The sequence below is a fragment of the Triticum aestivum genome, chromosome 1D (genome assembly GCF_018294505.1).
Source record: "Triticum aestivum cultivar Chinese Spring chromosome 1D, IWGSC CS RefSeq v2.1, whole genome shotgun sequence".
NCBI lineage: Eukaryota > Viridiplantae > Streptophyta > Magnoliopsida > Poales > Poaceae > Triticum > Triticum aestivum.
This window is the reverse complement of record NC_057796.1, coordinates 31,709,298-31,781,386: the sequence shown is the minus strand read 5'-3', so window position 1 is coordinate 31,781,386 and position 72,089 is coordinate 31,709,298. Positions and strand designations below refer to the sequence as shown.

The 72,089-nt window shown below is 45.3% G+C and overlaps 2 protein-coding genes across 2 annotated transcripts; both read left to right on the top strand.

Moving 5' to 3' along the window:
- The first annotated feature begins 20,429 nt into the window (after positions 1–20,429).
- On the top strand, positions 20,430–21,261 carry LOC123164152 (uncharacterized). The gene is made up of 2 exons (XM_044581575.1): positions 20,430–20,806; positions 20,875–21,261. Exons 1-2 carry the CDS (start codon positions 20,478–20,480, stop codon positions 20,999–21,001), a joined length of 456 nt encoding a protein of 151 aa, XP_044437510.1. The 5' UTR covers positions 20,430–20,477; the 3' UTR covers positions 21,002–21,261.
- A 7,159-nt stretch (positions 21,262–28,420) lies between these two features.
- LOC123164142 (uncharacterized) lies at positions 28,421–30,450 on the top strand. Its single transcript, XM_044581567.1, has 3 exons — positions 28,421–28,581; positions 29,285–29,682; positions 29,788–30,450. Exons 1-3 carry the CDS (start codon positions 28,480–28,482, stop codon positions 30,293–30,295), a joined length of 1,008 nt encoding a protein of 335 aa, XP_044437502.1. The 5' UTR covers positions 28,421–28,479; the 3' UTR covers positions 30,296–30,450.
- The last annotated feature ends 41,639 nt before the right edge of the window (positions 30,451–72,089 follow it).

The window sequence follows — 72,089 nt, the reverse complement described above, 5'->3', positions numbered from 1 at the left end:
AACATGGCCAGTGGCATGAGGATTCGTTGACCCATGGAAGTAGTTTGACGCTAGTTTTATAATATGTATGTAGTAGCCAGGAAGTTGGTAGTATCAGCTTTTGGGTCCAGTAAGTGCAACTTACTAGTAATTGGTACTTGGTAGTAACTGGTATTTTGGTGGTATAACTTTTGGGTTCGACTGGATATGGAGATCGTCCAGTAAGTGGAACTTGGCAGTAACTTGGTAGTATGAACTTATGTGGCGTAATGTACTTGCTATGCAAGTCTGTTCTTATAACGCACCCTGGTACCCTTCCTAATAGAATTACCTTTATGGACTGCACTGATATTTCCTTTTTTTTCCACACTGATGCTACTATTTTTAAAATCAAATCTAACTGGGTTTCATATGGATTAGATGCTACTTTCATTTTAAGAACGAGGTTTTTGTGTTGGCTAGTACGAGTTATTTTAAAAATAAGGTTTGCATGTGTTGCATAAAAAAATGCAATTCAAAAACAAAAACTTACGGGTCGAATCTTTCATATTTAAAAAATGATGTTTCTGTCATTTTCGAAATGGCATGCTATTTTCAAAAACAGAGCAAACCAGCATGATATTTTAAAAAAATTAAAAACAGCGTAATTAAAAAAATGCAGTTTTCAAAATCTTTAAAAACAGCGTAATTAAAAAATGTTGTTTTCAAAATCAGCATGCTACTTTCAAAACAACATATTTAAAAAAGCATGGAATTTTTTAAATCAGCATGCTATTTTAAAAACAGCATTATATTTTAGAAATCAGGATGTTATTTTGAAATCAGCATGCTATTTTGAAAAACAACATGATATTTTTAAAATCAGCATGCTATTTCTGAAATTAGCATGCTATTTTTGAAATCAGCATGCTATTTTAAAACTAGCAAATTGAAAAGAGCATTATATTTTTAAAAGTAGCATGCTATTTTTCAAATCAGCATCATTATTTTCAAATTAGCAATATATTTTTAAAATTAGCATGCTATTTTTAAAATCAGCATGCTATTTTTGAAATCAACATGCTATTTTAAAAGTAGCATATTGAAAAAGAGCATTATATTTTCAAAAGTAGCATGCTATTTTTGAAATCAGCATGTTATTTTAAAAGTAGCATACTGAAAAGAGCATTATATTTTCAAAAGTAGCATGCCATTTTTGAAATCAGCATGCTTATTTTAAAAACAGCATATTGAAAACAGCATAGTATTTTTAAAATCAACATGCTATTTTTAAAATCAGCATTATATTTTTAAAATCAGCATGCTATTTTTAAAATAGCATATTCAAAGCAGCATGCTATTTTTAAATCTGCATATTCATTCTATCTTCAAATGAACATGCTTTTTTTAAATGAGCATGCTATTTTTAAAATATCAGTATGCTTATTTACTATTTCAAAATAAACATTTTTCAAGGTTATTTGAAAACGAGGTTTCTATTTTGATTTCAAGTAGGTTTCTGAGGAAATCCAACGTTCTATTTTCATATATATATATATATATGTGTGTATATATATATATAGATATATATATATATATATATATATATATATATATATATATATATATATATATCGTTTTTTGGTTTCTATTTTATATTTCAAGTATGAAATTTGACTACACTTTTAACAAATTTTGGCAATATATTGCGTAAAAAATGAAAAAAATACAGAAACTTCACTAAAAATGCATTGTTTAATCGATGTTGATAAATCATAACTAGCCGACCATGTCGACCCGTCCATAATAAAATGAGGGTGTACTAATCAAACGAGGAATTCAGAAAAATAGTAGCAGTCCATCAAATAGGTCTAATACATAAGAAACAAGGTGGATCACGGCATGGAAAACTGTTTAATTCAGTTTGTTCTCATTTTCTCGACCCATAAATCCTTTTGTTTTATCTGCATGACCCTGTGCATCTAAACATCCTGTCTCTACTTCACTTTAGCTTTCCTGCGTGAAACAACGTTTGTTAATAGGATAGCAAAGTAGATTTGAGCATCTATAGTACATTTGAACACAAAAAACACTAACTTTACTGATTTCTCTTCATAGCTACAGAAGCTTACTTGACAGCTCTTATTCGCTCAGCCTTTGGTACATTCCTAGCAGGCCTTTTTGTCTTCATCACCCCTTTGGCATGTTCTTTACCGCCCTTCCTAGAGTCTTTCCTGAAAAAGTTAAGAAATGTCAACACAGTACTAAGAAAGACCTGACTTGTAGAGCGGACATGTATGTAGAGATACTAACTTCACTGGTTTTCCTCGTGCACCCTTGTCATCGTTCTTTTTCTTCCTCCCAGCTTTGACATTTGGAGCGCCCTTACGTTTCCTACAAAAAATGAAATAGATGAATCTGCAGCCAGCATTCGAAAACATGTTTAAATAGGCACAATTGTGGTAATGTCCACTTGTTTGGTTTTGCATAATCCTCTTCTCCAACCTCCAATGGTCTCTTCCTAGCCCTCCTCAGCCCACCTTCTTCTGCATCTGAATCTTCCTCTTCTTCTGCATCTGAATCTTCCTCTACTTCTGCATCTGAAGCTTCCTCTTCTTCTGCAGCTGAATCTCCCTCTTCTTCTGCATCTGAATCTTCCTCTTCTTCTGTACATGAATCTTCCTCTTCTTCTGTATCTGCGTCTATCTCTTCTTCTATATCTATCTCTGTCTCTTCTTCTGTATCTGACTCTGTCTCTTCTTTTTGCTTCCTCCTCCTTGTGACCTTTGATTTCCCTGATTTTTTTCTTGCGTAAATTGAAGAAAAACATGTGAACACTCTCCGGGAGAACATATTAACATTGTAAGCATGTATGGAAATGAACAATGAGATTAACATGTGCACTAACTTTGTTGCTTTTTTTTAAGCTTCCTCTTCTTCTGTATCTGACTCTGTGTCTTCTTCTGTCTCTGAGTCTTTCTCTTTTCACTTCTTCCTCCTTGTGACCTTTGATTTCCTCGATTTTTTCCTGCGTAAATTGAAGAAAAACATGTGAACACTCTCCCGGAGAACATATTAACACTGTAAGCATGTATGGAAATGAACAATGAGATTAACATGTGCACAAACTTTGTTGCTTTTTTTAAGCTTCCTCTTCGTCTGTATATGACTCTGTGTCTTCTTCTGTCTCTGAGTCTTTCTCTTTTCTCTTCTTCCCCCTTGTGACCTTTGATTTCCCCGATTTTTTCCTGCGTAAATTGAAGAAAAACATGTGAAAAATCTCCCGGAGAACATATTTACACTTTAAGCATGTATGGAAATGAACAATGAGATTAACATGTGCACTAACTTCGTTTCTTTTTTTTCCTCTCATCCGCTCACGCCTGGATTTAATCCTCTTGTTCGATTCTTCAGTAGTTGGTCTCCCTTTTGAAACTATTTTGATTGGATTTTCCACGTCATCAGTGCAGCATTCGCGAGCAGCAGCGAAGTATGCTGGCAAAGGAACAAACGATTTCTGGCCTTCATCCAGATCAGTTTTTTTCTCCATCAACCAATATACTCTGGAGGAGCTCCATCACCAGTTCTGACTGTGAATCGCTAGCTGCGGCTGTGAATAAAGCGTCACTAGCCATGTTGCGTAGTTGATGATACTTATTCATGTGATCAGACCATTCATGAGTATTCGCAGTCCTCGAGGAAGGGAACGCTGGCTTGGCATGCATTGTCCATCTTTTCTTCACTATTTTTTTGGAAATGTGCGTACACCAAGATGATCCAGAATGCAGAATATATGTGCGCATGGGTAATCCTGACTTTCCAACTTTTTACATTTACAAGATGCAGCGTCCAGTCTTGCTCCTATAAACAGACAAGTCACGTGATATATAAAATCCACAGTCTTAGCATCCATGGCTTGTGCATCCAACTTTTTTGCATCCAACTCCTCACTGTCCTTACCTTCCAAGTCATTGGGATCCTTAGCATCCAGTTTTTTTGCATGCAAGTCCACACCATCCTTGCCTTCCAAGTCATTGGGATCCTCAGCATCCAAGTTTTTTGCATGCAAGTCCTCGGCATCCTTACCTTCCAAGTCTGTAGGAACCTTAGCATCCGAGTCCTTACCATCCTTATCTTGCAATTCTCTAGCATCCCTGACATATGGGGACTTCGCACAAAACTCCAGACACGACCAAACCATCACACGCAACCGGACTGTGACCTGCCAATTTGTTCCTTCGACAATCTGACGCTTTCCCGTGGAAACATCACAGTTGTATAAATATAAGAGGCAGCAATCTCCAGAGGGTGTGCATTCAGCTTAGTGAAGGGTATCGTATGTGTCGCTACTGCGTCTAATGGTGCTTCATTCTTACGCATTATGGATACAAAGTGCTCAACATGCTGCAACAAATCAACAAGCTGCATCTTCCTATTAAGGTGCACATGAAGCCTTGAGTTGAGAGACTCACTCCTCTGATTACTCATCATGCCTAGGAAATATCTACCCTTTGTGTACGCAGCAGCCCATATGTGTCGCAGCTCGTACATCCTGCTAACCCATGACGACCTCTTCCCCGTTGGTTTTATTTTGAACCAAACCTTATAAGCCTCTCATCTTTTCTCAAATTCATCAACATCCCAACGACGGTAAATGAATTCCCCAAATTCCTCAAGCTTTTTCTTGCGGAGGTGGATCACCATATTCTCCTCGATATGCCACGTGCACAAACGAGGATCTGTTCCGGTCCAGACAGTAGCTATTGCTTTAGCCATTGAACCATCCCCATCGGTGATTGCTGAAATGGGTGCCGTCTGGGACATTGCCTCCAAAAATACATGAAGAAGCCACTGGTATGATGCAACTGTCGCGTCTGACACTAGACCGACCCCAAACAAAACTGTGCTGCGGTGATGGTTCAGACCAACAAATGGAACAAACGGAAGCATGTACTTGTTAGACCAATATGTACTATCGAACACCATGACACCACCGAAGGCAACATAGTCAATCCGGGATTGTGAATCAGCCCAGAATATGTTCCTCAAATGGCCTTCGCTGTCTTTTGTGTATTTGAAAAAGAATTCTGGGTCTGCTTTTTTCTGTGCAATCATATAGGTGAGCAAATATCTAGCGTCACTGCCTTCTATCTTGCGCTTCTTCTGGATTGAAACATGGTTGTATAGGTCTCGATCTATAAATCCAAGCTTGTCGGGACCTCCGGCATTCTTCTCCATTACATTCATAATCTGATGTGTTCGAAGTCCACCGACAGCATACTCGATGACATCGGCCTTTTGTGCGTCAGTCATTCTACGATGAGCCGATAAGTAGGGAGTCAGGTCAGCAGGGACAAACAGATGGTTATGCTTGTCCACAAAATTCTTGACGAACCAGAGGCCACTGCTATCTTGTAGCTCAACCTGAAAAAGAGCGGGACACCCACACCGAGAAAGACCCCTCAGTGCTCTTTTTCTTTCAGCTATGTTAAAGTACTTAAGGGCCCGCCATCCTTGTTTGTAGCACTTGTATGTCCTTCTGTATGCATTTTGTTTCGGACCCGGACCCCTGTACTTCAGATCATGCTTTGTAACACCAAACCCTTTTTTTCTCGCATAGCCTACGTAGACCATGTAGGCTTCTTCCTCAGTCTTGAAAGTCTTCTTCACAATCTCTAAGTATTCCATACACTCATGTAGGTCTGAACCAGCCATGCCTTTATTATCAATTCCTTTACCTTGCATGTGTGCATCATCCATGTCTATGCCATCCTTGCCTGCATCCTCATTATCCTTATCATCCATGCACATGCCATCCATTCCTTTGGGGTCCATGGCTACGAAATCATTGTCCTTATCATCCATGCCTTTGCCTTCGTTGCCTCTATGACCCATGTCCTTGTCATCCTTGCCTGTATCACCCAAGTTTTTGCCATCGTTGCCTTTATCATCCATGTCGTTATGCTGCCAGCGAAAAAAGATAGTCAATGTTACGGATGGGTAGCATACGTTACCGATATTATGCACCACTCTGCTTAAATAATTGATCTAATTTTTCATAACGGATTCATGTACCTAACTCAGTCCTTCAAAAGCTGTAAGTAAATATGCCCTGACTAAATCTAGAAATTTTTAATTGATTGTAGTAGTTGTAACTGATGATCTCCTAACTAAATAAAAAGTCCACGAGTAAAATGCCCTGATAGATCCACCCTGGTAGATCAATTATCTCCAAACTCCATTCAAAATTATCTCCTAATTAAATCCAAAAGTATCTCCTAACAAAATCAAATTATCTCCTAACTAAATCCAAAATAAGTCCAAACTCCATACAAAAATACTTATCTGCTAGCTAAATCCAAAATATCTCTAAACTCAATTCAAAAGTATCTCCTAACTAAATCCAAAATAACTTTCTTTGAATCCAAATTTGCTGACAACTTTCTCATGCCACAAAACCCTAAATAAGTCCTTCAATATGCCCTAGCTACATCCGACTTACACTTACTTTCAATCGTAATCTCGTCACAACTTTCTAAAAACATAAACCCTAAACCTCACATGACATATCCTAAACCCTAACCAAATCCGATCGAAATCTCGTCACAACTTTCTAAAACGATAAACCCTAAACCTCACATGACATATCCTAAACCCGGATCAAATTCGACCCCTATTGGTACAATATGAAGAAGGGACCAGAAAAGATTTGAGATGGCTAGGCAATTACAGCGAAGATCCGGCGTGAAAAAGTTGATGCACGTCGATGAGGATGATGTGGCCTCTCGGGTCGGGGAAGGTGGCGTCCGCTCGGGGAAGGAGTGGACTAGCGGCTCGTCGGAAGATCTGGCGCCGCGACCCGAGTGGGGTGATTTGGGATGGAGGGGGAGGGGGGGAGTAGGAGCAGGAGGGGTAGACACGGCGAGTGCGATCGGCGGCGATCGAGGGTGCCGGGGGCGATCGGCGGCGATCAAGGGGGCCCGAGGTTAGGGCTCGAAAGGAGGAGAGAGGACGAACCGCTCGAACCGAAATTCAAAAGAATACGCACGATGATTGGACCTCTATAATGAATTGCTTTATTAATGCAATTAATTTAATCGAAAAATTTAGGACGAGAATACCCCTGGACCTAATTGGGCCGATTAAAGGTACAAAAACTTTTAGGTCGAAAATACCCTTGGGCTCAAAAATGCCCAATTATTCTCATCCGTTAGATCGCCCATATAATACACGTGCTCTAGTGTATTATAATGCATCATAAAATTTCCCAAAATTTATGATCTGTAGGTTGCCGTAGCATAGCTGGTTGGTGCTATGATGAAGAGTTCTGCTGTGCGCAGGTGCGATCTGAAGGTTGCTGTAGATGTTCTGTGTTGATCATTCGAATCAGTTGGAGTAGCGGATGCGAATGATGATCCTATATACTGAACCACAAGTCCACGACTACATAACCAAATCGGACTTTTAGGGGAACTTTTTTTAAGCCCCTTAAAAATGGTGCTTAAAGTTTTGATTTTTATTATAGGAAATAGCTGCCTTATATTACTTATGCCGTGGGCCCGTGGCATCATCAGCCACAATAGCATCCCAAAAACAAGACCGAAAAACATTAAACCAAGTTTTACAAAGATTAAAAAGGCAGCCCTCCCTGGCTTGGCTTCAGTAACACCAGATAGTAACTCTTTGATCTCTTGGACAAGGGGGGCATACTTGGAACGACCCAACATGTCGGATTTGAGAACCCGCACCACAGATTGACTATCTGATTCAAGAACAATTTTAGTGGAGCCAACCTCCAGTGCAAGCTGCATTCCCTTCCGACACGCAAGAAACTCTGCATGTTCTGGAGCTGAGACGGTTGAGAAAGCATGGGAAGCTCCAGCTCGGAAAATACCACAGTGATCGCGAATGACTGCTCCGCCACCTCCTCCAAACCCTTGCTTCTTTAGAGCGCCATCAACGTTGACCTTGAGCCAGTGCTCATCCGGCGCTGTCCAGCAGGCTTCCTGAGACAATGCAGGGGCTGTCCCCTCCAGCGCATTTACCTCCACCCACTCATCTATCAACCTGAAGACCAGATCGGCAACCACATGAACCTGTTCAAAAATCTTAGAATCTCTAGCATTGTTACGTACCAGCCACATATGATACAGACTCATCACCATTACAGCCCTAGCCGCCTCCTTACTCTTCCCCAACCAATCGAGCAGCCACCCTGCCAATTGTCGTTGCGACTCAACCCCTTATTTTGTTAACACAGTTCTAGTAATGCTTGGCATAAGGACACCTCCAGAAACGGTGCAATCCGGTCTCCTCACGACCACACGCCAAACAAAAAATCCCCAGCTTGATCCTTCTCCGATGAAGTTCTGTACAAACAGCGAGGCCGTTCTTCAATAATCTTCAAGTATGAATCTTAGCCTTGCCAGGAACATTAGTACTCCATAGCTCGTTCCATCCAGCACGCATTAGGTCAAAGAAGAACACTCGGGAGAGCCGGTTTTTGAGTCCTTCAGCTTCATCTTCAAATGATATACTAACCGAACCGTGAAAAGACCATTCTTTGTAAAATTCCAAGCCAACACATCTTCTCTGCGAAAAGATGTAGTCTCTCGTGTGACCAAGGAGAAAGGCCTCTTGGCAAAGTTAATTGGCTTTCTTTCTTGGCGTGTGTGTGCGTCTGCGTTCAATCTTTCACATGGTGTTTGTCTGTGTTCTTGTGTGAGACAAGAGACAGAGTTGTGCGAGTCAGCTCGTGGAAGAAGAAGAGAGGCGCTGCAAGGAGGCGGCGCCAACAAAGACCTCCCCCCGGAATCTGAATAATGTCAGCAATGTCACTCTCATGAAAAGCCCTCTGTAGCGTGTGCATGAATACACATGCATGTGCTCTAAGTACCTGTTAAATTTCGTTAATATATGTCACACAAAAAAGGCAAAAATTGGGCCCAAAATCAACAAAAGACAAGCCCATTTTTTGCACACATTTTCTCTTTTTTTGCATCTTTTTTTTTCTTTTTGCGGGTATATTGATGGAAAGTTGGCTTGCTATAATACAATGCAATACCTGCATGTACGTACACAATTTTTTGGGCCGTAAAAATACTTTTTTTAGTGGGCGCAATGTGCCAATGCTCCAAAGTCAATATTCAGTGGAAACCCCTTATGTTATCAATTGTTGTGATCTTTGAATTTATGTTTGCAATTTCAGCAATGAAATTGGTTGGAAACCCCTTAATTTAAAAGGAAAAGTATATTTTTCATCCTTCAACTCTTTGAAAAGTATAGAAATCGTCTTTTAACTTTAAAACCAGCAAAACCTAGTCTTTTAACTTTTAAAACCGGATAAGTTTAGTCCCTCGGTGGCTTTGTGTGGACGTGGAGTGGTTTTTGATTCAGACACATGCACGGAAGGTGCTCGGCATAATGCCCATCAAGCAGCCGTCCACATGGGAGGTGAAACACGCAAGCAGTAGCGGCAGCGCATGCCGACGGCGCCCGGCAGTGTGCGCACTGAGCGAATATGGCGGCGGCGTGGCTCGGTGCGCGTCAGCTCAGTGTCTCCACGATGAGGCTGCCCAACAACAATCTGTGCAGGATGCCTTTCTAGCGTTTCCTGCCTACGTGGTAGCTGCTCGAGTGCTGGAGGCAGGATGCTCTTGTGCTGGAGGCGGACCTACTCCCTCCATTACACAATGTAGTGCCTATAAATTTTGGTGGAAATCAAACTTTGTCAACTTTGACCAAGTGTATAGAGAAAACAGTCTACATTACAATACCAAATATGTACATTCTGAAAATGTAACTCATGATGTATCCAATGATGTGTATTTGGTATTCTAAATGTACCTACTTTTCTTTATAAATATGGTCAAAATTTATAATGTTTGTTGCAAAAATCTATAGGCACTATATTATGAAATAGAGGGAGTACATTAAAGCTTGTGGGGCAGCTGCCCCACTCATTTTTTCCATTCGCTTGTAGTACGTGTTGCTGCCTATACTTGTGTGCCCCCACTAGGACGAGTACTCTGCCCCACTCAGCCCAATTTCTTGCGTATTTTCAAAAACCCATTTACTCTAAACTGTGAAGAAAATAAAGAAATAGCCCAGAAATAAGGACGTGACTACCTGGCGTCCGAGCGTCAGTTCGCGGGAGCGACGCTCTCCCCAAAAGAAAGGGCCAGCCACGCGGCTCCGTCAGGACAGCCTAGAAATGAACCACGATTATCCCATCTGCATTTATTAGAGGATCAAAAACTTTAAAAACGTGTAACTTTTGATTAAAATGTCAAAATTCAAATCCATTTTCACCGTTGGGTTTCTCATGACGAGTTCTTTAAAACTAGATCCCATATGAGTAGGTTTCGACGAACTTTTTTTTTCGAGCAACTTCGTGTGCTACGGAGGCAATTAGTGCTATAGAAAAGCAACTTCTTTTCCCCCTAGTATGACTACCTATCAACGGAGGATCCTCTCTAAGTTGGTTACCATGACTACCAATTGACTAGTTTCACCTCTAAATCGCCTACCATAAGGACAACTCCAACGTGGATCATCAAAATCACCCCAAAAAATGTCTTAATAGACCTGTCTGGACACTGACGGTCACCTAATTTGTTTGAACAAGTCCGTACGTCATAAATCCTCCAAAACCGAACGACAAGGGGGTGTTCTCAGGGATCCTTAGCGCCAATTGCTCCCTCCAACATGAAGCTAGATCCCATCTCCTCAGACGACAAGAGGAGCAGAATTCGCCCCTCCTAGTTGAGGCCCCCGCGATGGACAAAGAGTCCGCACTACAAATGGAGATGCTAACCCAATGGTCAACCACCAACCACTATCTGACAATGCCCTCTCTGCTACTCCCGAGCAAATACGAAGTCCAAAACTAGATGCCACCTAAAGGAGGAGACGTCGTCCGTCCCCACTGCGCCAACCATTTCTGTTGTAACAAGGAGGTGGCAACAAAGAACTTCGAGTATTGATAAACGCAACCACATATAAAAAAATACTAAGTTCACCCAACAAACCCCGTTGGGGTAGAAAAAGAAAAACAACCATATGACTTATATGCACCGGAGTTGTACTTAAAAAGCCAGCAACTTTTGGGGTGTTTTTGTGCAACTCCAATGCATTCACCAGACAACTCGTGTGTAGTCTCATCCTGACTGGGTATCTAGATAAAGCTGCCACATATAGAAAATACTAAGTTCACGAGGCAACTCGTGTGTAGTCTAAGCCTGAGAAACTCCACAGTTTTTCTTGCGCACCTAGGCAATAGCAGAGGAAAAAACACACACACGCGCGCACACACACATAGTCAGGCGCCTCATATCTCTAGCTAGGAAACCTGACCGGTTCCACCCGCTCCCTTCTACGATCGCACTAAGAGATTCCACCCGAGGAGAGGAAAATCTTAACTACACCTCTATGACACAAACTTAATTACAGGTATCTAAAACGTTTAGATATTTACCAAATAATAATGGTCTTGATAAATGTTTCTGTTCATGAGGATTGGGCAACTGGATATATGGTTTTAGGCAAACTATTTGCTGATCGTGGGCAACTCGATACTTGGTTTTAGGCAATTGTATGATTAATTGTGGGCAACTATATTATCTTTCATGTATTGTGCATAAAAAAGGATGCAAACTATGTAGAGCACCTCAGAGTATTCAGTCTAGCACAAGTTAACTAGGAAATAAAAAAAGAGAAAAAAACATAGCAAACTATGTTATCTTTCATGCTTTTAGACAACTGTATGGTTGATTGTGGACAACTAGATATATGATTTTAGATAACTGTACAGTTGATTGTCGACAACTAGATACATGGTTTTAGGCAACATAAGGGTTGATTGTAGGCAACTATGACACCTAAAAAAGGGATAAAGAACGTAGACATGTTCCTTTTTGGAGGGGGTCACAAATAAACTTAATCACTTGAAAACACTTTGTGGTTTTAGTTATGTCTCCATGACCAGCTCCACACCGCTTCCCCTATATGATCATTCACCTAGTATTTACAATCATACCAAGGGATCCAACCCCGAGGATATGAAATTCGTGATGTGTCTCTATGACACAATCTTAATTGAAAGGTATCTAAAACCTTTACATATAAGCTAAATTAAGGTCTTGGTAATATTTCCGTTCATGAGGGTTGGGCAACTGGATACATGGTTCTAGGCAACTGTATAGCTGATTGTGGGCAACTATGACACCTGAAAAGGGATAAAGAACATTCACATGTTTGCTTTTTTAGGGGTTCACATATAAACTTAATCTCATAAAAATTCCATGGTTTTAGTTATGTCCCCATGACTAGCTCCACCCCACCACCCTCTATGATCATTCGCCAAGTGTTTACGATCATAACAAGGGATCCCACCCGAAGAGAAGAAATTCTTGACACACCACTATGACACAAACTTAATTGAAAGGTATCTAAAACCTTTAGATGTTGGCCAAATCGTGGTCTTGATAATGTTTTTGTTCATATGGATTGGGCAATGGGATACATGCTTTTAGGCAATTGTATGATTAATTGTGGGCAACTATGTTATCTTTCATGTATTCTGCATAAAAAAGAATGCAAACTATGTAGAGCACCTCAGAGTATTCAGTCTAGCACAAGTTAACTAGGAAATAAAAAAAGGGAAAAAACATAGCAGCTCTAAGTGTTTCTGATCAAAACAAAAGAAAGCAACTATAACCTAATTTATGTGCAACTCATGTGTATTTCCCAAACAACTTAGCTGCTGGAAAAAAGCACACAGACAAAAAAAGACATGATCTTGTTACCCCCTCCCCTGCCAACTCCGTCGCTCCATCGTGATCTTGTTAAGCCCATGTACGCCCTTTCTCCTATGGATAAAAGTGTGATATGTTTGTGTTAACCTAGGATAAAAACATGTGTGGAAAAACTAAGAAAAAAAAGAAAATGAAGCATACCACAATAAAACTGTTCCCTATAAATTGGAGCAACTCATGCTAAAAATTGGAGCAACTAGTTGCGAACAACGATTTTAGGCAACTTTACCAGTGATTTTAGGCGAATCGTGTTAAAATTTGAAGCAAGTATTATCAGGCATGTAAAAAATGACTGCTACCCATATCAAAGAAATTTCCTTATAGTAAATATATCATGCATCCCCTATGCAAAAGTATAAACATGCAGCAACTTTTCTTGTGATTTCAGGCAAGTCATACTAAAATTTGAAGCAACTAGTGTTGGGCATTAAAAAAGGGACTGTTGCCCCTATAAGCTCCTTGATGCTGGCCCACCAGTTTGGTTAGTACATTCTAGCAACAGATCAGCGTGAAGATCAGCATGAAGCCCACCACAAATCAAACACATTAGAGTGATCAGCGTGAAGCCCACCACAAATTCCTGGGGGAATAAGCCATGGAAAACAAGACTCTAATGTTTTCCTACATTACAACTTCCTGACTGAGCTTTAGCCACATCTGTCGGTCAGAGGAATACATCGCAGAAACAGAAATCTGACAGCTTTTAAAACTGAAACATGATTCCCTACCCGATTGATTCTAAATCTTTCAAGGATCAAACAAGATTTGGAGCCAGAAAGTGGAGCTATATACGGCAGCATCTTCTTACATACAGACAATTAAGCTAATCTTTTTCTACCGAACCAACGGTATAAGCTCGGCATTGTGCTATTAGCTCTTCGCTGCAACCTCTCCTCGCTCGTCAGACTTTTTTGAGCAACTCTTACAGCCGTTGTGAGATACTACTAGTCCCGTGAATTACAACTTGTGCAGCTTACCTCCTCAGAAGCATGCCAGCCGTGCTCATCTGCTCGAAGAGTAGACACAGCCGGTCCAGACCTCCGGGTGCACCCTTGTGGACACACACTGGGGATTCGTTCGCCCCGACCAGCAGCGCGGCAACGCTGATGTCGCTCCTTTCATTGCGCTCCATCATCCAGGACCCCGACGAAGGGAGGTAAAATGGATTGGCGACCTGTGTCGCAGGGAACCGAGGGAGCAGGCCCACCGGGCACGGCGTGGATCCCCAGGAGGAGGCAGGAGGAGGGGTGGTCGGGCGCGTGCCGGCCGTGGCGCTCATCGCCGGGAATAGGTAAGAGGAAGAGGCGGCCTGGGGTTTGCTTGGCGGGCGCGTGCCGGCCGCGGTGCTCGTCGCCGGGAATAGGTAAGAGGAAGAGACGGCCAGGGGTCTGCTTGGCGCGAGACGCGTCGAAGGGAGGAGGACCAGGTGGCAGCCCTGTAGGCGAGAGGAGGAGCGCGACGGAGGGGCGCATGGCCTGGGGGAGGAGCGCGGCGGCGGTCGCATCTCACGGAGGAGGCGTCGGGCGGCAGGTGTGGACGAAGTGTGGGTGGTGGGATGAGTGGATAAGGAATGAGAGTCGGATGACTTTGTCGGTAGCGTGTGCGCTCGAAACGACCAAAAGCGCAGCTGCGTTTGCTAGAATTTAGGCAGAAATAAATAGGGTGTTGCAGCGTCTAGCCTGCAAGCCTGCAGATTGCATTGTTGGCTTGGCCAGCGGCTCGCTCAGATTTCCTCGTGCACACACGCACCCACACGAGACGGCCGAAGCCCTGACCTTGCCGCTCGCAGCCGCCGGCTCGCTCCAACTCCGGCGGCAACTGCTGACTTGCCTATATCCGTCCCTTGCGGCCTTGCACGACGTCACCTTCGCACAACCCGGTCACCAAACCCCGATACTGTAATTTCCCTCTAATTGACATCAAGGTGAGCCGTATAACACATCTAGGTTTTTCTCCTTGCGATTTTTTTTTGTTAGTTTGTAATTTCAATCTTATAAAAATTAAGATTGAAATTCAACTGTTTGCAATTTCAATCTAGGCCTTGCATGTGTGCTATCAGATTTGTGTATAATTCATCCGTTTGCCCATGCCTTTCTCCTTTTGAAATCTAGATGAGCCATATAAAACATCAAAATATGTGTATAATCCATCAATTTTGATAATTAGGTCAATTCAACTGTTCAATCATTTTTTGTGTCACATAGAAATTTTAATATGCAATTTTCTACTTAAGGGCAATATTGGCTAGTCCAATTCGAATCAACTATTATAAAAAATTCTAACAATCATTCGTTTGTGCACGCACACACATCAAATGTGTTATTTATATTGATGCAAACACACACATACATCAAATGTGATATTCATATTGATGCTAGTCATTGTCTCAAATTTTTAGTTTTTTTCACTTCACAATGAACTTGATACCTTGTGAAGAATGAGGTGATCATGCCCAAAATTTTAGTTATACCAATACTTGCCTTGCTAGTTCGTGAATATGCCCATACATTTTGCCCCCTCTAAATTCTTTCCCTGGATCCGCCCCTGCTCTTGTCGCTGCCACCGCTGGTGCTTGTGCACAAGCGCTCCGAGTATGATTGCTCGTGCAGGCGCTCAAAAAACAAGCTTTGCACTTACATTTCTTCACATGGCTGTAACTGGATGGAAGGAGGGGCACCAACCGAGACGTTTTACAGGGGACGGGGATCGCGAGCTCCTCCAAGGCGCCGGTGCACATGGATGGTGGGCGCGTGATCTTGTCGTAGCTCAAACTCGCTGCACGTCCGCGTCCCAAGTTTCATGGCGCCTCATCATGGTCCGGTCCTGGGCATCGAAGGCAGCGGAGCCACTTGCTTCTGCTCCTCGGCGCTCGTCGGCACTGGCCCGCGTCCCAAGTTTCAGTGATGCATACGTGCTTATAAGACATGTGGTTGAGATACGGTCTGTTAGCTACTTGATCTCTACGATATACACAGTCTGTACAATTTTCTATACAAGATAATTCTAACTCAACCGACCGAAATCAAGGTACAACACACACACGCACTATTTCCGTGCGACACATATTTCAGTACGGCAGCTGGTCTCGGCATATTGCCGCCCACGGGACAGATATGATGGGGGGCACACTTGTCAATCCCCAGTCAAAAACCACTCCACGTCTCCACGATACCACCGTAAGCGGTACGAAAGACTAAACTTATCATATTTTCAAAGTTGAGAGATCTAGAGCATCTCTAGCCGCGCCCCCCAACAGGTCCTCCCAGGCGTTTTTTTCGTGCTGGCGCCGAAAAATCGGCCCAGCCGCGTCCCCAGAAGCCTTTTTTCGCCGGTTTGGGCCGAAACTGGCGCCGGCGGACCCAGGCCGAACCCGGCGCGTTGGGGGCGCCCGGGGGCACCGGGCGAGTGGTTTTGGCGCGAAAGAGGATGGGCCGCTGAGTCAGCGAGACGCCGCTTCGTCGCCCTCATCGCCTCGATTTTCGCGGGAATCAATGCGAAGGCTGCCGCGTCGGTCAGCCTCCATTGATGCCTCACGGGCGGCGCAGTGAACGCGCCGCGACACGCGTCCCACCCTCCCCCCACGCGTCGCCCGGCATGCAGCCCGTCGCCGCCCCAGGTGCGGCTATAAAAGGTGACCTCCCCGCCGGTGGACGCACAGCTCCCATTTTCCCCCCTCTCTGGCGCAGAAAGCAACCCTCTCCCCCTCCTCTCGCCGACGAAAAAGATAGCAGCTAGGTTCCCAGGCGATGGCGCTGCGGCGAACGGCTTCGGGTGCCGCCACCTCCAAGAGCAGGAGGCTCGCCTGCTCTACGAGGCCGAGTACCCGGCGCACCCGAACATGCGGGTGCGGGGATGTGGAGGTTGAGCGCCGGCGTCGTCCCGGTGCCACCGGTGCCAGAAGGGGCGGCGCGGCGGGCCGAGATAGCCCGTATCCGGTCGTCCCTGGAGGAGGAACAGCGGAACGAGCCGTGCTACGCCGCCGACAGCCACACCCTCTGGACCATGTACTTTGAGCGCCGCCGCGAGGAGCAGATCGCCTCCTGCAACGGCGTCATTCCCCGCGGCCGACACAACGCCGTCGGGCGCCGGGAGTGGTGGGGCGTGCCAGGCCACACCCTCGAGGTCGTCCTCGACCACATCGAGACCGGCAACGTGCCGCGCCTCGAGTACCCGCCGCGGCCCTCCTTCTCTCGCCGCCGTGGCAGCTCCTATACACCGCGGCGGATGGAGCCAGGGTCGTCCTCGTCGTCCGCCTCCGGCTCGTCGGCCGCGCTCCGCCCCGTCAAGCACAAGCCAGAGGAGACACCGCTCGGGCGCCGCACTCGCAACGGCGCCCTCGCCATCAACGAGGGTGCACGGCCCTCCCCGCGCGGCTCCCTCCGCCTGGTCCGGCCGAAGCCGGAGCATGTCGAGATGGCGGCCCCGGACGACGAGTCCGCCCTCAAGTGGGCGAAGGAGGACTACGTCCGGGAGCAGGTGCGCCGCTAGCGTCGGGCGTACGCGCGGCTCCAGGCCCAGCGCCGCGGTCGCGAGGAGGGCGACATCATCATCCTCGACAGCGACGAGGAGAACGACGTCGGGCCGTCCAGCGCCCCACCGCGCCTCGGCGACCCCGGCCAGGGCTGTAGCTGGGACGGCGCCGGCTCAAGCCAGGCGCGCAACGACGACGACGACGGCGATGGCGGTGACTACACCCGCTTCTACAGGCTTCTCGGCATGTAGACGACGACGACGGGCGGCGGCGGTGGCGGCTAGACGTTGTTTGGTGTCGGCGTTGTTTGGCGTAGTTTAGGCGTAGTTTGCATGTTTTTATGGTTTTCGTACAAAATTTAGTGAAGTTTCGCCGAGTTTGTGCCAAAATCGTCGAGTTTGCATACATATGTAAGAAACAATGCCGAACCCGGGGCGACGCGTGGGCCGACGACTGGGTCCAAAGTCGGCCCCCGGGGCTGATCTAGCGCCGGCTCGCCTCCAGGCGGCACTTTTTCGACGTCCTCGGGGGCCGAACGGCTGGGGATGCTCTTAGATTTACTGGTTTTGGATTTGAGGAATCATTTATATATTTTCAAAATAGTTGAAGGACGGAAAATATACTTTTCCCTAATTTAAAAAACATCTTGAGTTTTTTGCAGTCTTATTATTCATGCACATGATCTGTCAATTTTTTTTACTGCACTAGAACTACCTTTAACCGTGAACTGGTAATCATTGTTTAAAGGATGAGTTGGTGCGTTGGTGGCACACTCCACTTGTTTTGCACTCTTGCAGTATCGTGTCTATATATATGTTTGTACACTCAACTGCTATTGTTTTCTTATTACAACATTTATATTTTCTTGCACTAAAATGTTAATAAAAGAAAGAAGAAATAGCTACTCTGATTTCTTACTGCCAACTGAGAAGAAAGGGATATTTCACAACCGATAGTGCTATGAGGAAACCTTGGATATTTTAGGGAGTTTTGGAGGTTGAAAATCCCAATGACTGAAGAGATTTTATTGTGAATTGTTATAGCATAAATCCCCATATACCTCACACTCAGAAGTAAACAACTTGTATGCATTGGCTCACGTTTATGGTGATTATAAATGTTGTTGATGGCTGGGTACTCACATGCTATCTTTTTTTTTTGCGGAAAAACTCACGTAGTATCTTTATCAAGCCTTTAGAGGTTGGAATAAAATAAAAAATAAAAAAAGGAGTCTGTGCACCGAGATCTGCCATAAAAGGTAGCCATAGCAAGTGCGAGAAGCTATACGGCATGTGTACTTCGAACCAAGTTGTGAAGAAAATTTCTTTGGGAGTCATTAGGAAAGACGTCATTCCATGATATTTTGTTGAGTGATGACCAGCCAGCAGAAGCAGTACGCCGGCACGCCGTTAATGGCTCGCGGGATCTATGGCCATCCCTCACGGTGCCGCCAGTCCCTCTGCCTTTCCATACGAACCGAGGTTGGGGGTTCCCATAAAGGGCGTTTTTATTATCCCAACAAAGCATTATGAGTAACACCCGGCCTCTGCATAACTATTTATGATAACTGATTGAATTGAGCAGTTATAAATATATGACATGATGTGAGTTACTATTTGCCACAATATTACATTGAATATTTATGTATAAAGCATTTTAGAATCATAAATTATATATCTAGCTTCCTGAATTATATAATGCAATTTGGAATAATGAATTACGTATCACTAATGGGAGAAGGCATATAGGTGGGCTCACATTAGTGCCGATCGTAGTCTAGCGTCTGCCACTGATAATCTAAGAAACTAGAAGTGGGGGTGCAAAACCCCACTCGCCACTGCTATTGTATTACCAGTGGCGGACACCAGTTTGTGCCTGCCACTGGTAACACATGTCCAGATTTATCTTGGGACAACTATTACCAGGGCGGCTCGGGCGAACCCTAGCCGCCGCCTAGAACCCTTCTCCCTCCCGCTCTTCGCATCGCGGCTCGCCTCCTACCCTCGCATGGAGGCCTCTGGCTGTGGTGCGACAATACCCCTGGGCGCCCGACGTGGCGGCGGAGTTGGGATGCTGGGGCGGGGGCCTAGGGATACCAGCAAAGGATGTGCAGAAGTCCAGATCCATCAGCTCTCCAACTGCTGTTTGATTTGAGATCCAACGGTTCTGGAGTTCGTATCACGGGAGCAGCTAAGCGTGTGGAGCACCTGATACTTTCCCTCCTTGATGACACTCTACTACATGGTCCCGAGACTTAGTGTTGGGTACAAGGTTTTCCACGACGGAACAATGTCAGATCACCACGATCATGCATGCAATATGGTCGTCGAAGAATCGCTGGACACATGACGAGGACGAATATAACCCAATGCAGGCAGTCAAGAGGGCGACGGAGGACCTGGCTCTCTTGGATCTTCTTGGAGATAAACCTAGCACTCATGAAGGTCATGCTTGGCGACCACCGGAACCTGTCTGGGTTAAAATTAACACTGATGGACCGGTGGATGCTTTGATGCAGGTAGGAGGAGGAGGCGGTGTAGCACGGTCGCACCTCTCCGTTTTGGGCGCATGGAGCAAGCCCCTACCTGGTACCACTGATACTTCCATTGCCAAAGTGCTTGTGTTATGCGAGGGAGTCATATTTGCCCAACTGAGGGGTTTCTCGCTCGTGGTGATGGAGGTCGATTGTTTAGAGTGGTGAACCTCTAACTGCCGCGTCATAATACAAGATCTGTTGTGACGCCTATCTTCGAGGAAATTAGGAAGAGAGCTGTAAATTTTGCTTCCTTTTCGATGCAACATGTTAGTAGGGATGCCGACAGCACGGTCGATCTTTGTGCTAAACATGCTACTTAGAGGTATCCGAGTGTTGGATGAATATTTGTCCAACCTTCATTGTAAGCAGCCTTAGGGCTGAGTGTAACGGAATTTCATTCATGCAATAAAACTCTCATGTTTCGCGTAAAAAAATGACGATCTGCTATCTCACCCGCAAAAAGAAATTGCAACCCAATTAGACACGTCCATCCGGCGGGCCTTGACGCCCGGGTTGGCCAGCCCTGGGCAGACCTTGTGAGCCCGACACGTCTCGGCCACGTGCTCCTCCAGTGCGCTCTAGAAGTTCTTCACGTGTCGATCGGCAAAGGCGCCGCAGTTCTTCTCGCACTACTATAGTATCCGTTCCGTATTGCCGATCTCGTCGCCATAGCATCCTCCACCGAACCGACGACGACATGGCGGACGCCAGGGACACAGCCGCCACCAGCACCGACGACCACCACCACCAAACGGGCCGCGCCGCGGCGGCACCGCCAGCGGCGAAAGGCGGCACCACCATATCCATCACCATCGTCCTCCTCGCACTGCTCGTGGCCTCCGTCGCGGCGTTCCTGCTGTCGTCGCCGACGGGCGTGGGGGGCGGCAGCCGCCCCGGCGCCGAGCCGGTGGAGCAGGCCGTAGGCCATGGTGGCGTCCCCGGGTTCAACAGCCGGCTGGACGCGTTCCGCACGTGGGCCAAACTAACGTGGATGAAGCTGCAGCGGCCGCACTCCGATGATCATCGGTACGTATTATTATGTTCCTGATGTGGAGTACTACTTTGTGAGCATGATGTGATTCTGTTGTGTCAAGGTATGATGCTGGTGGAAATGGAATCGCCGGCTCGGCAGCGGAGGCGACCAAGAAGAGCCTGGAGATGGGCAAAGAGACGGCGGAGCAGGCGGCGGCGACCGCCGCGGGGGAGGCCAAGGACACGTGAAGGGAGTGGCCGCGCCCTCCTCCGATGCCGAGCTCTGAACAGAAGTTTTACTGCATGCCGCCGTGTTCTGTTAGTTTTGCCCGTGTGAATGTGTACTCTACCGTAGTTGTTTGTAGTATACTGGGCATTCTGGGTCCTGTCTTTCTTTTTCTTTTCTTTTTTAATGATTCTGGGTGCCTGAGCACCCTGCGCTGAAGTTCCACATGTATATTGTACTACGACAGAAAGTGAACAGAGATATGTGTTATGCGGCATAATCACAATGCTATAAAACTTGATCATAAGAAGAGAAATGCATGATATAAATCGCATCACCACAAGAACTACACAGATATTTGGTACTCCGGGCGGAACTAACGCCCGACAAACCAAAAGAATAAAAGTGCTATATATGACGAACAGTTATGAACTTTTCTTTAGAAAAAGAGGAAGACCTCGCGCCTCTGCATCTGGACAATGCATATATCTATTTTATTAATTATTAATACAAGACTTTATAAAGGATACATCCATTTTATTAATTATTAATACAAGACACTAAGTCACCGTCTAAATGACATCTGTCGCTATTTCTATTCAGTTGATGAAGGGGCGCTAACAGTGTGGGCCTAATACCAAACAGACCCTGCAGCCAAACCTAACATTTAAGGCCTAAGGTCCCAACCAGGACGTCTGTCGGGTATGCGCACCCATCAATCCGGCATGCTCCTCAACCAGGACGCCTGCCGGGTATGAGGCCGCCGCAACCACCTGTCACCAATCCATCTTCAGAGCTGTATTGCTGCATCTAACTTGCTCTATCTAGCTGCCGCTGACACCACCACGACGCCAGATAGCGTTACCCTCCTGCGTGAGTCCATCTCCGCACATCGGGCGTCGAGTCTCCACTGCGCCACGCCACCGAGATCCGCCGTCATCAATGGGCAAGATCAATCACCGCTCCTCCTTTTGTCCCCTCCAATCAGCACTTGCTCCAAAACGATGCCTCCCAGGAGGGAGAACGACACCGAAGGCGCCGTCATCGGATGTCCGATCCGGTAGACCTAGATCTAGGGTTTCCCCCGAAACTTCCCGATCAGGTTGACGTGACCTGCAACGACGATGCCCCAAGAAGGGAACGACGTTCGAGACGCCGCCATCCTCCGCCAAGACCGCAGTCAGACGCGATTTTTACCGAAAGCCACGCCGTCCCGATCTCGCGGCTGGCTAGAACCGAGCGGAACCTCGCCATTAAGACGTATGATGCCGTCGGAAAGCCGGTTGAGGACCTCCAGCCGCCCCACCTTGGCCCCATCACGCGCCGCCGGCCGGCCATAGCCGAAGCACGGCGGATTTGGCCGGGACACCAGATCCACGGCCATCGCCGCCGCCCATCACATAGCGGAGAATCCCATCGGAGGACCTCGCCAGCCCTGGGTTCGCCGGCTGCCGCCGCACATCTAGGATGCCGCCGTGGCTGCCGCGCGAAGACCCCGCACGAGGCGCCCCAGCCGCCTGATGGGAGATCCTTCGCTTCCCTCCCGCCCTAGCCCTTTAGGCGTCGGGCGCCGCCACCAGCGCGGCCAGTGCCGGCGGCAGCGGCGGCAGCGATCTGCCTCGCGTGAAGGCTGGCGGCGCGAGGAATTAGGTCCCTCTGACATCGCCCTGGGTGGCGGGGCAAGGGGGTCGCGAGAGAAAAATACAGATAGATGGCTCAAGTCTGCAGTGCATCTGAAACAGTTGGCTGTATTTTTAAGCCCCGAAGAAGAAACACTAGCACTAGTAGAGTGGCTTGTCTATTTTTTCATGTCTCCAAAGGCGGCATAATCTTGCTCATATAGCCATGCAGATGCCAAGAGTAAAGGAATCGTTCGGTTCAGTCATTTTGTTTTTCAATCTGCATGACAGCACATTCACTTCTTCTTATATAAAGTTCGAGAGAAAAAAAATAGCACTTGCACGCTTGCAGAACATTCCTTTTAAAATTATAAAAGAAAAAAACTCGTAACAAATGATGGGTATACAAAGACCAGATAATAGGCGACATCTGCATTGCACATTGCTGCTACGGAGAAACACCGGTCTCTCTCAGTAGCTCAGGCTTTCCGTTTTTTAGCCACTTGTTGATCCTTTTCTGACATGGCCACTTGCTGATTCTGATGTTTGTCGATTGGATGGTCTGATACGAACTGATCTCCTACGGGCACTCCTTCAGATAGCGTGGATGTCCGCAGAGACGATGGCGCCAAGTCTGAGCATGTTATATGCAGAGCTGGTAGAATAGGAACCAGCGCATTTCATCGCGACTAGAAATCATCAGAGAACATGCATCACCTCGTCAGGTTGATGTACTGTTAGTTTTGCCGTGTAAATATGCACTCTGCCGTAGCTTTGCCGTGTACTGTTGGTTTTGCCGTGTAAATATGCACTCTACCGTAGTTGATTGTATTGTGCTGCGTCCTGAGCACCCTGCACTGATCGCCCGCGCTGAAGTTCCACATATACTTCCTCCGTTCCTAAAAATATCTCTTTTTAGAGATTTCACTAAGAAATACGTACGGATGTATATAGACATATTTTAGATTGATTGTACATTCACTCATTTTGCTCGGTATGTAGTTCCAATTAAAATCTCAAAAAAGACTTATATTTAGGTATGGAGGGAGTATATTGTACAACAGGAAGTGTCAGAGATGTGTTATGCGCCATAATCAATACGTCTAGATACATCCATTGCCCCGACAAGTATATAAAACTTGGTCACAAGAAGAGATAAATTGCATCACCAGAATTTCACTGATATATTTGGTACTCCGAACAAACCAACGAACAGTTATGAACTGAGAATACAGATGTCTGCTGAAGTCTGAACTGCACCTAAAACAGTTACCCTTCTGTTCTTAGCCGTCGTGAACCATTCTTTCAAGTGTTGCAGCATCAGCCAAACGAAGATCTTGCAGTTCATCATCACCCTGAATCTTCAGATAGCGTTCACGCCCGTAAAGCCAATGGCAGATCATGTTACACACAGAACTGATAGAATAGGAACCAGCACACCTCATCCCCACAGGGAAACATCGGAGAGCATGCACCACCTCGATCGTCGGGTTGGATCTAGACCACATGAACATCATCCCACAAATGACATGCTCAACATCCTGCTGCGACATCCCGAACCCATCCGAGAGCATGCATCTCCTCTTCACAGTTATAGGGGCCATGATGACTCGCTTGCCTGGCTTCTCCAAAACCAGGGACAAATTCAACAACACGGCGGCAACTAGAGCCAAACCAAGCCACTTCATATGCTAGGACAAGGCATGTCACGATAATGTGGCCAGTACGGGGCAAGAGACCAGGCCACAACGACTTCCATCTTACAAGAGAGAACCTGAAGCATAGCATAGCTTCTAGATGATTTCCTAGCTATGAAAACCTCAGAAACTTCCTCAATAGTTTGATCCTGCAAACAACTGGCCATGACAGAGACTCTCAGCTCCCCATCGTCTTCAACAGATACGACGCGGCGCCAGAGCTGTATCGTGCCATCAGCTGCAACAGGCAGTTTGTCCTCTCCGAAATCAAGCAACTCGATTTCCATGTCGTCTATACTGGCAGTGGTGACAGTAAACACACCTCGAAATCCTTCTGGCCATTCCCCATCCACCATTCTCACACTGATGGTGGCCTCCACGGAGTGAACCATGTCTCCCAGTGTCAACTCCATTGTGCTAAGCCTGCTAGTCCTGACACGATTGAACACGTAGGACTTCATTGAGCCAGAAATATAATACGGCTCGACGTGATAGCTTAACTCTTTATCCTCGGATTCAGTAGCGCCCTTCACCCTTGCAATGTAACCTCAAACCACACAGGATCCACCACCATGGAGCTTAAGACAAGAATTTTGGGACGGAGGGAGTATTTAGTAAAATATTTTGTAAACCTGAGTATAATATAAACATGTGTGTTATATAAATGTGCGTATTACATATTTGGCTTTCAAATATATAATTTTGGAGAATTTTTTTTATACACACATTTTTATTGTTCAAGGTTTGTCTAAACTAAATTTTCATAATTTGTAATTTAAACTATTAATATGAATATTCAATCGTGGCTAATATTTTAATTATATATTATTTTTGAATGTAAGTCATGAGTAAAACTTGTACACAAGTGAATTTCATAAATATTTAGTAAATGTTTGTACTTATCATTTTGTATAATTTAAATATAAGATGCAAGTGTGTATATTTTTTGAATTTATTAAACATATTTATTTAATAAACATTTTCTATGTGTGTTAACTGAATATTTTTTATATAATTCACATGTTTATATTTAAATGTTCTTATTTACTAATCATTATTTTTATGTATGGTATTTTCAACACATAAGTATTTGAATAAAATTTTATTACTTATTTTTTATGAATATTTTAAATGTTTTTATTAATTATGTTTTACTAAATATTATATATAATACACAATTTTATAATTAAATATTTTTATTTACTGATCGTCATTTGAATGTATAATATTTTTAACACACAAATATAAATTTATTCCTTATGTTTTACAAATATCTTAAAAGAATTATGCGTGCAAAGTGGGCCGCATTATCTGCAGTTCATTCAAACTCTGCGTGAGGCCTCGTTTTACATATATGATATATGTTTGTTATCCGTATTAGGCATCAAGTCCTCAAGGCCGTATTGGTTAGACTGTCTACTGTGGTGTTAATTTTCGCATACATGTGCAGTACTATGGTCGGGGTTTTGTGTAAATAAAAAAATGCAAGGGTGTTCTGTGCTGCGTCGCAGTGATAGACTTTTCCCATGAATAATTTTCTTACGAGGGTGTTTTGTGTAAATATGTCTGCATACGCGCAATGTGTTCGTATTAGGCATCAAGTCCTCAAGGCCGTATTGGTTAGACTGTCTACTGTGGTGTTAATTTTCGCATACATGTGCAGTACTATGGTCGGAGTTTTATGTAAATAAAAAAATGCGAGGGGGTTCTGTTTTGCGTCGCAGTGATTGACTTTTCCCATGAATAATTTTTTATGAGGGTGTTTTGTGTAAATATGTCTGCATACGCGCAATGTGTGCGTATCTACATGCTTGAGTCAAGTGAAGTGACCACAACACTGTATTTTTAAAGTTCTATCATCAAACTGAATATGCGACACAAGTTTTATGACTCCCGAGATATTACCTCACTAAGAAAATAGAACAAGGAAGCTGTACAATTAATTTTCTCTTTTGAGCAAAAGTAGGGTACAATTGATGATGGAAGGGGTTATAACGGAGCGAGCGATGCAGCGATGGGCCGGCGGCCCGCGAGAGCAAAGTGTGATCGCGATGCGATGCATGCATGCACGCAAAATAGTTAGCCTGGGAGCGATCACGCGCGACCACAAATGTTTGAGGACCAGTCGTGCCACGACCGTGAACCGGACGGTCGGAGCCTGGCACGCTGCATGCTGGTGCCCGTTGCTTCACAAGTCGGTCTGCTTGCAGAGTTGCAGTACCATCTCGCAGTACCAGCACTGTTTATTGATCTACCCCACTACTCTACTTTTGTAGCCTATAGGTAGCGAGCTGACGCACGGCGCGAGCCGCAAGGAGAGCCGGAAATGGAGGGGCACACAGAGGCTGCGCCCAAGAAAGGCCGACTACCTGCTTTCCCTGTTCGGAACTGCCGTTGGTGGACCGGGCGTCAACAGGTCAGGTGGAACCGGGTCTCCCTTCCCGCGGCCTCCAGAATTTCAAGGCGATCGTCTCGCGCGCGCGCGCGTGCCTCCCATGCCTGCCGCCAAACACGTTGCAACTGATCGACGGCACCAAGCTTTACCTAGGTCGGATATGGATTGGTTAATGTTGTGTGCAATGCAATATGGATGAAAGTTGTTGGTCCCCTATGGGGCTCCTTGCTTCAGCAAAAAAAAAAATTGTTGCGTTTTTAGCCATTTTGTAGACTACATGCCAACAAGCCGTTGTTGGGTCTCGCGCGCGTGGCGGGCGTGGTGAGCAATCTTCGAATCATTCAGAAAACAAAAAAAGGCGATTGGTCAAGGAGATCATGTCGTGGCGTGGGGGTTGGTGCAGGGGGCAATGTTCTTGTCCCTAACCGGTAGCGAAAATGGGCCACAACGGAGGTTTGAAAATCGGCATGCCGGATCAGGCGGTGGGGCAACAACCCTGGATCGGCGAGTTACCACACGGCTTGTCGACCATGGCGGCGTGTTATTGCAGCGGACAGTGGTGATCAGGACGTCGAAGTGGCTCATCTCCGTCGTCGCCGCCACAAATGTGGCATGACAACGCCCAAAAGCGACATCATCTTCTTTTCCCGCAGATTCTCCTTTGGCCGGTTGGTTCTGTGTGAGAGCGACAACAAATAGATGGATGGCGACATTGGCGATTGACATCCATGTTGTTATATCCGAGTGAAAACCCATGACTCAACCTTCTATCTAGATCATGCAGTGTCTACGTCCGCATGTTGTTCCCTTGTTTAAGGTGCTCCCTCGAAGTTCTTCTTTTGGAGGGTGATAGGCTCTAGTTTGGCTTTTGGTTAGACTCCTGACAACGTTGTGTTGACCCCTCTTAAAAGCATTCTCTTTGACTGTTGTGTCTTTATTCGGTCACATGCTGCTCGACCGGTGGATTATGGTCTACAGTTATAAGATAGGTGGCAGGTTTGTGGAGGTGTTAGCACTACGCAAGCCGACTGTGGCTACCTTAGGTTTTCTTAAGTGCCAATGCTTGACATCATTTAATTATTGATAATAAATAAATGTGTGGATTGGTCACTAAAGATCATGGGCTTTATCCTCCCTTTTCGGGTGGGGGAGGGGGATGTTTGTTGATGTGCAACGTATGGCTGGTGAAACAATTTGCAAGACGCCTCTTTTTTTGCGGGGTATGTACTGCCATTTTATCATTTTTTAGACAGTAGCATTTTATTTTTTTTAGGGGTAGCTTTTCTTTTAGGGGTAGCATTCTTTTGTTGAAATAAAAAAATTAATTTTTTTTGAGACACTATAAAAAAATTAGCTGGTGAAGTAACTTGCTGATGGGCTAAACGGGCCGTCACTCTGTAAGTAGTGGGAGAAGACACTCACATAGCGGCGGTACACGGGAAGAAAATGCATGCTCGTAAAAGGAAAAACCAGGTGAACAGTGTCAGCCGCTCGTTTAATTTTTCAGGGAAAAGAGCTTGTTCAGTGAAAGAAGCCCAGATCTCATTTTTTTATTAATTAATAAGGATAATAACTGCCAGTGGATACTTCGAGATGCTTGTAATTGGTGAGAGGAGCTTGTCAGAATGTGGGGCCGTGGCGGTGGTTTGGTGTGTGCGTGTGTGTGGGCGTGCCCCCTAGTTTCAAAAGAAAGGCAAAACCCTGCACCCTGAGGCACGGAGAGAGAGAGAGAGAGCGTGGGGAAAGAAGGAGCCCTCCCCAAATCCTCCCTCCTCCGCGTCAGCGGCGGCATGGACGAGGCAGAGGAGGAGGAGCAGCTGCCGCCGCCGCCGCCGCCGCCCCTGCCGCCCCGCACCGGCCCGAGGTGCGGCCCCTGGCAGCGCAGGCTCAACGTAAGCTCGTCGTCCTCCTCTCCCTCCCCCCACCCCCCCGTTTCTGCGCCCGACGACGACGAAAGAAGCTTCCTATTTTTCTCCTCCGCGTTGCATCGAGCTCCAAGGGTCGATCGCCGGTTTTGGGCGGAGGCCGTGCCAGTTCTTGCCTTCTTGGGGCGCGGCGCCTCCCACGGGCCGGGGGCGAGGAAGGAGCAAGCCGCGCGCGCACGGGGCGCGCGGCCGCGGCGGTGCAGCCCGCGTACGGGCGGGGCCGAGCCGTCGAGGGAGTCCCGTCCCGTCCAGGTCCCGCGACTCCCGACGACGCGGCGGATGGGTTTTTAGCATGTACTCCGTATCAGCGTAGTTTTCCTTTGGGCGTGGTATGTGTGAGCGTGGCTGCGCTTGCGCCTCTGCTCTGGGCTCCGATAAACTACATCGATTCAGTGCGTGCTTTGGTAATATATCCAGCAAACCTGGAATCTAGTCTCTTAGACTGCGACTGGGAGCCGCTACATGAGTATTCCCTTTGAGTTTTGCTGTTTTGTTCTTTGATCAGTCTTTTCAGAGCCGTTTCATGCTGTTCTGAATATATTGCTGTGCTGACTAGCTAGTGTGCGTGTATGTGTATTCACTTTGTGAGACCTGTGAAAAGACTGATGCTAGCGATGCAATCTCATCACGTTGGCATTGACACATTACTCTCTTCGTTGACTAAATGCAGGAGATCCCAGTCATTTCATTCGATGTGAACTGTTCCGTTGCTGATTATGTCGTTTTTATGACATTGAGGTTCACAAGAGCCGGTCTTCTCGCTCCATTCAGCTATTGTGGTGCACCCGTCACCCCACACAAGAATCCCAGGGCTAGAGAGAAGAAGGGTGGCAAGGAGATCGATGACAGTGGAGTGTTTTATCATATCATTGAGCTGTTTAACTCCCTTGAGGAAGATGATCGCTCGTTACGTGTGCAACTCTTGGTGTCAGACTATGATGGCTATATGGTTGCAATCAGACGCAGGGTGCTCAACACTTGGGGGGCATGGGGCAGATTCAATCATCTCTATGTGCCTAGTTGGTTAAACTCGGAGGACATGGGCGTAGATGCTTCTCATAATAAGAAGTGAGTTACCATATTTGTCACAAAAACCCATTGCACGTGTATAAAACTATAAATATGATGCAGCTTGCATTCATCAACTAATGTGCATCTCTTGTTGTGTATCAGGACTACGGTTGGAGGGTCACCACTCATGCAGAGCATGTTCTATGCCCTAGTTCGTCCAAATCGCAGCAAGGATGAGATAAGAAAAGCTGCTCTTCGTGCTATAGTAATCTTCATTGAGGCCTTCAGACTCTCGTGCATCTTAAGACTCGTCATGGGCGCCATGAGGACTGGCAAAGAGACTCCTCTGGAACCATATCACTGGGAACGGATAAACAGCTGGGGACACTTATGCAAATTTACACTGCAGAGGGCAAAGTACGGTCAGGTGGAGAGTCCTAATGTTCTGGAAAGGATGATGAACACTTGCAATTACACAAGTTTTGACGAGATCATCGGAGAAAATGGTGACTTAACATGGTTAATGAGGGATGAGGGTACTTTACTTGATGATGAGCTAAAGCGGTGGCTGCTGCGCAGGGGCGCAGGTACAGACATCGCCAATCCTGATTTCGATGCAGCTGCAGCTGCTGTTGCTCCTGATGATGGTCAACATGAGGATGATGATTAGGTGAGAAGCTGATGGGCGGTGCCGGCTACAAACTGATGGGATGTGAAACCTTTTCTGTCTGTGCATAAGTATTTGTGATGTCAGTTCCTATTTGGAACGCCAAAAACTTCTTGCTCTTATCTCTGTGATGTACTTGGCAGATTGGAAACTTGTCTCTCTGGAACACTCACCAAAATACATCCATTTCTGTATTAGCGGAAGAGCTTGGATTAATGTGCTAAAGTCTAGCTAGCTTAGATATAAATCAAAATCTAACTACTGTAATGTTGCTCTGATGAATCATCTGGTTTCCTTCTCAAGTATTGTATTTGTTTGCTGGTTTCCTTCTTAATTAAGTTATGAATTGTGATTATGGGGATTCTGGAATTGGTCTCCAGTTTACTGTACCATGCTGTGTAAAACAGTATTCTTATAGTATTACAACTAGGAAAAGGAAGGGAAGAGGAAGCTTTCCCACTGCACTTTGAAAATTCGTATTTAGCATGCTCCCACTAGGTAAAGGTTCAAGCAAGTTCTGAGAACAGCAAGTTTTCCATGAGAGGGAACTCTCCTGCTGTATATTATTTCTACAAATTATCATCATATGCAAAAATAAAAAGAAATAAAACTTAATTCAGTAGATGACATACCAAATTGGCACTCCAGGTAAAGTTTTGCTGCCACCAGGTGCCCACGCACGAACTCCAACAGGGCTACAAGCTTACATCAATATGTAACAGGTCTATACTGCCATCATTGAATATTACTAAATACCAGCATTCTTTAAAAGCATCATGGCGCATATTGAGTGATTTTGCCAACATGAACATTAGTATTACTCACAAATCCCATCATCCTCCTCCCCTCGCGGTTCCCTGGCTCGGGCGGTGGTCTCCGACGACGGTGCACCTCGGCGGGCAGTGCCCCGGTGTAGATCGAGCACAAGTGTGGCGGCGGGGGTTGGCCGGCGGAGCCCTGCAGGCCCAGATCTGGGCCCTTTTGGGCCAGATCTGGGTTAGGGCGGGTTGGTCGTCTGGTCTCCGGCGGGTCGCCTTCGGCTGGATTGGCGAGATGCAGACGTTGGGATCAGCGGTTCCTGTGCTGCGTCGGATGCAGCGCAGCGGCGGGAGCTTAGTGGGCCCGATCTAGGCCCGACTGGGTAGGGGGTTCGGCATGCTCCTGCTCCTGCGTTCGGTCTGCTACTGCGTGTGCCAGTGGAGGTTGTCCCCTCCCACGTGGTTCCGATACTACCGATCCCTATCGGTGGTGGCCTCGTTTGGTTCGATCGGCCTCACAACATCTACGATGGAGAGACGATGGTGGTGTCCCCATGACTGTGGTGGCGCATGTTGCTGGGCGGTTGGCATGGTGGAGCCGCCGGTTGGTCTTGGGTTGTGGGTGTGAGGGGCAGGGCGTAATCCCTCTCGGGTCTGGCCGGCACCGATGCGGTGACGCCTGCAGGCCCCGCCAACCTTCTTGAAGGGCATCAGGAGTACCTCTCCTCCGCTTCCCTCCGTGTACTGGGAGAAATCCTAAGGATTCGTCCAGGCAGCAGCGTCGTCGTCGTCGTCGCAGGCCTTCTTGAAGGTGTTGCTTGGTACGCGGTGACTATATGGCATTGGAGCATGGTGGATGTATCCGGTGGGCGCAGGGGGATACTACAGGTTTCGATAAATCCGGTGTTGTTGGCATTTCTTTCTCTTGTTTTTCTTCTGTTTTTTCTTTTGGGCGTGAATTGTGATGTTTGCCCCAGCGTTGGACTTCTTATATCAGGTGGTTGCTATATTAATATAGCGGGGCAAAAGCCTATTTCATCAAAGCATGTAAACTGCAACTGTAGTAATAACACAAATAGTATCTTCTTTCATTTTTTCTTTGCTTACAATTTTTTTAAAGGAGAATGTATTAATATCAAGCATACCAATTATAGTCAGCCTATGCACGAACAAGATGTATAAAAACATTCAGAATGCACACAACCAAAAAACTAAAAAAGAAGAGAAAAAAATCCTGCCACGGTGATCAATCAGCCGCAGTAGTAGCACTCTAACCATCACCAAAGAAAACACCTGGATTACAAAGAAGGTTCTCCAAAAGCAATATCTCCAAGAAGGAAACAATGCACAAGCGTTGTCATTGCCTGATCAAAGATCGTAGATTTTCACCCTGGAGAAAGACTGCGTTCCCAAAAACAATGTCTTCTACAAGGTCACTGCGAGGCACAATCAATAAAGGCCAGACCTTGGGTTTTCACCCTAAAAATCACGACTCGTTACTCAAAGGAGCACCACCAACAAAAAAGTCCTCCAATGCTGCCACCCCCACTTGCGAAGGCTACTACTACAAGTCACGTACCACCAGGCTCGCAAGAAATCGTGTCCGGTCTAGACATGAACATATCCCGCAAGCCAAGTCCGAACAACTGCCTGTGAAGCAAAGTCTTCATCGTATCCAAGACCCCACCTTCGGTACTTGCAGGTCCTCCAATCCCGCCATGGCATTCTCCACTTGTGTTGATCCCATGGAAATCTTGGTGCACACATGTCCTAAGGTGTCAACAAAACAGAGCTTTGCGATACCCGGTAGAGCTGATTACGCTGATGTTGCGGGTGCACACAACCGGCCCCAATCCAATCAAGGTGTCCAAAGAGCGCCATATACGCTAGTATTTGTTTTCCTTCGAAGGAGAAGTCTGAAACTCGTCGATGGATAGAACAAAGAGGGCTGGTCGCCACTAGAATGGTGAGCGAAGACCACCAGGGCCACCGCATAGCCGATTATTTAGCGAGAGATCCCAAGATCAACCATATCTCGATGCCCACCTCCGGCGACAGGAGGAGGCCGCCACCGCCATGTCCGGGGCAGCTGCCCCGGCGCCCAAGTGATGCGGGCAGAGTCGCTGACCATCGTCAACATAGTGCAGATCGAGCCCTCGTGGCAAAAAACCTGCCCAGATCAAGCCTAACCGCCCCGCCACCGTTGTGGGCTGCCTTCTTCCGGCTACCTGCCACCGACGCACCTCCGGCATCATCGCCGCACATCACCGTTGTTGTAGGAGGGAGGGCGTCACCTGCACACCCCTGGCTGCAACCGACGGGAGCCCCGCCGCCGCTGCGCTACGTGGGCTTTGCCCAGCGACATCTCCGATGGCGGCGGAGGGAGGGGAGCGGATGTAGGGAGGAGGGCTCAAGGGAGCCAGCGGTCTCCCTGGTGCAGCGCGCCCCCGCCCCACGGAGGGGGGCCAATACATGGTCCAAATTCTACTATGCAGATTGTTGTGCTTTTGATAACCATCGGGGCAATTTCTCTTCCTTATTGCAATCAATGTTAGCATTAACTAAAGAAAGGTCTACCAATATATAATGGGACAAAAATCATCATGTGGAGAACCAAGAACTAGAAAATGAGTAGGTTATTTGATATTTCCACACAGGACTTCAACATCTCTAACAATCCCAAGCGGTGAAATAGTATCTCTATTCGCAAGTTTAATAGCAATATCAATGTCCTCTATCTCAACAGGTGCAATATCATTCATAATCTCTTGATATAATGTAAATGGAATAGCACTCACACTAGCACCCAAATCACATACACCATCGTAACAACGATCTCCTATTTTAACCGAAACAACAGGCATGCCAACAATAGGTCTATTATTATCTTTATATTGGGCTTAGCAAATTCTAGTTGCTTCATCATAAAAGTAAATAACATGTCCATCAACATTATCAATCAAGAGATCTTTAACCATAGCAATATTAGGTTCAACTTTAATTTGTTCAGAGGGTCTAGGTGCTCTAATATTACATTTGTTAACCACAGTTGAAACTTTAGCATGTTCCTTAATCCTAACAAGGAAAGGAGGTTTCCAAGCAGTAGGCACAACTAGATCAACATTGTAAATGATAGTTTTATCTTTAACTATAATGGGTTCCTCAATATTTTATTCAACAGAGGGGTGATATTTACACCACTTATCCTTAGGGAGATCAACGTGAGTAGCAAATGTTTCACAAAAAGAGGCTACTATCTGAGAGTCAAGTCCATATTTAGTCTAAACTGATGAAAAACATCGGTTTCCGTAAAAGATTTAACACAATCAAACTCATGTTTTATACTTGACTCTTTACCTTTGTCGAGTTCCCAATCTTCATAGTTGTGTTTAATTCTTTCTAGAAGATGTCATTTGAATTCAATAGTTTTCTTCATAAAGGAACCAGTAGAAGAAGAATTGAGCATGGATTGATCATTATGAGAAAGCCAAACATAAAAAGTTTGTATGATAATTTATCTTGAGAGCTCATGATTGGGGCATGTGTACATCATGTACTTAAGCCTTCCCCAAGCTTGAGCGATAGGATAAAACTTCTGATGAAATTCTAATTTCAATCGGTTCCAATCCCACGTTCCAGTATCATCACACAACCTATACTATAATAAATATTTTCAGTAGGTTCATTAGGTTGAGGGGAAACTCTAATTGCTTCTGGTCGAGGTGAAGATACCCTGAACAAACCTCTCAAATGATTACTTTCCATAGTGACAAGTGACAGTAAATTTCAGCATATAATATAAATGTTTCCTTACCAAATTTCACTCACCAAAGGCGCTTCACTCCTCGGCGGCGGCGCCAGAAAAGACAAGTATATGGGATCAGTCGTAGTCCTTTCCATAAGTAAGAGTGTCGAACCCAACAAGGAGTAGAAGGAAATGACAAGCGGTTTCCAGCAAGGTATTCTCTGCAAGCAATGAAATTATCGGTAACAGATAGTTTGCTAGCAAGGTAATTTGTAACGAGCACCCAGTAGCAACCGTAACAAAGGTGCAGCAAGGTAGCCCAATACTTTTTGTAGCAAAGGACAGGTCGGAAACGGCCTCTTATAATAAGAAAAGTGTTCTCGAGGACACATGGGAATTTCAACTAGTCACTTTCATCATGTTCATTTGATTTGTGTTCGCTACTTTGATAATTTGATATGTGGGTGGACTGGTGCTTGGGTGCTGTTTACTTGGACAAGCCTCCCACTTATGATTACCTCCTCTCGCAAGCATCCGCAACTACGAAAGAAGAATTAAGATAAATCTAACCATAGCATGAAACATATGGATCAAAATCAGCCCCTTACGAAATAACGCATAAACTAGGGTTTAAGCTTCTATCACTCTAGAAAACCATCATCTACTTATTACTCCATAATGCCTTCCCTTATGCCCAAGTATGGTGAAGTATCATGTAGTCACGTTCACATGACACCACTAAAGGAAGCAATAGCATAGATATCATCAAAATATCAAACGAATACCAACACTAGTAGAAAACAGGGCTTTGGTCTAGGCCGGGCCAACCCATTAGTCCCGGTTCAGTTAGGAACCGGGACCCATGCCAGGGGGCCGACCGGGGCTCGTGGGGCATTGGTCCCGGTTCTTCTGGCCCCTTTGGTCCCGGTTCCAGACACGAACCGGGACCAATGGGCCTCGCTCCCGGCCCACAACCATTGGTCCCGGTTTGTGGTTGGAACCGGGACCAAAGGGGGTCCTTTAGTCCCGGTTCCAGCCACGAACCGGGACCAATGGGATGCCTATATATGCCCCCTTGCCCGCGAGCAGAGCACTCCGCTACTCTGTTTTCTGGCTGACTGTTGGAGAGCTTTGTGGTGCTCTAGCTCACCTCCTATGCACATGAGGTGTTCGATGAAATGCCCGAGCCACACTTAAGCTTTCTCCTCTCGAAGCTCCTTGTCCAAGCTCCATGTTCCTCGAGATTTGTCTAGGTTTGGCGGTCCGTCCTGTCCCATCCCCATCCTCACCGCCGTTGATCGCCCGCGCCGATCTCGTCGCCGGCATCACCGTGGTGAGCCTCTTGATCTTATCTTCTTTGTAACAGAAAAAAGTTCTTACTTGTATGATTTAGATAGATACTTGTGTAATTTTCTTACTTTTATTATTGCTTGTTATTATATAGTATGATGGTTTTGGTATCCGCATCCGTCGGCCCTCGTCCTGTCTATGATTCGGATGTGGTATATATTATCTTTTATAACTATTTGGTTCATTTATTGTTTACAACAATTATGCCAACCAACATGACATAGATTTTTTTATCTAGGAGGTATGTGAACCGGAAATTCCAACCGATCCTATTGTCGAGAGGTTAAAATTTAGTTGAAGAAGAAAACAATTACTTGAAGGAAAATTAAAAAAAATTGAGGAGGAGAAGATGATATTGGAGTTGCATGTTGCGGATGTCGTCGATGATCACAAGATCAAGATGGATGCAATGCGCTTGAAGATTAGAAAGATTAGAAAATATGCCATTCATACCGAGGCTTGGTATCATTATGCCGTTGGATCAATTGTTACCTTTGTTGCGATTATGATCGCATTTGTTGTTGCATTGAAATGTTTTAGATAGTTTCAATGTATGGTTTAATTAGATGCTCTGGAGAGCTATATGTTGTTCAATGTGAACTATGTATGTACTTTGGTTTTAATGTGATGATGAAATTCTATTAATTTGGTCACTTCTGTATTCATGATGTTCTGTATTGGTTTTTGACACACTTAATTATATATAATGCACGCAGATGAATTGGCAATGGATGTACGGCGACAGATGCATCTCCGAGTACATTAAGGGCATGCATAATTTTCTCGAAGTGGCTAAGGCAAACAAGCAGAATGGTTTTATGTGTTGTCCATGCCCTATATGTGGGAATACGAAGTCTTACTCTGACCGGAAAATCCTTCACACCCACCTGCTTTATAAGGGTTTCATGCCACACTATAATGTTTGGACCAAGTACGGAGAAAGAGGAGTTATGATGGAAGACAGCGAAGAAGAAGAGGATGATGACAACTATGTACCCCCTGAATATGGTGATGCTGCAACGGGGGAAGCTGAAGAACAAGAGGAACCAGATGATGTGCCCAATGATGATCTTCGTCGGGTCATTATTGATGCAAAGAGACAGTGCGAAAGTCAAAAGGAGAAGCTAAAGTTCGATCGCATGTTAGAGGATCACAAAAAAGGGTTGTACCCCAATTGCGAAGATGGCAACACAAAGCTCGGTACCATACTGGAATTGCTGCAGTGGAAGGTGGAGAATGGTATACCTGAGAAAGGATTTGAGAAGCTACTGAAAATATTGAAGAAGAAGCTTCCAAAGGATAACGAATTTCCCAACAGTACGTACGCAAAAAAGAAGGTTGTATGCCCTCTAGGATTGGAGGTGCAGAAGATACATGCATGCCCTAATGAATGCATCGTCTACGAGGATTTGAACGCATGCCCGGTATGCGGTGCATTGCGGTATAAGATCAGACGAGATGACCCTGGTGATGTTGACGGCGAGCGCCCCAGGAAGAGGGTTCCTGCCAAGGTGATTTGGTATGCTCCTATAATACCACGGTTGAAACGTCTGTTCAGAAACAAAGAGCATGCCAAATTGATGCGATGGCACAGAGAGGACCGTAAGAAAGATGGGAAGTTGAAAGGACCCGCTGACGGGTCACAGTGGAGAACAATTGAGAGAAAGTACTGGGAGGAGTTTGCAGGTGACGGAAGGAACGTATGGTTTGGTTTAAGCGCAGATGGCATTAATCCTAATAGGGAGCAGAGCAGCAATCACATCACCTGGCCCGTGACTCTATGTATCTACTTCCTCCTTGGTTGTGCATGAAGCGGAAGTTCATTATGATGCCAGTTCTCATCCAAGGCCCTAAGCAACCCGGCAATGACATTGATGTGTACCTAAGGCCATTAGTTGAAGAACTTTTACAACTGTGGAATGGAAACGGTGTACTTGTGTGGGATGAGCACAAACAGGAGTAATTTGACCTGCATGCGTTGCTATTTGTAACCATCAATGATTGGCCTGCTCTCAGTAACCTTTCAGGGTAGACAAACAAGGGATACCACGCATGCACGCACTGTTTAGATGACACTGAAAGTATATACCTGGACAAATGCAGGAAGAATGTGTACCTGGGGCATCGTCGATTTCTTCCGACCAACCATCAATGTCGAAAGAAAGGCAAGCATTTCAAAGGCGAGGCAGATCACCGGAAGAAGCCCGCCATCCGTACCGGTGATCACGTACTTGCTATGGTCAATGATTTACAAGTAATCTTTGGAAAGGGTCCCGATAGACTATCTGTTACGAATGACGCTGAGGGATGCACACCCATGTGGAAGAAGAAATCTATATTTTGGGACCTACCCTACTGGAAAGACCTAGAGGTCCGCTCTTCAATCGACGTGTGCACGAAAAAGACTGCATGCCTCCAAAGCAGTATGAAGGTCCTGCCAGCTACGCTCTTACCAAAGAAGAGAAGGAAATCTTCTTTGAATGCTTGCTCAGTATGAAGGTCCCGTCTAGCTTCTCATCGAATATAAAGGGAATAATAAATATGCCAGAGAAAGTTCCAGAACCTAAAGTCTGATGACTGCCATGTGATTATGACGCAATTGCTTCTGGTTGCATTGAGGGGGCTTCCACTGGAAAACGTTCGATTAGCCATTGTGAAGCTATGTGCATTCCTCAATGCAATCTCTCAGAAGGTGATCGATCCAGAAATCCTACCAAGGTTAAGGAGTGATGTGGCATAATGTCTTGTCAGTTTAGAGCTGGTGTTCCCACCATCCTTCTTCAATATCATGACACACGTCCCAGTTCATCTAGTCGACAAGATTGTCATTCTGGGCCCTGTATTTCTACACAATATGTTCCCTTTTGAGAGGTTCATGGGAGTCCTAAAGAAATATGTCCGTAACCGCGCTAGGCCAGAAGGAAGCATCTCCATGGGCCATCAAACTGAGGATGTCATTGGGTTTTGGGTTGACTTCATTCCTGACCTTAAAAAGATTGGTCTCCCTCAATCGTGGTATGATGGGAGACTGACTGGAAAAGGCACGCTAGGAGGGGACTCAATAATATGTAGGGACGGGCATTCTTGGTCTCAAGCACACTACACAGTTCTATAGAACTCTACCTTGGTGACTGACGGTGTCCTAGACTAGGGGGTACTCACCACGTCGTCTCCTGATCAGTTGGATTGGGCCGAGGACCCCCAGGGCCGAATACTCATGGGCCAGTTCGGACAGCCGATGACATATACAAGGAAGATTCCACAAGACTTGGTGATCAAGACAAGGACTCCCCTCCACCGGCGTATTCGGCTAGGACTCTTGTAACCCTAGGCCTCTGGTGCATTATATAAGCCGAGGCCAGGTTAGTCGATAGAGACAGGATATATGCTAGATCATTATGACATTACTCATCATACCTCTAGGGCTTAGACCACAACATGTGATCTCGAGGTAGATCAACTCTGTATTTGATACTCCATCAATATAAACAAGAGCAGGACGTAGGGTTTTACCTCCATCAAGAGGGCCCGAATCTGGGTAAAACACCGTGTTCATCGTCCCTGTTACCATTGATCCTAGACGCATAGCTTGGGACCCCTACCCCGAGATCTATCGGTTTTGACACCGACAATGGTGCTTTCATTGAGAGTTCCGCTGTGTGATCGGCAAAGGATCAATGGCTCGTCCGCAGATTAATTGCGACGCCGGCATCTTCGTCACCGGCTCGCCTGGTCACCTCGGCTGGTCCGAGGACCAGGCTCCTCTTTGGATCATCAAGATCGGACATATGTCCTCATCAACATCACCTCTGATCTCTATCAAGATCATGGAGGAATCATCCATGGAGTTTAGGGGCTCAACGTCAACATTGCCCTTGGGCGACCGTGCTGTTTTTCCGAACAGCGAATTTGTATCTGCTGCCACCACCTCCTCGAGCATCGCTTTGACGATTCCTTTGGTGGAATTGTGTGGCATTGAGTCTACAACAACCCTGTAAAATTTCGTCGAGTTCCGATGGAGGAATCTCCGGCAGTCTATGATATACCGGAGCCGTTTCGAATCTGGACGGGAATCTGGACAAGTTTAGGGCGAGGAGTCTAGTATCTAGCTCGGACATCCTTTAGAAGATCCAACCGTTGATCGGCTGCGGAATTCCTATATCTACCAGCTCCCAAAATTTCAGCTCGATCCAACCGTTCAAACTCCAGGAAACCTCCGATGAGCGCAACGATTTTCGAATCTGTTCTCTACGCGAATATGAATCCGACCCGAGTTCATCTTTCTTCATGAACGGGATATTGGACATCCTTTCTCAAGGAAACTTTTTCTAGGGTATTGGGTGTTGTTCTCAGACACATGCCCACAAATTTTTGACACTTTTTCGAGGTGATCTTCACCGTCGGGCCGATGTCAAACCGGCCCGATCACGTTGCTCCACGGCTGCCGACCTATGCCAGCATCGACTACGCCATCGCTTCTTAAAGCCGGAGATAGCCACCTCGGAGTACAGCTCGGCGAGCCAATAGAGAGTTCGGTTTCATGCATCAAGACAACATAATCGCCCCACGATCGCACAGGGCAGGTACACCGGCATCACCGCGCGATAGCTTCATCAAGCTAGCGTCGATCGCGTCACAAGTTTTGACCTGCGTCGGCATCACCGTGCTGCCTCTTCTTCAAATCATCATCAAACACGCCGACCTCCTTCGACACATCGGCTGACATGTAGACTCCGGCATCTCTACGCCAAGGTGCTCCAACACCTCGGCTAGACTGGGGGCTTCATCATCTCTCCATCAACATACTCCGGTGACTTCGGCGTCACCAGCCGACCAGCTTCGTCATGATTAGCTAGACTGAGGGCTCTGTCTCGGCAAGCCAACCTCTGCCAGCATCACCACGCCGGTGCTTTATCGCCCTTCAGGCAATGGGTGTGCGGTCGAGTCCCAATTTTGGGAGCCGCTTTTCTTCGGATTGCTACAACAAAAAAACCAGGTATTATTAATCCTAGTAATTTTTGCTTGTTCAGGTTTATTTTTCCTAAAGAATTATTACTCCGGTTCGTTCCATCATCTGTACGCAGGTCTGTCAATTGGCGGCCGCATTATCAATGGTCACGCAGTGGTACGGTCAGTTCCCGTATACAGTTCGGCGAAACGCCGAATCCGGAACTCGGACCAGCCTATGAATTCGGGCTTTTGCCACGCCTTCATCACGTCACGCCGACGCTCTGCATCAACATTGACTTCGGCGACAGGCCACATCTCTTTAAATAAATTATTTTTGCGAAAAGCAATTACGCAAGAATTATATATATATATATATTTATATTATCCTTTTTGGACCGCACTATTTTATGTGTGTAGGTTATCGACTTCGACTGCGTTACGCGGTCGCTTCGGCAAGCCAACGCCGCTGTTTCAATTGGCATAAATCGGCTTGCGTGATCACCTTGTTTGTCGTGTTGCCGTACCGACGTGTTCGGTTGTCTCGGGGACTTCAGCATCGCCGAGAGAGCTCTACCTCACCGAGTGTTTGGCGCACAGGCCATATTTCTTTTATTACTCACTTTGCATAAACTATTTATTATGCAACATTTTTTGTAATTTATGATTATTACTATTATCTCCGGTTTGTACTATTTTTCGTGCACAGGTAAATGATTCGGGTTGGGCAGTGTTGTCTCCTTGGCTGGACGGGGGGGGGGGGGCTTCGTCAACACTTCATTAACCCACACCAGGGGCTTCGGCGTCGCTCTGCCAGCCTGCATTGGCCGTGCTATGGCACCACTTCGGATTGCCGAGCTCTTCGCTCCGCCACCTTGGGGCCGGCTCGGGGGAGGGAACTTTGTCCCGCATCAAGCTTGGATCGCGTCATCAATGTCGAACACATTATCAAGCTAAGTCGCTTTCAAGCTCAAAAGCTTTCGGTTTTATTTTTTTCTTCGGTTCGACCAAGCATTATACTTCCTTGTCAAAACTTTGTTTGTGACACACAAATTCGAATACCCTGTTTACTTGGGGGCTTCCTTTATGAAGCCTTTCCTTTTGCATACGATTATACTTGTACGGCGTCGTTCCTTGTTCGTGTATTACGCCACAATATGCACCATATTTACCTAAGTGTTCCACAAGCTGGGTTGCCTTGCTCCTGTGCTTACCCCTACGTTCCCGATTGTTCGGCTAGGGAGTAAAGGGAGCACCTCTGCGATTGTCACAACCGGGTCATCCGAGCTCTGGCCTCAGACTGGGTGAAGCCGAAAGCTAGCGCTCTTATTGTTTTCAATCATGCTGGGCACACAACGGAACTCATGAGTTCAAAAAATCTATTGCACAAGTCTCATAGTAACAATGAGCAACCGAGGAAAGGTATCGGTGGAGATACTATTTTCTTCGAAGATGCTTCTTACACTTCGTCAGTAATATAGCATAAGTTCCCTGAGCGCGCTTTGTCTGTTACAGCCTTATGGCCGGATTGCCTGGTTATCGGAAACACTGTCGATATTCTTGAGAGGTGGAGTACATAACACTCTTCGGCCCTTGACCAAAGAGGGAGAAGCCGACGGTCAGTTAAGACACGTTTAAAGTTCGGGTGAACACAGATATGAAATAAGTACTTCGGTACCTACAATCATTATACATAAAATAAACATATTTATCACCAGTATTTGTATTCAGTATGCAAGCGCTGCCTTCTGTAATTATCGTTATAAAGCCATAAATATGCATCAATTTGACTTAAGATTTTGGCCAAGCTGGGTTGCCTGGCTCCTGTGCTTACCCCTACGTTCCCGATTGTTCGGCTAGGTGGTAAAGGGAGCACCTCTGCGATTGTTACTACCGGGTCATCCGAGTAAGCATCTCAGACTGGGTGAAGCCGAAAGCTAGCAATCTTAAGGGATTACATTGGTCGGCAACGACGGAAGTGAAAATTTTGGTTTATTAATACCATAGAGTTCGGGAACTTTCCCCGAACTAAATCATCAATATTGTTCTCCCGCATTGATCGGATGTGAGGTTTCATGATCATGGTCGGCATGACAACCCAAAGAACGGAACCGATAGCGGGACTATTTTCTTTGGAAGATGTTTCTTACGTTACAAAGTAATATAACATATCTCTCTGTGTACCTTTGTTTATAAAACCGTATGGCCGGATGCCTTGTTTTCCATAAATCTTTGCCCTTATCACGGCTATATAAAGTAGGAAAACACTCCTCGGCTACTGGCCGAAGAGGTTGAAGCCGATAGTCGGTCAACAAAGTTTTGTACAATGCGGATCCGAGCATTAATGATGTAAAGTACTTGGGTACATAGAATCATTACACATAAATTGTGAGCAAAAATCATTTTTTTTTCTCAGCCAATCTTTTAAAGAGTCAATGGCACAGTCTCTTTGAGACACCCGAGCAGCTGACATAACACTCTCATAGTTCCTTATTGGCATCAATTCCCTATCTATTGAGCCCCTTGAGGCCTACCTTGGCGAGCTCAGCTTTCGTTAGCTCCAACTCCTTTATGAGACCTTTATTCTCTTTCCGAGAAGTTTGTGTTAAACACAAACAAATTTTTTCTATCAAATGGATATCGATCCTTATTTCGGCCACCCGTGCCCACATTAAGGCTCGGGGGCTACTGGGCTTCGTGCTCATTATTTATTAATATTATAAGGGGCACATCGACCCCCTCATCTGGTGTTGCCACCCGACCAGTGTCTCGGGGGCTACTGCATTGCCTATTCAATGCAGAAAGTTCAGTGCCAAGTGTTCGGCTTGACCAAACTATGGGCAGACGTATCTTCGGATAACAATAGGTACCATCTGGACCTATCCGGCGTCAAGCCAATATATTGTGGCAACTCCTCAAGACCTTCTCTCAAGGGCCCGTTCGCTGATCACTATTATCTCTAATATACTACACTGCGTTTCTATTCCTATGTGCGCTACCGAGCTAGGAGTTGATCCTCAGGCCAATTTCGCGCATCGACCTAAGTCTCAGGGGCTACTAGGATCAATGGTTTCATGTTTTCCTTCAGGTGCATCTCGGGTTTTAGAACGACACACACCTTGAGGGCTACTAGTTATACATATTGACATCGAATAAATTTACACGCATCAGAAATAAAATCCGTAAACAATTAGCCCAAGCCCGAGGGGTGGTGCACCACCTCGGAGGCAGTCCGACATAAAGCTCGGATTTGAATGGATGGCTCCATAGGGGGCATTTCCGGCATTAAGCTCGGCCAAACTCCTTCAACTTTTTTGAACCAAGGTGTTCTATGACACCTCGGATATAGTCCGGTGTTGGAGCTCGGATACAGTACGACGTTGGAGCTTGGAGATAGTCCGGCGTTAGAGCTTGGATACAATCCGACGTTGGAGGTCGGAAGCGGTCCGGTGTTTGTGCTCGGCTGCGAAACATACCTCGAATACAGTCCGGCGTTGGAGGTCGGACGTGAGAAGACACCGCCGCTCGGGAAACACTTCAAACCCGAGGTGTGGCATAAAATATAACAAGGCATTGATAAAGGCCGAGAACTTAAAAGGCTCCTCGGATACCCGACGTATAAACTTTGCGGATTCACTTCGGCGATCCTCAAGATCAAAGATGAGAAGATTTGTTGAACCAGTTTTCAAGACCGACGACCAATGATGAAGAACAGTTCGGAAGAACCAAGGAGCGTCCCTAACTTGAAGACCGGTTCAGGGGGCTACTGATGGTGTCCTGGACTAGGGGGTACTCACCACGTCGTCTCCCGATCAGTTGGATTGGGCCGAGGACCCCCAGGGCCGAATACTCATGGGCCAGTTCGGACAACCGATGACATATACAAGGAAGATTCCACAAGACTTGGTGATCAAGACAAGGACTCCTCTCCACCGGCGTATTCGGCTAGGACTCTTGTAACCCTAGGCCTCTGGTGCATTATATAAGCCGAGGCCAGGTTAGTCGATAGAGACAGGATATATGCTAGATCATTATGACATTACTCATCATACCTCTAGGGCTTAGACCACAACATGTGATCTCGAGGTAGATCAACTCTGTACTTGATACTCCATCAATATAAACAAGAGCAGGACGTAGGATTTTACCTGCATCAAGAGGGCCCGAACCTGGGTAAAACACCGTGTTCATCGTCCCTGTTACCATTGATCCTAGACGCATAGCTTGGGACCCCTACCCTGAGATCTGCTGGTTTTGACACCGACAGTGACCGTGTATGTCGATGAACACAAGAACATTCTGCGCTTCAAACACCCGGAGCAGTGTGACGACTGGATTACATGTGAACACATCAGGACTTTCGGCAGTTGGTTGCAAACACGTCTCCGGGGTGACAACACTGTTTCTGATGAGCTGTATTCGTTGGCCAAGGGACCATCTTCGAATGTATTGACTTACAAAGGGTACGAGATAAATGGGAATACATTTTACATGATCGCCCAAGATCAAAAGAGCACCAACCAAAACAGCGGTGTCTGCTTTGATGCAGCAACCAAGAGGGGAAAGGACACATATTATGGTTACATAGTGGACATATGGGAACTTGACTACGGACATGATTTTAAGGTCTCTTTGTTTCAGTGCAATTGGGTCAACCTGTCAGGAGGCGGGGTGCAGGTAGACCCATGATACGTCTCCAACGTATCTATAATTTTTGATTGTTCCATGCTGTTATATGATCAATCTTGGATGTTTTATAATCATTTATTATCATTTTTTGGTACTAACCTATTGACATAGTGCCAAAGGCCAGTTGCTGTTTTTTGCATGTTTTTTACATCACGGGAAATCAATATCAGACGGAGTCGAAACGCAACGAAACTTTACGGAGATTTTTTTGGACCAGAAGGAACATAATGGGCCATGGCTGCGCCTGGGGGGTGCCCCGAGGGAGGCACAACCCTCCAGGGTGCGCCAGGAGGCCCAGGCGCGCACTGGTGGGTTGTGCCCACCTCGGGTGCCCCCCGGACCGCCTCTTTGCTCTATAAATAACCCAATATTCTAGAAACCCTAGGGGAGTCAACGAAATATTGATCCAGCCGCCGCAGAGTCTAGAACCACCAGATCCAATCTAGACACCATCTCGGATGGGGTTCACCACCTCCATTGATGCCTCTCCGATGATGCGTGAGTAGTTATTTGTAGACCTTTGGGTCCGTAGTTAGTAGCTAGATGGCTTCCTCTCTCTCGTTTGATACTCAATACAATGGTCTCTTGGAGATCCATATGATGTAACTCTTTTGTGGTGTGTTTGTTGGGATCTAATGAAGTTTGAGTTTATGATCAGTTATATCTTTTTATATCCATGAAAGTATTTGAGTTTCTTTGCGCTCTTTTATGCATGATTGCTTATATCCTCGTATTCCTTCTCTGATATTTGGGTTTTGTTTGGCCAACTTGATCTATTTATCTTGCAATGGGAAGAGGTGCTTTGTAGTGGGTTCGATCTCACGGTGCTTGATTCCAGTGACAGAAGGGGAAACGACACGTACGTATCGTTGCTACTAAGGATAAAACTATGGGGTCTATCCCTACATAGATAGATCTTGTCTACATCATGTCATCATTCTTATTGCATTACTTCATTTGTCCATGAACTTAATACACTAGATGCATGCTGGATAGCGGTCGATGTGTGGAGCAATAGTAGTAGATGCAGGCAGGAGTCGGTCTACTAATCTTGGACGTGATGCCTATATAATGATCATTGCCTGGATATCGTCATGATTATTTGAAGTTCTATCAATTGCCCAACAGTAATTTATTTACCCACGGCTTGCTATTTTTCTCGAGAGAAGCCACTAGTGAAACCTACGGCCTTCGGGTCTCTTTCTCATATATTTGCCTTTGCGATCTACTTTTCCTTTGCATTTATTTTCAGATCTATTAAACTAAAAATACAAAAATACCATGCTGCAATTTATCCTTATTTATTTTGTTTGGCGTTTGATCTATCAATCTACTACAATTTCCTCACGTCTGTTTTGCCTATCTTGAGGCGCCGTACCCGAAAGGGATTGACAACCCCTTTTACACGTGGGGTTGCGAGGATTTGTTATCTATGTGCAGGTGCTGTTTATTTTGTGTTGCTTGGTTCTCCTACTGGTTCGATAACCTTGGTTTCTTCACTGAGGGAAATACCTACCGTGGCTGTGCTGCATCATCCCATCCTCTTTGGAGAAATACCGACGTAGTCCTAGCAGACATCTACCCACAGTACAGAATGACAACAGTGGATCTGAACAATCTTGGGTACACATACGAACCATTCGTCCTAGCCAATGATGTGGCGCAGGTTTTCTATGTGAAGGACATGTCTAACAAACCGAGAAAAAGAAAAGATAAGGAAGCGAATACATCATACGATGAGCCAAAGCCCCACATAGTTCTTTCAGGAAAAAGAGACATCGTGGGAGTGGAGGGTAGACATGTCTGAAGATTATGAAAGTTTCATGAAATTCCTCCCTTCAAAGTCAAGGCTGCCCAAGCACCCTGTTAAACGATGAAGAATGTACATGGTTACAGCGCAATAAGCAAAGGACACAAGCGAAGAAAAAGCAAAGACTTTCTCTCCACAACTATTATGATGATGTGTTTGATCTAGAATATCACTTCAGTTACATGTGAAGAAATGAAATGCCTTCCGTAACAGAAGAGTTTCCGTATGAAATCCTGATACTTCAAAAGATATTGTCCATTTTGTACATGAAGTGCATCCAGTTTTTGCCGTAATCCTCTCAACTTTTTAGCACATGCCAACTTTCAACCTTTTCAAAGTTCATTTGTAGTGCTTTTCAATTTCAGGGTCATTTAGCTCAAAAAATCAGTAAATGCATGAAAAATACCAAATGAAGTCAGAAAGGGTTGAAAATTGATGATGTGGCTTTGATTGGTGCATTTTGAACACACAAAAAGTCTGGAGTTCAAATAAGTTAAAGAATTTAAATCCCTTTGCAACAAATGAGTTTTCGTCCGAAACCCTGATACTTCGAAAGAGATTGTCCATTATGTACATGAAGTAAATCCAGTTTTTGCCGTAACCCTCTCAACTTTTTAGCACATGCTATGTGGGTGAATGATGACACCATGCTAACTTTCAACCTTTTCAGAGTTCATTTGTAGAGCTTTTCAATTTCAGGGTCATTTGGCTAAAAAAATCAGTAAATGCATGAAAAATACCAAATGAAGTCAGAAAGGGTTAAAAATTGATTATGTGGCTTTGAATGGTGCATTTTGAACACACAAAAAGTCTGGAGTTCAAATAAGTTTAAAAAAATGAAATCCCTTTGTAACAAATGAGTTTTCGTCTGAAACCCTGATACTTCGAAAGAGATTGTCCATTTTGTACACGAAGTGCATCCAGTTTTTCCCATAACCCTCTCAACTTTTTAGCATATGCTATGTGCGTGAAATGATGAGACCATGACAACTTTCAACCTTTTTAGAGTTCATTTGTAGTGCTTTTCAATTTTAGGGTCATTTAGCTAAAAAAAGAACAGTAAATGCATGAAAAATACCAAATGAAGTCAGAAAGGGTTGAAAATTGATGATGTGGCTTTGAATGGTGTTTTTTGAACACACAAAAAGTCTGGAGTTCAAATAAGTTCAAAAAAATGAAATCCCTTTGTAACAGATGAGTTTTCGTCTGAAATCCTGATACTTCGAAAGAGATTGTCCATTTTGTACACGAAGTGCATCCAGTTTTTGCCGTAACCCACTCAACTTTTTAGCACATGCTATGTGGGTGAAATGATGATACCATGCCAACATTCAACATTTTCAGAGTTCATTTGTAGTGCTTTTCAATTTCAGTGTCATTTAGCTCAAAGAATGAACTAATAGCAAAAAGAATGAAATGAAAATAATCAATTAAAATATTCTGTTATGATCAACTAAAAAAAACTATAATATTCTTCAATAGCAAAAAGAATCAACTAAAAAGCTTTTATAAAACTCTAATAGCAAAATGAATCAACTAAAAAGCTTTTATAAACCTCTAGTACTTTTGAAACTAAAATTATATAAAATTTATGCAACTAAAATTATCAAAGTATTTTCTGTTCAAAACATTAATGGCAAAAAAATTTTGCATAAAGAAATTTTGTGTTAGAAACTTTAATAGCAAACTGAAATAACAAAATCTCTTTTTGATTAAAACAGCCATTTAAAATAACCTATAAATTACCAAATTGAATATAATGACAAAACACAATAATATTAAATAGTAGGAAAAAGAATCACTCAAAAATCTATTTTTATAGTAAAGTTATTCACAAAAAATAAAAGAATTCAAATTTCAACTATTCAAATTTGAAAATTAATGGCACTAACAGAAAGTCTATAATTTTTTGTGACCTAATAGCAAAAAGAATCACTGAAAAACTGTAAATATTTAGCTGTAAGTAGAAACAAAAAAATATATAAAGAAAAAAAGAAAACAAAAAGAAACACAAAAAATGCCACCTACTAGGCCACCATGGCCTGAATACGACTAGAAACCCATCTAGTGAAGGAAATATGCCCTAGAGGCAATAATAAAGTTATTATTTATTTCCTTATATCATGATAAATATTTATTATTCATGCTAGAATTGTATTAACCGGAAACTTAGTACATGTGTGAATACATAGACAAAACATAGTGTCCCTAGTATGCCTCTACTTGAATAGCTTGTTTATCGAAGATGGTTATGTTTCCTGACCATAGACATGTGTTGTCATTTGATGAACGGGATCACATCATTAGGAGAATGATGTGATGGACAGGACCCATCCGTTAGCTTAGCATAATGATCGTTTAGTTTTATTGCTACTGCTTTCTTCATGACTTATAGATGTTCATCTGACTATGAGATTATGCAACTCCCGAGTACCGAAGGAACACTTAGTGTGCTATCAAACGTCAACAATGTAACTGAGTGATTATAAAGATGCTCCACAGGTGTCTCCGAAGGTGTTTGTTGAGTTGGCATAGATCGAGACTAGGATTTGTCACTCCGAGTATCGGAGAGGTATCTCTGGGCCCTCTCGGTAATGCACATCACTATAAGCCTTGCAAGCAATGTGACTAATGAGTTAGTTGCGGGATGATGATTTACGGAACGAGTAAAGAGACTTGCCGGTAACGAGATTGAACTAGGTATGATGATACCAACGATCGAATCTCGGGCAAGTAACATCCGATGACAAAGGGGACAACGTATGTTGTTATGTGGTTTGATCGATAAAGATCTTCGTAGAATATGTAGGAGCCAATATGAGCATCCAGGTTCGGCTATTGGTTATTGACCGGAGATGTGTCTCGGTCATGTCTACATAGTTCTCGAAGTCGTAGGGTCCGCACGCTTAACGTTCGATGACGATTTGTATTATGAGTTATGTGATTTGATAACCGAAGTTTGTTTGGAGTCCTGGATGTGATCACGGACATGATGAGGAGTCTCGAAATGGTCGAGAGGTAAAGATTGACATATTGGACGAAGGTATTTGGACACCGGAAAGGTTTCGGGACGTTTAGGATATTTATCGGGGAGCCGAGGGGTTACCGGAACCCCCCAGGGATGTTATGGGCCCTAATGGGCCATAAGGGAGTAGGATAGGGAAGGCCACAAGGTGGCGCCCCCCATGGGCAGTCCGAATTGTACTAGGGGGAGGGGGCGCGGCCCCCCTTCCTTTCCCTCTCTCTCCCCTTCCCTCCTTCCCCTTATTGGAAATAGGAAGGGGGGGGGGGGCGAATCCTACTTGGACTGGGAGTCCAAGTAGGACTCCCCCTGGGCGCTCCCCTGGGCCAGCCTCCTTTCCTCCCCCCTTTATATATGTGGGAGGGGGGCACCCCAAAGACACACCAAGTCTTCTCTTAGCCGTGTGCGGTGCCGCCCTCCACAGTTACACACCTCAGTCATATCGTTGTAGTGCTTAGGCGAAGCCCTGCGCCGGTAACTTCATCATCACCGTCACCACGCCGTCGTACTGACGAAAATCTCCCTCGTCCTCAACTGGATCAAGAGCTCGAGGGACGTCATCGTGCTGAATGTGTGCTGAACACGGAGGTGCCGTACGTTCGGTACTTGGATCGGTTGGATCGTGAAGACGTTCAACTACATCAACCGCGTTACTAAACGCTTCCACTTTCGGTCTACGAGGGTACGTAGACTCAACCTCCCCGCTCGTTGCTATGCTTCTCCTAGATAGATCTTCCGTGATCGTAGGAAAATTTTGAAATACTACGTTCCCCAACAGTGGCATCCGAGCCATGTCTATGCGTAGATGCTATATGCACGAGTAGAACACAAAGAGTTGTGGACGATACTAGTCATACTGCTTACCACCAACGTCTTACTTTGATTCAGCGGTATTGTTGGATGAAGCGGCCCGGATCGACATTACATGACCGCGTTCATGAGACTGGTTCTACCTACGTGCTTCGCACACAGGTGGCTAGCGGGTGTCAGTTTCTCCAACTTTAGTTGAATCGAGTTTGACTACGGCCGGTCCTTATTGAAGGTTAAAATGGCACACTTGACAAAAAATCGTTGTGGTTTTGATGCGTAGGTAAGAACGGTTCTTGCTAGAAGCCCGTAGCAGCCACGTAAAACTTGCAAAAACAAAGTAGAGGACGTCTAACTTGTTTTTGCAGGGCATGTTGTGATGTGATATGGTCAAGACATGATGTGGTATAATTTATTGTATGAGATGATCATGTTTTGTAAAAGTTATCGGCAACTGGCAGGAGCCTTATGGTTGTCGCCTTATTGTATGAAATGCAATCGCCATGTAATTGCTTTACTTTATCACTAAGCGGCAGCGATAGTCGTAGAAGCAATAGTTGGCGAGACGACAATGATGCTACGATGGAGATCAAGGTGTCAAGCCGGTGATGATGGAGATCATGACGGTGCTTTGGAGATGGAGATCAAAGGCACAAGATGATGATGGCCATATCATGTCACATATTTTGATTGCATGTGATGTTTATCCTTTATGCATCTTATTTTGCTTAGTACGGTGGTAGCATTATAAGATGACACCTCACTAAATTTCAAGGTATAAGTGTTTTCCCTGAGTATGCACCGTTGCTACAGTTCGTCGTGCTGAGACACCACATGATGATCGGGTGTGATAAGCTATACGTTCACATACAATGGGTGCAAGCCAGTTTTGCACACGCAGAATACTCGGGTTAAACATGACGAGCCTAGCATATGCAGATATGGCCTCGGAACACTGAGATCGGAAGATCGAACGTGAATCATATAGTAGATATGATCAACATAGTGATGTTCACCATTGAAAACTACTCCATCCCACGTGATGATCGGACATGGTTTAGTTGATATGGATCACATGATCATTCAGATGACTAGAGGGATGTCTATCTAAGTGGGAGTTCTTAAGTAATATGATTAATTGAACTTTAATTTATCATGAACTTAGTACCTGATAGTTTTTGCATGTCTATGTTGTTGTAGATCAATGGCCCGTGCTACCGTTCCCTTTAATTTTAATGGGTTCCTAGAGAAAGCTAAGTTGAAAGATGATGGTAGCAACTACACGGACTGGGTCCGTAAGTCGAGGATTATCCTCATTGCTGCACAGAAGAATTATGTCCTGGAAGCACCACTAGGTGCAAGACCCTCTTCAGGAGCTACTGCTGACGTTATGAACGTCTAGTAGAGCAATGCTGATGACTACTCGATAGTTCAGTGTGCCCTGCTTTACGGCTTAGAATCGGGACTTCAAAGACGTTTTGAACGTCATGGAGCATATGAAATGTTCCAAGAGTTGAAGTTAATATTTCAAGCAAATGCCCGAATTGAGAGATATGAAGTCTCCAATAAGTTCGATAGCTGCAAGATGGAGGAGAATAGTTCTGTCAGTGAACATATACTCAGAATGTCAGGGTACCACAACCAGTTGACTCAACTGGGAGTTAATCTTCTTGATGATACTGTCATTGACAGAGTTCTTCAATCACTGCCACAAGCTATAAAAGCTTTGGGATGAACTATAATATGCAAGGGATGGGTAAGACAAGTCCCGAGCTCTTCGTGATGCTAAAGGCTGTGGAGGTAGAAATCAAGAAGGAGCATCAAGTGTTGATGGTTTACAAGACCACTAGTTTCAAGAAAAATGGCAAAGGGAAGAAGGGGAACTTCAAGAAGAACGACAAGCAAGTTGCTGCTCAAGTGAAGAAGCCCAAGTCTGGACCTAAGCCTGAGATTGAGTGCTTCTACTTCAAAGGGACTGGTCACTAGAAACGGAACTGCCCCAAGTTTTTGGCAGATAAGAAGGATGGCAAAGTGAAAGGTATATTTGATATACATGTTATTGATGTGTACCTTACTAATGCTCGTAGTAGCACCTGGGTATTTGATACTGGTTCTGTTGCTCATATTTGCAACTCGAAACAGGGGCTACGGATTAAGCGAAGATTGGCTAAGGATGAGGTGACGATGCGCGTGGGAAATGGTCCCAAAGTCGATGTGATCGCCATCGGCATGCTACCTCTACATCTACCTTCGGGATTAGTTTTAGACTTGAATAATTGTTATTGCCAGCGTTGAGCATGAACATTATATCTGGATCTTGTTTGATGCGAGACGGTTATTCATTTAAATCAGGGAATAATGGTTGTTCTATTTATATGAGTAATATCTTTTATGGTCATGCACCCTTGATGAGTGGTCTATTTTTTTTGAATCTCGATCGTAGTGATACACATGTTCATAATATTGAAGCCAAAAGATGCAAAGTTAGTAATGACAGTGCAACTTATTTGTGGCACTGCCGTTCAGGTCATATTGGTGTAAAGCGCATGAAGAAACTCCATGCTGATGGGCTCTTGGAATCACTTGATTATGAATCACTTGGTGCTTGCGAACCATGCCTCATGGGCAAGATTACTAAGACTCCGTTCTCCGGAAGAATGGAGCGAGCAACTGACTTATTGGAAATAATACATACTGATGTATGCGGTCCGATGAGTGTTGAGGCTCGCGGTGGGTATCGTTATTTTCTAACCTTCACAGATGAGGGTATATCTACTCGATGAAACTTAAGTCTGAAACATTTCAAAAGTTAAAGGAATTTCAGAGTGAAGTGGAAAATCATCGTAACAAGAAAAATAAAGTTTCTACGATCTGATCGACGAGGTGAATATTTGAGTTATGAGTTTGGTCTTCATTTGAAACAATGTGGAATAGTTTCACAACTCACACCACCTGGAACACCACATCATAATGGCGTGTCCGAACGTCGTGACCGTACTTTATTAGATATGGTGCGATCTATGATATCTCTTACCGATTTACCACTATCGTTTTGGGGTTATGCTTTAGAGACGGCTGCATTCATGTTAAATAAGGCACCATCTAAATCCTTTAAGACGACACCATATGAACTGTGGTTTGGCAAGAAACCTAAGATGTCATTTCTTAAAGTTTGGGGCTGCGATGCTTATGTGAAAAAGCTTCAACCTGATAAGCTTGAACCCAAATCGGAGAAGTGCGTCTTCATAGGTTACCCAAAGGAGACTGTTGGGTACACCTTCTATCACAGATCCGAAGGCAAGATATGCTAAGAATGGATCCTTTCTAGAGAAGGAGTTTCTCTCGAAAGAAGTGAGCGGGTGGAAAGTAGAACTTGATGAGGTAATTGTACCTTCTCCCGAAATGGAAAGTATTTCATCATAGAAATTAGTTCCAATGATTCCTACACCAATCAGTGAGGAAGCTAATGATAAGGATCATGAAACTTCAGATCAAGTTACTACCGAACCTCGTAGGTCAACCATAGTAAGGTCCGCATCAGAGTGGTACAGTAATCCTGTTCTGGAGGTCATGTTACTTGACCATGACGAACCTACGAACTATGAGGAAGCGGTGATGAGCCCAGATTCTGTGAAATGGCTTGAGGCCATGAAATCTGAGATGGGATCCATGTATGAGAACAAAATATGGACTTTGGTTGACTTGCCCGATGACCGGCAAGCCATAGAGAATAAATGGATCTTCAAGAAGAAGACTGACGCTGACGGTAATGTTACTATCTACAAAGCTCGACTTGTTGCGAAAGGTTTTCGACAAGTTCAAGGAGTTGACTACGATGAGACCTTCTCACCCGTAGCGATGCTTAAGTCTGTCCGAATCATGTTAGCAATTGCCGCATTTTATGATTATGAAATTTGGCAAATGGATGTCAAAACTGCATTCCTTAATGGATTTCTTAAAGAAGAGTTGTATATGATGCAACCAAAAGGTTTTGTCAATCCTAAAGGTGCTAACAAAGTGTGCAAGCTCTAGCGATCCATTTATGGACTGGTGCAAGCCTGTCGGAGTTGGAATATACGCTTTGATAGTGTGATCAAAGCATATGGTTTTATACAGACTTTTGGAGAAGCCTGTATTTACAAGAAAGTGAGTGGGAGCTCTGTAGCATTTCTAATATTATATGTAGATGATATATTGTTGATTGGAAATGATACGGAATTTCTGGATAGCATAAAAGGATACTTGAATAAGAATTTTTCAATGAAAGACCTCGGTGAAGCTGCTTATATATTGGGCATCAAGATCTATAGAGATAGATCAAGACGCTTAATTGGACTTTTGCAAAGCACATACCTTGAAAATGTTTTGAAGAAGTTCAAAATGGATCAGTCAAATAAAGGGTTCTTGCCTGTGTTACAAGGTGTGAAGTTGAGTCAGACTGAATGCCCGACCACCGCAGAAGATAGAGAGAAAATGAAAGTGATTCCCTATGCCTCAACCATAGGTTCTATCATGAATGCAATGTTGTGTACCAGACCTGATGTGTGCCTTGCTACAAGTTTAGCAGGGAGGTATCAAAGTAATCCAGGAGTGGATCACTGGACAGCGGTCAAGAACATCCTAAAATACCTGAAAAGGACTAAGGATATGTTTCTCATTTATGGAGGTGACAAAGAGCTGGTCATAAATGGTTATGTCGATGCAAGCTTTGACACTGATCCGGATGACTCTAAGTCACAAACCGGCTACGTATTTATATTGAATGGTGGAGCTGTCAGTTGGTGCAGTTCCAAGCAAAGCGTCGTGGCGGGATCTACGTGTGAAGCGGAGTACATAGCCGCTTCAGAAGCAGCAAATGAAGGAGTCTGGATGAAGGAGTTCATATCCGATCTAGGTGTAATACCTAGTGCATCGGGTCCAATGAAAATATTTTGTGACAATACTGGAGCAATTGCCTTGGCGAAGGAATCCATATCTCACAAGAGAACCAAGCACATCAAGAGACACTTCAGTTCCATCCGCGATCTGGTCAAGGAGGGAAACATAGAAGTTTGCAAAATACATATGGATCTGAATATTGCACACCCATTGACTAAGCCTCTTCCACGAGCAAAACATGATCAGCACCGAAACTCCATGGGTGTTAGAATCATTATTGTGTAATCCAGATTATTGACTCTAGTGCAAGTGGGAGACTGAAGGAAATATGCCCTAGAGGCAATAATAAAGTTATTATTTATTTCCTTGTATCATGATAAATGTTTATTATTCATGCTAGAATTGTATTAACCAGAAACTTAGTACATGTGTGAATACATAAACAAAACAGAGTGTCCCTAGTATGCCTCTACTTGACTAGCTTATTTATCAAAGATGGTTATGTTTCCTGACCATAGACATGTGTTGTCATTTCATGAACGGGATCACATCATTAGGAGAATGATGTGATGGACAAGACCCATCCGTTAGCTAGCATAATGATCATTTAGTTTTATTGCTACTGCTTTCTTCATGACTTATACATGTTCCTCTGACTATGAGATTATGCAACTACCGAATACCGGAGGAACACTTAGTGTGCTATCAAATGTCACAACATAACAGAGTGATTATAAAGATTCTCTACAGGTGTCTCTGAACGTGTTTGTTGAGTTGGCATACATCGAGATTAGGATTTGTCACTCCGAGTATTAGAGAGGTATCTCTGGGCCCTCTCGGTAATGCACATCACTATAAGCCTTGCAAGCAATGTGACTAATGAGTTAGTTGCGGGATGATGCTTTACAGAATGAGTAAAGAGACTTTCCTGTAACGAGATTGAACTAGGAATGATGATACCGACGATCGAATCTTGGGCAAGTAACATACCGATGACAAAGGGAACGACGTATGTTCTTATGCGGTTTGACCGATAAAGATCTTCGTAGAATATGTGGGAGCCAATATGAGCATCCAGGTACCGCTATTGGTTATTAACCGGAGATGAGTCTCGGTCATGTCTACATAGTTCTCGAACCCGTAGGGTCCGCACGCTTAACGTTCGATGACGATTTGTATTATGAGTTATGTGATTTGATGACCAAAGTTTGTTCGGAGTCCCGGATGTGATCACGGACATGACGAGGAGTCTCTAAATGGTCGAGAGGTAAAGATTGATATATTGGATGAAGGTATTCGGACACCGGAAAGGTTTCGGGACGTTTCAGATATTTATCGGGGAACCGAGGGGTTACCGGAACCCCCCCGGGGATGTTATGGGCCCTAATGGGCCATAAGGGAGTAGGAGAGGGAAGGACACAAGGTGGCGCCCCCCATGGGCAGTCTGATTTGGACTAGGGGGAGGGGGCGCGGCCCCCTTCCTTTCCCTCTCCCTCTCCTTCCCCCTTACCCTTCTTGGAATAGGAAAGGGGGGGCCGAATCCTACTTGGACCGGGAGTCCAAGTAGGACTCCCGTCCTTGGGACGGCCTCCTCTCCTCCCTCCTTTATATACGTGGGAGGGGGGCACCCCAAAGACACACCAAGTCTTCTCTTAGCCGTGTGCGGTGCCCCCCTCCACAGTTACACACCCCGGTCATATCGTTGTAGTGCTTAGGCGAAGCCCTGGGCCGGTAACTTCCTCATCACCGTTACCACGCCGTCGTGCTGACGAAACTCTCCCTCGTCCTCCATTGGATCAAGAGCTCGAGGGATGTCATCGTGCTGAACGTGTGCTGAACACAGAGGTGCCATACGTTCGGCACTTGGATCGGTTGGATCGTGAAGACGTTCGACTACATCAACCACATTACTAAACGCTTCCGCTTTCGGTCTATGAGGGTACGTAGACTCACTCTCCCCGCTCGTTGCCATGCTTCTCCTTGATAGATCTTGCGTGATCGTAGGAAAATTTTGAAATACTATGTTCCCCAACATCTAGTTGGGCCAGGATTCAGGCCCGCAGAAGGCCCAGCAGGTCCACATGCATAACAATGTGAGATTAGGCCCGTAGGCCTGCAGTCTAGAGGAGTTCGAGAGAGATAGCGGGGCAGAGCTTCTAAACCACACTCGACGCGTCTTAGCTAGCGAGGTGGGACTAAACATCCCACCGCACCGCGGCTGTACCAGGCCCAGGCCATTGGTCCTTGTTGGTGCCACGGACCGGGACCAATGCCCACCTTTGGTCCCGGTTCGTGGCACCAACCGGGACCAATGCCCCCCTTTAGTCCCGGTTGGTGCCACCAACCGGGACCAAAGGTCTCTGTTTCCTGCCCTTTGGGCTGCTGAAAACTGACCTTTGGTCCCGGTTCGTGGCACCAACAGGGACTAAAGGGGGCCATTGGTCCCGGTTTGTGCCATGAACCGGGACCAAAGCTTCATGTATATAAGAAACACTTGTGAAAATTTTGGTTTTCATTTCGCAGTCCCCCCCGACGAAGCCGACCTCCTAGACGCCGTCAGGCTGCCCCGACGCCGTCGCCTTCGCCCGTGCCCGTGCCCCGCCCCAAGCCCACGCCGACGTCGTCTGCCGCCCACGCCGTCGCTGTCCACCGCCCCCGAGCGCACCCGGCCGCGCCCCTATGCCCCAGCCTGCCCCCACCATCGCCGTCATCGCCGGCTCCCTCGCGCGCCGCCCCTGCCATCGCCCTCGCCCATCGCTGTCGTCGCCGGTTCCCTCGCGTGCCGCCCCCACCGTCGCCCTCGCCGGCTGCCCCATATGTGAGCCGCCGCCCCGGCTCTGTTCTGAGCATTTTTTTCATATGTGTTTTTTTGTTCATATAATGTGTATTAATTTTTTTGCTCATAGCATTGTTTTGTTCATATATATATATATATATGTGGTAGCTATATGATGAATGGATGTAGCTTTGCATTTTTTTGTTCATATATGTATTAATTTTTTTATTTAGGTTGTTAGTAGATATCGATTTTAGGTTAGTGCATTTTAGTATAGTAGATTTTAGGTTAGTGGAGAGGAAAAAGGAAAATAAGGAAAAAGAAGAAAAGAGGAAGAATGAAGAAGAAGAAAAAGAAGGAGAGAAAAAAGGAAAATAAGAAGAGGAAGAAGGAGGAGAAGAAGGAGAAGAAGAGGAGAGGAAGAAGAGGAGAAAAAAATAAGAAGAGGAAGAAGAAGAAAAAAAAAGAGAAGAAGAAGAGGGAATAGAGGAGAAGAAGAAATCCGAGCGGTCGAGGGTCTTCTCTATTCCTTCTTATTCTCCTCTTTTTTTCTTCTTCTTACTCTTCTTATTTTTTATAGGGAATGAGGGTATTGAGGATCGCCGAGCGGTCGAGGGTCGGGAACTAGGGTAGAGGGTTGAGGGTCACCGAGGGGTCCAGGTTCGAGGATCGCCGAGGGGTCAAGGGTCAAGGGTCGTCAAGGGGTCGAGGGTCGAGATTTATCAAGAATGCCCCCATTATGGATGTGCACAAGTTGATCCAATTATTTTCTGATCTCATCTATATATATATATTCTTCTATATGTCATGTTATCTGTCAAAGTATTGAAGAAATCCATGGCTTCATCATTTGCCAGAAGTAACAGGCGTATGATGCTATGAAGCTCTTCAAAGTTGTTTTGGAATGGAGTTCCTGATAGAATAATTCGCTTTTCGTATGAATTTCAGCAAAGGCCTTCCAAATAGCGATATTCACAAGGCTCTTGCTGAACTTTGTACCAAAAAGCGAATTATTCTATCGGGAACTCCGTTCCAAAACAACTTTGAAGAGCTTCGTACCATTATGCGCCTGTCATTTCCTGCTAATGATGAAGTAATGATTTTCTTGAATCCTTTGACACTAGACAACATGACATATAGAAGGGTAGATGAGATCAGGAAAAATATGGACCATTTTCTGCACATCCATAATGGAGCCATTTTGTTAAATCCCTGCTTGTTTGACATTCATGAGAGAGGTAGTCCAGACGTCGGACATTCTTGAGAGAACTCCGATAACTCTTCAACATGAGGGGGGACATTGAAGCAACTCCCTCTCGCCCGACCAAAATAAGGAAAAAGAAGATAAGAGGAAGAAGGAAGAAGGAAGAAGAAGAAAAAGAAGCATACATAATCTTTGCAATGATTTTATAGCATTTTGTCTTTTTCATAGCATTTTGTGTGATTTTCTTTTGAGCAACATGCCTACTTAATTATGTTTCAGCCATGTCCAGTAAATTCCACGAAGTCCATGGCGCCCTAGAAGAGGCCGTCTGCAAGAGCTTTTTGCCGTGCTCAAGAGCGATGGGAGGAGACTGTCAGCAATTTCTGCAAGGGAGATGCAGAGAAAAGGGTGGACGTAGAGAAGATCTGCAATAGGTTTCCCAGCTTGCAGATGTGCGTCGACCATGCTAGGGGCCTCATCGCCGTGGCTACGGATGATGAGAGAAGACAATGTTCCCCGACTACCGTGGAATTCCTGCTGTCGCTGTTTTCCTTTGGGCTATGAATGAAGCAGAGAACTCACCAGATCCGCGTCAGCGTGCTAGGTGGTATGAGTACCGCTCCCGCCGTCGCGCCCCTCCAGCTCTAGTGGAAGGTCTCGTCGGCGCCGTGGTGGCTGTACCAGCTGAAGTGGAGCAGGTGATTGTCCACTCTGACAGCGAGGGAGAGAGCATGAAGATGAGGAGGAGGAGGAGGGGGATGAGGAGGAGGAGGATGAGGAGGAGGAGGAAGAGTCCAGTGAGGGGGAGGAGGATCCAGCTGCGGATGTGGTGGTGGAGGACGACAGCGAGCAGGAGAAGATGGTGGTGGAGGTGGAGGTGGAGGACGACAGCAAGGGGGAGGGGGAGGTGGCGCAACAGCTACAACTGCCTGCCAACGACGACATGTACATGGTGGCGCTGGGGATCCCGCAGATCGGCGATAGTAGGATGCCAATCGAGGCAGAGACCTACGTCCGCGTCGGCATTCGCCACTCTGACCGCATCAAGAAGATGAAGGAGATGCAGAAATGAAGAAATGCAGAGTGTCAGTTAGTTAAGTGTCAGTGTTTAAATTGAGTATGCTTTTGCAGACAATGTTTAAGTTAAGTTATGTACCGAAGAACTGCATGTGATGTACTGAAGCAATGCTTGCCTTTTGCAGTCTGTTAAGTTAAGTCAGATGGTTGCCTCTTGCTGTTATGCAATGAGATGTTTAAGCAGAAATATTTTCCTCTCTGTTGCATTCCACAAAATTATAGTAGCAGAAGAGAGGACACTTCTCTCTATATGTATAGTAGCTAGTGTCGACCAAGCACGGAGATAAGAGAGGTCACTTCTCTCTATTAGCTAGCTAACACAGTATATGAAACCCCTAATTAAATTAACTCTCCAAAACCCCCAAACCCCCCCCCCCTTAAAAAAAACCCCAGCTCCTGAGCTATTGACGTGTGGATGCTCTTTGGTCCCGGTTGGTGTTACCAACCGGGAATAAAGGCCCTCCTTCCTGGGCTCGCCGCAGCGGCCACGTGGAGCCACACCTGTCCTGGTTCGTAAGAGAACCAGGACTAAAGGTCATGGGCTTTAGTACCGACCCTTTAGTCCGGTTCCAGAACCTTGACAAATGGGCCTCTGGAACCGGGACAAATGGGCCTTTTTCTACTAGTGCAAATTCACATGACTACTTATGACAAGACTTCTCCCATGCCCTCAAAAAGAATGCAAGAAGAATGACACATGCACACACTGTTTAGATGAGACTGACAGTATATATTTGGACAAATGCAAGAAGAATGTGTACCTTGGACGTCGATTTCTCCCGACCAAGCATGCCTTAAGAAAGAAAGGCATGCATTTCAAAGGTGAGGCAGATCACCGGAAGAAGCCCATCCTTCGTACTAGTGATGACATACTTGATATGGTCAAGGATTTACATGTAATATTTGGAAAGGGTACTGGCGGACAATCTGTTCCGAATGATGCCGAGGGACGCATACCCATGTGGAGGAAGAAATCTATATTTTGGGACCTACGCTAATGGAAAGACCTAGAGGTCCGCTCTGCAATCAACATGATGCATGTGACGAAGAATCTTTGCGTGGACCTGCTAGGCTTCTTGGCCATGTATGGGAAGACCAAGGATATACCGGAGGCATGGGAGGATCAGCAACGTATGCACAAAAAAAACGACATGCATCCAAAGCAGTATCAAGGTCCTGCCAGCTACGCTCTTACCAAAGAAGAGAAGGAAATCTTGTTTGAATGTCTGCTCAGTATGAAGGTGTCGTCTGGCCTCTCGTCCAATATAAAGGGAATAATAAATATCCTAAGAAAAAGTTCCAGAACCTAAGAGCATCTCCAGCCGCCCCCCCGAGACGCCCCCCACGTCCGCCTCGCCCACGACTCGCACCGGCCCCACGCACCGCTGCGCCCCCGGCCGGCTCTGCCTCGCCTGGCCGCCTCGCGGGCTCCCTCAGCCGGCCGCCAGCCGGTCTCCCGCGCCACCCCGTCGGCCTCTCGAGCTCCCTATCGGGTGGCCACGCCTCCAGCCGCCTCCCTGCACCCTCCCGCTGGCCTCCCGAGCCCATGCCGGGTCGCCGCGCCTTCAGGTCGCCGGGTCGCCGTCCGGCCTCCTCCGCTCCGCCTCGCCTCGAGCTCGCCACCGGCCTTGCTCCGCCCCGGCCAGCTCCGCCCCCTCCTTCTCCTCCTCCTCTCCGTCCTCGTCGGCGGCGGTCACAGAGGGCGCGCGCGGGCGTGGCCACGGGCGCGAGCAGCAGGGCGCGGGCGCGGCCAGGCCACGGGCGTGAGCAGCAGCGGCCAGGCGCGAGCAGCAGGGCGCGGGTGGCGAGCAGCGGCGGCCAGCGGAGGCGAGGACGCGCTGCTAGAAGGAAGGGGCGGCGCGGTGGGGGCAGCAGCGGCCTCGCTTGGGGGTGGACACGGCTGGGAAAATTGTCATTCCCGGGCCAAAATCTTCGTCGGCAGCCCCCTAGGCGGTGAAAAAAATGCCTCCTGGGGGGCTCAACGGCTGGAGATGCTCTAAAATCTCATGACTGCCACGTGATTATGACGCAATTGCTTCCGGTTGCATTGAGTGGGCTTCTATCAGAAAACGTTCGATTAGCCATTGCGAAGCTATGTGCATTCCTCAATGCAATCTCTTAGAAGGCAATCGATCCAGAAATCCTACCAAGGTTATAGAATGATTTGGTGCAATGTCTTGTCGGTTTCGAGTTGGTGTTTCCACCATCTTTCTTTAATATCATGACGCACGTCCTAGTTCATCTAATCGACGAGATTGCCATTCTGGATCTTGTATTTCTACACAGTATGTTCCCCTTTGAGAGGTTCATGGGAGTCTTAAAGAAATATGTTCGTAACCATGCTAGGCTAGAAGGAAGCATCTCCATGGGCCATCAAATAGAGGAGGTGTGTTGACTTTATTCCTGACCTTGAGCCAATTGGTGTCCCTCAATCGTGGTATGATGGGAAACTAAGTGGAAAAGGCACACTAGGAGTGGATTCAATAATATGTAGGAACGGGCGTTCTTGGGCTCAAACACACCACACAATTCTACAGAATTCTATCTTCGTGACCACGTATGTCAATGAACACAAGAATATTCTACGCTCCAAACACCTGGAGTAGTCTGACGACTTGATTACATGTGAACACATCAGGACTTTGGGTAGTTAGTTGCAAACACATCTCATGGGTACCAACATTGTTGGAGATGAGTTGTACTCGTTGGCCAGGACACCGTCTTCAACTGTATCGAATTACAAAGGGTACGAGATAAATGGGAATACATTTTACACGATCGCCTAAGATAAAAAGAGCACCAACCAAAACAGTGGTGTTCGCTTTGATGCAGCAACAAATAGGGGAAATGACACATATTATGGTTACATAGTGGACATATAGGAACTTGACTACGGACATGATTTTAAGGTCCCTTTGTTTTAGTGCAACTGGGTCAATATGCTAGGAGGCGGGGTACAGGTAGACCCGGAGTACGGAATGACAATAGTGGATCTCAACAATCGTGGGTACACAGACAAACCATTCGTCCTAGCCAGTGATGTGGCGCAGGTTTTCTATGTGAAGGACATGTCTACCAAACCGAGAAAAAAAATATAAGGAAGCGAATACATCATACGATGAGCCAAAGCGCCACATAATTCTTTCAGTTAAAAGAAATATCGTGGGAGTGGAGGACAAGACAGACATGTCTGAAGATTATGAGAAGTTTCATGAAATTCCTCCATTCAAAGTGAAGGCTGACCCAACCATCGTGTTAAACGATGAAGATTATCCATGGTTACGATGCAATAAGCAAGGTACACATGCGAAGAAAAAGTGAAGACTTTCTCTGTAGTGAAGAAAAAGTGAAGACTTTCTCTCTACTGAAGACAACATATCACTGCAGTTACATTCTGGGTTGAAAGCCATAGTTATGCTCCACAACTATTCTGATGATGGCTTTGATCTAGAATATCACTGCAGTTACATGTGAAGAAATGAAATCCCTTTTGTAATAGATGAGTTTTCGTCTGAAACCCTGATACTTCGAAAGAGATTGTCCAGTTTGTACACGAAGTGCATCCAGTTTTTCCCGTAACCCTCTCAATTTTTAGCACATGCTATGTGGGTGAAATTATGATACCATGCCAAGTTTCAACCTTTTCAGAGTTCATTTGTAGTGCTTTTCAATTTCAGGGTCATTTAGCTCAAAATATATCATTAAATGCATGAAAAATAGCAAATGAAGTCAGAAAAGGGTTGAAAATTGATGATGTGCCTTTGAATGGTGCATATTGAACGCAGAAAATTTCTGGAGTTAAAATATGCTAAAAAATGATATCCCTTTTTGTAATAGATGAGTTTTTGGGTCAAACCCTGAGACTTCGAAAGAGATTGTCCAGTTTGTATACGAAGTGCATCCATGTTTTCCCGTAACCCTCTCAAGTTTTTAGCACATGCTATGTGGGTGAAATTATCATACCATGCCAAGTTTCAACATTTTCAGAGTTCATTTGTAGTGCTTTTCAATTTCAGGGTCATTTAGCTCAAAGAATGAACTAATAACAAAAAAAAACTAAAAAGCTTTAATAAAACTCTAATAGCAAAAAGAATGAACTAAAAAGAATCAATTAAAATATTTTGTTATGATCAACTAAAACAAAACAATAATATTCTTCAATAGCAAAAAGAATCAACTAAAAACAATCAAAATAATATTAACTAAAATTATCAAAGTATTATTTTGTGAAAAACATTAACAGCAAAAATAATTTTCATAAAGTATTTTTTGTTACAAACTTTAATAGCAAACAAAAAAGCTTTTATAAAATCTAATAGCAAAAGGAATCAACTAAAAAGAATCGATAAAAAAGAAAACTTATGCAACTAAAATTATATAAAATTTATATGCAACTAACATTATATAACTAAAAATAACATATGCAAAAAATAACATTAAAATTTTAAAAACATAACACCTGCAAAAAATAAAATAAATGCCCACCTACTAAGCAACCTCGGCCTGCATATGACTAGACACCCTACAAATGGGCCAGGATGCAGGCCCTCAGTGCAAGCAGGCCCAACTGGGTGAGAGATAGGCATGTACTGCCTGCATTAGAGAGGAGCTCGAGAGGGTAGCCGCAACAACGCTTATAAACCACTCCATGCTCCTCTCAAGTAGTGAGGTGGGACTAAACTTTTGGCTACGGCAGGACCAGCCTTTAGTCCCGGTTGGTGGCTCCAATCGGGACTAAAGGCCCCCCTTTAGTCCCGGTCCGAGCCACCAACCGGGACTAAAGGGTCGTGTTTCCCACCCATTCACCTACGAAATACACCTTTAGTCCCGGTTGGTGGCTTGGACCGGGACTAAAGGGGGGCCTTTAGTCCCGGTTGGAGCCACCAACTGGGCCTAAAGGTTGGGGTATATAATCACAGGCTTAGGAAAATTTCCCCCAAACTCCCATTCTCTCCCCCAACGGCCGAACTGCACAGCGATGCCGCCAGGCTGCTCCGCCGCAGATCGCAGACGCCCTCACTCTTGCCGGGCCTCCTCGCCATCGCCGACGCCCTCGATGCCCTCCGAGCCCGCTCGGCCTCGTCGTCGTCGCCGAGCGCTGCCCCGACGCCTACCCCACTCCCCTGCAACTGTGAGCCGCCGCCCCGTTCCCCTCCTCTCGTCCTCTCCCCTGCGCCCCGACGCCTACCCCGCTCCCCTGCAACTGTGAGCCGCCGCCCCGTTCCCCTCCTCTCGTCCTCCCCCCTGCGCCCTGATGCCACCGCCTACCGCAATGCCGACGCCGCCCGTGCTCCGACCGCCCCGATGCCGATGCCGCCCACGCTCCGGCCGCTCTATTTTTTTTCCTTTTTTCCATAGTTATAGTATTTTTGATCTTGAGGCAGATTAGTGTTATGGCAGTTTAGGCCATATTAGAGGTGGAATTAAAAAAATTACAACATGCCATTTGTAGCTGTTATTCTGTACTAGGCCATGTTAGGCCCCATGTCAATGATGCTTATTGTGATGGAGATGACAATGACAAAGACATGTTGAGATCCAGGTAATTTGCTTGCATTTGCATTTTCGTGATGCTTCTATCTCTGTAACCGTGTACCAGATGGAGATGATTTGTATACGAAACTTGATGTACTCTCTTTGCTCTACATGATGTGTCAATTGCATTCATGTTTGGATTCATCTACATGTCATAATCTTCATTGGAAAAGTGAATCGTGTATGAATCTGCTGAAACTTTTAATCGATTCGATGTTTGCTTGATGATAGCCACTAATCTATAGCTCATATGCATGTGGTTCCTTCATGTGATTTTCTCTATGCAATGTGATGATATGTCTCTGGTTGCCATGTAATCTTGCTGTAGCATGTCAATATCTTGCTCTAAAGTTGCAATCATGAAGTTGTTGTCTGCTATGCCCAGATTACAGTAAGTTTGAAACTGCCTGTGTTAATCGTGTGCATTTTGGCTTGATGATTACCATTGATCTATAGCTCATGTGAACATATTCCCATTGATTTGTAGCTCCTCGTCGTCGCCCCGACGCCGTCCCTACTGATACGTCTCCAACATATCTATAATTTTTTATTGTTCCATGCTGTTATATTATCATTCTTGGATGTTTTCAATCATTTTATATCAACTTTTGGTACTAACCTATTGACATAGTGCCAAGTGCTAGTTGCTGTTTTTGCTTTTTTTTACATAGCAGAATATCAATACCAAACGGAGTCCCAACGCAGTGAAACTTTTTGTGGATATTTCTAGACCAGAAGACAACTGTTGGGCCAAAGAAGTACCAGAGGGGGGCTCCGAGGGGAGCACAACCCACCTGGGCGCGCCTGGGGGCCCAGGCGCGCCCTGGTGGGTTGTGCCCACCTCGGGGGTCCCCGCACCGACTCTTTGCTCTATAAGTACCCCAACATTCCAGAAACCCTAGGGGAGTCGACAAAAATCAATTCCAGCCACCGCAAGTTCCAGAACCACCAGATCCAATCTAGACACCATCATAGAGGGGTTCATTATCCTCATTGGTGCCTCTCCGATGATGCGTGAGTAGTTCATTATAGACCTACCGGTCTGTAGTTAGTACCTAGTTGGATTTCTCTCTCTCTTTTGATTCTCAATACAATGGTCTCTTGGAGATCCATATGATGTAACACTTTTTGCGGTGTGTTTGTTGGGAGCCGATGAACTTTGAGTTTATGATCAGATTTTGTTTTTTTCCATGAAAGTTATTTGAGTCTTCTTTGATCTCTTATATGCATGATTGCTTATAGCCTCGTATTTCTTCTATGATATTTGGGTTTTATTTGGCCAACTTGATCTATTTATCTTGCAATGGGAAGCGGTGCTTTGTGATGGGTTCGATCTTACGGTGCTTGATCCCAGTGACAGAAGGGGAACCAACACGTATGTATCATTGCTATTAAGGATAACAAGATGGGGTCTATTTCTACATAAATAGATCTTGTCTACAACATGTCCTCATTCCTATTGCATTACTCCGTTTCTCCATGAACTTAATACACTAGATGCATGCTGGATAGCGGTCTGATGTCTACAACACAACCTTCTTCTTGTAGACGTTATTGGGTGTAACATCCTAAATTTTCAATTTGGAATGTTATACATAGATCATTCCTACATATCATATTTTATTGCATTTTTGCTTTGCGATACTCGAAATTCTAAGCAAGCAAGTACCCACGGAGAGAGTTGGGGATTTCGCCGTTTTCATATTTGAAATTTTATTCAAATATCGAAACGAGGATCATTTGTTTTAATTATTTTCCTCTCCATAAATATTTCATATTAAAATATATGAGAGGAGATAATATGACTTCTCCCAAAATAATGAAATATTTGAGCAAAAATGTTAAAAACAAATAAGCATTTTTTTGGATTTTATTGCTATTTTAATTGAATTAGGAAAAATACGCATTTTTCAAAATTGCATTAGAGTCCTAAATAAAGGCTCATCCTGTCCGGTAGATTTTTAGAGGACGGGGAAAATTTATTTCATGATTTGTGGAGTCCGTTTAGTATTTCTTCTCTTCATTTTTCTGCGCGTCGGAATATTTTAAAAAAAAGTGAACCGCCTTACCGGGCCGTGTCCGGCTAGGACACTGCGCCCGCGGCCTCTTATAAGCCCGCCGAGCCGCCGCCCCAGCCCACCCCGCGCCCCGCGCCCAAACCCTAACCCTAGCCGCGCCGCCGCCGCTGTCGCGCGCTGCCGCTGTCGCCGCGTGCCGCCGCCGCCTCACCTCGCGCCGCCGCCGCCCCGCCGGAGCCGCGCCGCCGACCCGCCGCCGTCGCCGCATTGCCTCACCGCCGCCGCCTAGCGCCCCGTGCAGCCGAGCCACCGCCCCGCTGGATCCCGCCGCCGAGGTAGCCTCCGCCGCCGGTTTTCGTTCGAAAACCGATTGGTTTTTTAGTGAACCCTAGATCTGTTTTTTTAATAGATCGGTTCGGTTTTCTCGGTTTAGCTAAATAGCGGACGTTCGTCCGTACGTTCGTTTTAACGAACGCTATTCACCCGTTAGTCACAAACAGCGAACGTTCGTTCGTTAGCCTATTCATCAGTTTTTCTTTTTCCAGGGTTTTTCCGTGATTATTTCCGATCGCGATTTCTGCCCTGATCTTCGAACTAGTATAACTTTTCGCTCGTTTATCAGAATCAGGTGATTCAAGCGCCTAGATCTTCATCTCGAAGCCCTCTTTCTGTTTAACCAACTTGAACAAGATTCTGGCACTATAAAATTTGACTTTAGTCTAGATTAGTAAATGGATATTGTTTCTTTCGTAGTTTGAGTTTCGTTGCTCCGTTTGATTTGATTCTTTTTGCACCAGAGTTCTTAAGTTGAACTTTCTGGTTAGTTCTTCTTAGTTGAGTTTTACCCGTGCTTCTTTGCTTGATTGCTTATGTATGCCATTGTTTGTTTGCGATAGAATTCCCGGAGTGCGAAGCGTGCTACTACAAGTCTCTAGGTTTTACGGATCGTCAGCAAGGCAAGTAACACATTGATCATACTCTTTTTAATACCCAGTTTTTATGCATTAGCATCAACCCTCACACATTGCATGAGTAGGATCTCTTAACATGTGGGGTTGGGAAGTAGATGATGAGGTAGAACCTATTGTCCTGTTTATTATCAAACCTTGGGAGTTACTTCTACGTTATGCTTATATTGTTATGCTATGATCGTAGACATGGTTTGGGTGAGTGAATCCATGACAGATGTGAGATTGTTAATTAATGGTTAACCTAAGGTGGCAACTTTAACACACATTTGGGTGGATTGCTTGTTTTGGGCACCTGGAGAATCCAGTGTTGTCCTAGGATATCCCGGAGTACCCGTGTGATCATCCTATGGTCCGCCACCCAGGCTCAAAGAGATCTTAAGGTTATTCATGCTAGAAACCTCTGTGCGCAGCCACAAGCTATTATGGGCTCTAGCATAGTTGAGTAAGTTGCATGACCTCTTCCAGTGGTAGGCTAGCAGATGTAGGGGATGTAGGTTGGTACTGTCTACCCGGGGTTAGAGCTAATGTTTCTGAAAGACTGTGTCTCGGTCATCCGTTTCTCAAACACCATGCAGTGTGAGAAATCAACTGAGGAGATCGAGTCTTGTGGGGAAAAGTGCACAAACCTTTGTAGAGTGTATAAACTAATCATGGTTAGCCGTGTCCCCCGTTATGGACATCTTGAGTATCTGGTACTTGGATTATCATATGTATCTCATCACTCTAAATTAATTTGTTGGGTTAATGATTACTTTTAATTGGGATTGAGTTGGAGGAACCTTCTCGATGATGTTTCAACTACCATGATAGTTAAATAAAATACATTCCTTTGATGTAGGGAAAAATTTGCTTTTCGCAAAACAATATAGCCATAGAGCCTCCACCAGCCAAATATGCATGTAGTGATAGCATTTATTCTGTTCATTGCTCGACTGTGTTATAGTGCCAGCATATTCCATGTGCTGACCCGTTTTTTCGGGCTGCAACGTATCATGTTGCAGACTTTTCAGACAATGAGTAAGGATGCGATAGGTCGTTTGTCGTGCACTCAGCTATGCCGTTGGAGTTGATGGACTCACTTTATCTTCCAAGTCTTCCGCTGTTATCCTATTTACATGGCCTTAAGCCTTATTTATTGTAATAGTTCTCTTTTGAGACATTCGATGTAATAAGTGTGTGATTGCACTCTGTTTTAAATCCATTCGAGTACTATGTGTGTCAGCATTACCGATCCAGGGATGACACAGAACACAAAGACTTGACCGTTTGAGGTCGGGTCGCCACAGAGAAGGTATCAGAGCACACGCTGACTGTAGGACACAACCACTAAGAAAAGCCATAGATCACTCCTCTCTACTCATTTCTGACTCCTCTCCATTTTCTACTCTTTAGGATGGCAGACTCAAGGAACAAGTTTGCACAACCGGATGAAGACACACCTTATGGACGACACTTGAAGGAAGTCACTAGGTATCTGAATATCGGAATACCAAGCTTCACCGGGACCTACACCGTCACTTTACCAGAAGAGGAGCGTTGGACAATTCGAGTTCAAGTTCTTGGAAGGACATTCGCGCAAATCACTGAACCCATAGTGTTTTCCTTTGATGCCCCAACCTGGAGTCTAGGCAAGAGCATGGCAGCCCACATTGCTGTGGGACGCATTGGAGAAGTCTACAAACAGGATCTGAAAGACACTATCTACCAGATATGTGGACGCCGAGACGAGCAAAGGGAGATGATCAGCACCAGGAGAGACAGGTCCATTGCAGCTTTCATCCAGGAGTTAAACCAGCACATTCGACGTCAGGAGAACCAAATGTGCGCTAGCATGATAGACTTGAAGAAGACGATGACTAGGAACACTGAGCTTGAAGAGGAACTGAAGTCTACACGCGATGGATACGAAGAAGAAATCGCCGTACTACAGGAGAAGAATGAAGACCTGAAGAAGAAGCTAGAGATATTCATGGGAGACCCCGAACCTGAAGAGGACAACCACTCCAAGGACTACATCATCATCGACGACACTGACTCCGACCCCGACAATAGTGATGTGGACTATGAAGACGAAGCTGGAGTAGATATCATGGAGTCTTCCACCGATCAAAATTTCTAGTAGACCACCATATGATCAGTAGTATTCCCCCATGTATATAGTATAGTCCGAGCACTGTAACGATAGTTAGATCGATTGTATGCCCTTGCTT

Excerpts from the sequence above, each read along its gene's own strand:
- LOC123164152 (XM_044581575.1), top strand. The coding sequence starts at position 20,478 with ATGGCGGACGCCAGGGACACAGCCGCCACCAGCACCGACGACCACCAC. Across the intron at positions 20,807-20,874 it reads CCGCACTCCGATGATCATCG|GTATGATGCTGGTGGAAATG; the intron begins GTACGTATTATT and ends TGTTGTGTCAAG.
- LOC123164142 (XM_044581567.1), top strand. The coding sequence starts at position 28,480 with ATGGACGAGGCAGAGGAGGAGGAGCAGCTGCCGCCGCCGCCGCCGCCG. Across the intron at positions 28,582-29,284 it reads CCTGGCAGCGCAGGCTCAAC|GAGATCCCAGTCATTTCATT; the intron begins GTAAGCTCGTCG and ends GACTAAATGCAG. Across the intron at positions 29,683-29,787 it reads GATGCTTCTCATAATAAGAA|GACTACGGTTGGAGGGTCAC; the intron begins GTGAGTTACCAT and ends GTTGTGTATCAG.